The sequence below is a fragment of the Triturus cristatus genome, chromosome 7 (assembly GCF_964204655.1).
Source record: "Triturus cristatus chromosome 7, aTriCri1.1, whole genome shotgun sequence".
Classification (NCBI taxonomy): domain Eukaryota; kingdom Metazoa; phylum Chordata; class Amphibia; order Caudata; family Salamandridae; genus Triturus; species Triturus cristatus.
In genome coordinates, this window is record NC_140590.1 from 826,671,309 (window position 1) to 826,743,397 (window position 72,089).

The window sequence follows — 72,089 nt, forward strand, 5'->3', positions numbered from 1 at the left end:
GCTTGGCTTCTAATTGAGAGGACAATCTATCATTGGTTGAATTGGACTACCTTTATGTGGGAAACAGAAAAAGTTTTTCAACCTTTATTGCTACTCATTTTTGACTTTTGAATTGGATTAGAGAAATAATGATCGAGTGTGCTCTGGTGTTTTATGGTTAAATATTGTTTTGGGTATGAGACCCTAGGAAAAACATACCCTGGTGGGTGGGTATAGCAACACTATAGGAGCACTCCAAACAAGTATTGTTAAACCAATTAACTTAGACTTAATTTCTTCAATAGATGTGCAGGTCTTTAAGCAAACCCACAAGACTTTGGAAGGCATTTGAGAGGCGTCAGCCTGAAGGAACATTTATTAATTTTTTTCATTGGCCAATCCACCTCTGTCCAAGGCCCGGTACTGGTGAGACTGTAATGAGGATTTTTCCATGTGGGTTGCTCCCTATTTGGAATTCACTGCATTCCGTATAAAGCACACAACAGCATTTCAGAATAAGAAATATTTATTTGCACAGAGTAAAGAAAAAACGTACAGAAAAAGATTTTATGAACTCGACATGATAAACAGCAGTGCAGCCCCTTAGTATGGAGATTATAAGGATGTTCATGTCGGTGAAGCGCACGATATTGAATGGTGCGAGATGGGCTCTTGACCCACCACTCCCCCTACTGTTTTCCAACGTGGCTGCTTCATTCTCATCCGAAAATGCTATTTTAAGGCTTAAAACTCTCTGGATCCCAAAAGGGATTCTCCAACCTATCCCAAACCAACCACCTTAGTATGTTCTCTACCCAAACGGTGGTTACTTTCCAAAGGCGTGGGAATGATGTTTACAGAATTCTCTTAACTCGCCTGCTCTTAATCTCTTCTCCTAGTCGTTCCGGTTCATAAGATTAGTTAGGACTAGATCTGTTACCTCCAGTGACTACTACAACTACTGGTGGCTCTCTGCAGACCAGCACCCTGCCCTTCGTGCTGTACATGCCTACTGTTGATATGGGCATTACTGTTGTCAGTGCGCCACCCATTACCTATGAAGCATTTGCTTCCATCAAGGGAGCTGCCCTCAAACTAAAGCCAATCGGAGGAACTTCTTAAGTAGGGGTTGGGCACACTGATGTGCAGGCACTCGATATCTGCCTTCCTAATAAAGCAAAAAACTGATCAACAGAGGCCATGGTAAACAGGAAGGGGGGGGGGAGCCTCTTGTATGGAATATTTTATCACATACATTTACCCACTGAGAAGGTGGTTTTATCTGTCAGTCATTTGCTGCAGGGACTAACCCTAGGCTCTACAGAGGATTCACTGCTGCCTTACTGAATTCTAGCATGTTTGGAAGCTGCTACACAGTGACCTCTAAGTGAGTAATTATCTTTAACTGGACAGAATAGTGGTTGCAGGCTGCACCATTGGTCTTGTCGGCTGACTTTAAATGTTGGTCATTTCAATCAAACTCAGGACAGGGTAAACTGTCAACCAATGAACGCCCGGGGAGGGGTGGAAGAGGACATGAGCATATCCGAGGCTGCAGCTGTAGCCACAAGACAGACTCTTGCTGGCAGACAGAACAATAAGAAGGCTTGGACCCTAGATGGCGATGTGAATAAAACCCTGCGACATAATGAGACGGGAAGCGCAACAAACAGTGTAGGCAGGTGCCAGGTTGCTACTGGCGTGGATGCGAGGACTGCTGCTTCCGACAGTACTGGATGGCATCTAATGCGGACCCAATATCACAGTGCTTGGCTTGCAAGAGGCGTGTGAGCCAGCCACCCTCATCTGAGAACCCCATGGACAGCATTTGGGAGAGGGACTCGATCAGGCGAGGTTCGGCCTCTGCAAAATAAAGAAAAAGACCAATTAAAATGCTGACACTCTAATCTGTTAAACCATTCTGATACACCTAGGTTAGGTACAAGTTACCTAAAGGCATACACTAAAATAAGTATACCTCTGGTTTGGTTAAAGGCTCATTTAGGTAGTAGACAAGTTATTTGTACCAAAAGCAGAAACCAAAGGGCAGGGGAGTGTAAACCTCACCACCCTCAGAATAAACTAAGGCTTACCCATTCCCTACCAAACGTGTTGGGGGTGTGGTGTTTACCACCCAGACATACCTGGTGGTAAATGTGGGTAGATGGCAGCCTCTCGCAGACCAGTGGGTGCATCCTTGGGTGGGCTGCAGGCCTGTGTGGTGTCAAGTGAGCATGCCTCCTCGGACTCTGCCTGGCGTAAGGACTGCAGCTCTCCCGTAGAGGGGTCAACCTCCTTAGAGGACAGATGAGTCCAGTCGTCGTCTCCGCTGGTATTTGGGCTGCTACTTTCAATTAATTCCTGGGGGCAAGAACGGCAAGAAAGAAAATAAGTTAGGTTTCAGAACCTAGAATAACGAACACCTTTTTAAATTCAAGCTACGGAACATCTTGGGCATTAAAACTTTAATGTGACTATTTATGTGTCACTTGTGGTTGTTCACCGATTTAGGGAGAATCAGAGCAGCCGTGTTTGAAATTACATTTTATTCTGCAAAATTTTGTGAAAAATTGGCTTGTATCTTAGGTGACCTTTAACGCAGGGCATGCACCGCATCTAAAACATCTTGCAATATACTAGCAAAAGACAGGTACGATCAGACATTCTGTGTGAACCAGTCAGCCGCAGGCAAAAACATTGTGAAATTGAGTCATTTGTGATTTTTAGAAGATTGCTGATGCGATTAAAATTTCGCTTGGACCCATATTTAGTGACCCTGCTTTTAAATAGAATGCAGCCCTGAGGCTTTATATTCCAGTGGCAGATGGACCTCTGGGGAAACCCTCACATGGCACGATTTACAGGGGTTTCTGGTAACAGGCAGAGCCAGCTATGTCGGTTGACCCACTGATGCGATTAAACACAGATCACAAGGTATGTATCTTTTATACAACATATAATGGTGGGCTCTTAAAATTCCCTCTCCACCCCGGGCTTTCTCTATCCACGACATTTCAGGTGGTTTAGTAATAACTGTGCAAGTGTTTAGCACCGACCAAACAGTAATAGAAGAGATTTTCAAACAATATTAGGGATGAACACATCTGATAAATTATGCATTTTCAGACTAGAGAGCACCAAAGAGCCAATAGGGGCAACGTGCATGAAAAATACTGAAACGGGGGTGCTTTAAAAAACACCGCAGCAACCCTACAGGTTTCCAAGAGGTCTCTCCATTAAGAACAAATTTCTAATGACACCACCGACCAGTTACCACTGATTTGTGGAAAGGAGTGAAAAAGTAATCTTTAAATGAAGTACAGAAAAAAATACCGGTTTCCCACCTGGGAAGTAGAGAGAGTGTGGAGGATTGCTGAGAAAAGCTTTAAACCAAATTAACTGGGATTTCAAATATGCAGCAGGAGACACAGACATGCAAACTGCAGGCAATAGGAGTCCAGACTGAAGAACCTCTATCTTGCCACCAGCAACTAGCAGTTTAAACAGCAGCCATCAAAGCAATTTCACAATCTTTAGGGAGATAAGCAACATGTATACATTTTAAAAGGCCTGCATTTAGGGCGAGCGTGCAAACTGTCAGGTCCGTACCGGCTCAAGTGGTTTAGGGGAGTGCAGTGCGATATGTTGAATCCTTTCTGCAATGGAGTCCTCCGTGTCCAGAGAGGCTTCCTGATTCAAGCCCCCATGCTCCCCAACTGAGTTGTTGGGCTGAGAATCCTTGCCCTGGGATTCATGTTGGCTGCCTGCATTCTGACAGCCAGGCTGAGCACTGGAGCCTTCCCAACTGGGCTCTGTGTTCATGCTTTGCGGGGAGTCCTCATCTTCGGGCTGCTGTGAAAGGGTAACCTTGCTCCTCTTTCCACCATGTTCCACATCAATGTCCACTTCAATACCTGTTCGAAGAATCAAAGTAGCACAGAGACGTTTAATTGCAAGACTGTAGAAGCATAAGATACAAGCGAACCCCCAAAACAGTTCTAGATTTCACCAAAAGCATGATTAAATTGGGAGGCAGGGGGGGGGGGGGGGACGGGAGAGAGGGTAGGGGTTCAGGAGGTGTTCATGGGGAAACCTCCAGGCTAGACGAGAAGCAACCAGTTTACTACTCTCTACCACAAAGCAGTAAATATTCCTTTCCTAAAGGAAAACAGCAGGGTTTATTTAAAGTACCTACCCAGGGGACTCAGCATGGCAGCCACACTCTCACCGACGTTCTTCAAAAAGTCAAAATTGGCATCCTGAGCTTGTTCACCAGTGGATGTCGCTAAAAGGAAATGTGGGATGATGTTATGGACAACAAATACTTTGGAAATGTAGTAGTACCATGCTCTACTTTATGTCTTGGATGTAATAGGATTCGTTTGCTACTGCAGTTGAAAGGTTAGTTTTCTATTGCAGTTGAAAAGGGAGTTATTCGTGAGTGATCAGTGAAATTCTCGCCATACCAACTAAGCTACCTATCTACTGAGTACATCACTGCCATCCCAAAGGCAGCACCCATTAACAGTAACTGCTGCCGCCAAACAGGTATTCTGGTTGTCCAGTCAGTTTATAAACAGTTGTTGGTTTTTGATTTTTGCTGCAGTCAAATACCAGGCTGCCCTCCTGGTCACATTTGCAACAGTCAAACTACAGGCTGGGGTCCCTAATATACGTTAACGTAGTCAGATAAGACAGTACTGGCGTGGAATTTAATACAGTCATATGTTTTTCTTGGAGGTAAAACTGGATGCATGTACCACAAACTGTTCCAGTGGATTTTATGGTGTTCACATCACAGATACTCTTAATGATCAAGTGTGCAGGCAGCACTCAGCTAGTATAATCACAGCACCTCTCAGTGGCCTTGGATCAATTACAACCAGACTACAGGCAACCTATCAGTGGGAGGCTGCTATAGTAAGTCAACAATTATATACTTTACTTCATGTACCACAAAAGGCTTCTTTCAACAGCAGCTGTGCTAAAGGGCATAGCTTAGTCAGTGAGATTTGGGAAGTGGGAATCTAAAATTTCCCAACACAAAGGCAGCGGGCTGCAGAGTGTATGGGTGACATGGCCATTGGTGGTAATGGACTGTTTTCACGATGATCAGGGTCAGTACTGATGTTCATTAGGAGGGCCTCTGTCTAGAGCTGCACAGTGGGGGGAAGAACAATGGGTTGTAATGCTACCTGAGAAACGGCCACTGGTTAGACTATTTGCAAACATTCCTCCAATCGCATTTTGGGTGTTTGATTGCCAGTAGTATGCCTGGGAATCTGAAATTGGTGCAGATTTCCAATCCTTTTACTACCAATGTTTTTGAATTCCAAAAAGTAGCAAATTTGCCCCAATTCAAGGAGAACTTAAGTGAGTGTGGATTTACTTTTTTTTTTATTTAACAGGTCATTATATGAGATATATATAAATATTTTTTTTAGACTCGTCCAAAAATATTACTACTAGAAAAGCAGCATCAACAGAAACATGGCAAAGCCGCCTCAGGGCTCCCAGATCAACTAGCAAACCAAAAAGGCATTTGGGAGGTGTTACACCCCAAATATCCCTAATGAAGCTACAACCCTGCCCATCCCACTTCTGCCTGGTATTTCTCCATGGCAACTCATGACTATGGTCACTTAGAACTTAGGAGCCTGGTGTCCCTGCCCTAGCATCACTTATTTTAAATGTATTTTTGTTTCACACACTTTTATTTGTCCAGCTACAGGAAGCCATGATTGTGGAGTTGTCAAACTGGTGCATGTGGCCAGGGTCCTTTGGTTCTAGTCCTCTCCTTTTACAATCATTTTATCAAGTGACTAAGGGCCCCATGGACTAAGCTTGGGTCTCAAATAGGAAAGACGTGCGGAAAATAGTAGGACAAGTTGAGCCATGGGTATGAGTTGGCTCTAAGATTCTGTGCACGAGCCAATGCTTGAAAATATTTGGCATGTATATTTTGCAAAAAAAATAATATAAAAATATGAAACAAACTCTTCAAAATAGTGTATTTCTTTAATGTACAGAAGAGTTTCACCTTAGTATATCAGATTAGTCCACTACATTGGTCTGACATTAAATAGGATCGTTTTTAGGGAACAGTCATGCTCGCCCCTAAACTGCAGTGCGATTAGTGAACTAAGAAGCAAGTCAATAGTCATGTAAATCCTAAACGTGGCCTAGAATCTTATTAAAGATGGAGCAATATTATAGTCTATTAAATGAAACATAAGAGGTGCTCGTACAGCCCACATTCTGAACGTACTTATTTAAAAGCGTCCTCGTGATAAGAAAAAAGGAAACTCTGAAATAAAATGTACGGGTAAGATCACACAATTTGGATAAAAAGGGAAGATGGCATGGATTCCATTTTGTTCACAAAGTATTCACATTTTGAAATCCCTCCCGAAGCTACGTGCCACGAAACGCTTGTAGGTTACAGCTTGAATAGTTTCTTACCTGACTCGGCTGATGTATTCCGTGGGCCGGATTCTGGCTGTGCCTGACCTGGGCATGCAGAGGCTCCTGCTGGTGCTTGTCCAGGGCACTGAGCAGAGTTGAAAGGGTCATTGAACATCCAGGGCATATGCGGGAACCTGTGGAATCCCATTGGTGAAAAGCCACCCCTCATCCTTCGCATGAAGCCATTACCAAAACAGGGTGGAAAACCCTAGAAAGGAAGACAGAGTTCAAAGTTTAACAAAATATCATAAACATTCTAACGGGCATAAGTTGAAGCACTCACAGATAAACCTAGCAACCCAAGCTAGGAGTCCGTTGTGATAATCACTATTGCTCACAAGAGCCTGTAGGTGCCATTTGGAGCTAGTGTGGTCTTTGTGAGAAGCCTCAGTGAGGAGACTTACACTGGTGTCTCTTTTTATAATGTATCTTTCTTTTAAACAATATTTATGTATATCTTTTTATTTCACTGCTTTCAGTAAAGCAGGCTATGCCTGTATGTGGCTCTCAGCGGGTCCGTCTTCACTCTCTACTTCATGTTCTCTGTAACAATAGACCCTCAATAGCTTAGCATACTGGAGACAAGAAACCTGGAGCAAAAATGATTACAGTCCTCAGGGTTGCTTTAGGCATCTTAATCCACAGGAGAAAACAGTTCTTACTGGATTCTCTCCAAAGTAGTGTTTGGAGGAAGGAGAAACCTGAAGTGACCTCCCAGAGACCCCGGATGATGAATTACGTGAGCAGCGGGTGGCAATTAATGTATCTGCAGACAGAGCACATACACAAACAGGAAAAGACCCATTTTGACTTGGTGCACAGTGTTTACTCCAATGGTTTATGCACACTCACCAAAAAGCCATGTTTTAATACAAATCCTATGCACTACAAGCATAAACAAGCCAAGAAAGAAAACAACTAGAGTCATTTACTTGTGATGTACCAGACAGGTGTATGACCACTTTAAGAAAGTGGAGCATCAATGATACTGCACAGCTAAAGTCCAAAACTAGAAGCGGAGCTTCGATCATTTCTGAGCAAGAACCAGTGTTCAAAAAGAAAGCGCCTGCAGGTTTTAAAAGAAGCTCCGTTTTATTTACATTAGAGCACTGTGATACAGGTTGCCTTTGGCTAAGTTCTGTGCAAGCATCCTCAAGAGGATTGGGCGATCATGTTCTCCCTAATCTGCCTTGTGTAGAATAGATGTACACGTTCCCCAGAAATAATGTATAAGTGTGGTATTAACTTATAATAAATGTTGTAAGAATATTGCAATAACTTTAATTTTAACTTTTATTTAATTTCCCACACAGTGCTGGCAGGCACGAACCTCTATCCCCCCCCCCCCCCCCCCCAAAAAAACATATGTTATTACATTTTTGGGAAAATAAATAAAACAGTGAAAGTATAAACACAATGAACATATCTAAGGCCCAATATGTTACAATCGGGACAGGGACAATGATTGGTATCAATAGCAAACATTTAGACATATAGGCAGGAGAGTGGTCAAAAGCCGCCAAGAAGCATATATCGAGAAGCATATTGTAAAAATGTCAACTCACAATAATATCCGTGTATCTACTATCAAATTGTGCGTAATAATTGGAAATTGTACATAAATCTAGTCGTTAAAATAAGTGAAACATACTATAGAATGGAAACAGGAGGAAAAGACCTTTTGAATGAAGTCAACAAGGGGAATCCATTGGGTCAACTATGTGAAATCAGCGAAGAAATAGGAAAGAGGAAAGAAGATGGGGTAGCGAGGAAGGGGTGTACGCCGTGGGGGATTATGTGTTATGCTGAGAAGGAGTACGCCGGCTTACGTGTAGTAAATAGAGTGGCGAAGGAGAGGCCCTTAGGTGGAGGACACAAATCTATCAAGAGTGCGCCAAATCGATTGGGAAGGGGCAGCTGGGAATGAAGCGTTACATTTTTATGTGTTCTTCTGAGGTAAATGACCCAGGCCCACCATGTGTGAAAGGAAATGTTATTTAGTGCTTTCCATTCTAATAAGAGGACTTTCATGGCCACTATCACCAGTAAGTCTAATAGAGCTAGGTCTTTAAGTCCGGTGGGAGGCTTAGTGTATATGGGCCCAACATTACAAGAGTCACGGTGAAGGGAAATCTCACACTGAAAACCGCGAAGAGCCATTTGTGAACCTTTGGCCTGTAAGTTGATATGTTCTTGCATGACAGGGTTGCCAAGATTAGATTCGATCAAAATCAACTTGAACATTCTAGATGGTGTCAAATACAGAAAATGCGTAGCGTAAAACCGAGTCAAAGTCAGGGACGGGATCAGTTTATTTCCAAGAAGATTGTTGGAGGTTTTTGGCCAGTTAGAGTCTAGTATGGGAGGAGCATCTAGAGTTTGAAGATACTGAGAGCACCGTTTCTGAATGGGAGAGGGATGTGAGATGTGTAATAATTGTTAGATGTTTGATGCTAAGTGGCCACCTCTGCTAGCTTGCTGAATGACCGGAGACAGACCAGAAGGCAGCAGTGTGTCTAATTTAGAGAGATTTGCTTTAATTTTTAAAAAGCTACAGAAATCCAAAATGGATAAACAGCATTTCTCGTGAAGTAAGGCTAAGGTAAGAGGGAGGACATCAGCAAGCAGGTCGAATACCATGTTTGATGCCTTTTGCCGCTCAGATGGGACCAACTTCGAAAGATACCATTGTTGCTGTTTTAGGGTTTTTCCACAGAGAGGGGTGAGGATTTAGTTAGAATATGGGACACAAGTTTACCTGTCATCTTGAGAGCTTGAATCAAATCAAGAAAGATACGGATGGAGTGAGGTAGCACCAAAGTAGGCATTGTCAATGTCGCAGGTAGCAAGTATGGAAAGATGAGATAATGTTCCACCATAAGCCATGGAACAGATACAGTGGTGTGGGTGTCAAAACAGCATGCATCACGTGCAGTAAAAAACGCCTTCTGATGGTTATACCAAATGTGAAGACCGCATTCACCCAACAATTATGGCAGTCAGAGCTTCCTCATTCCCATTCTGGGTTTCTTGTTGGCCCAAAGGAATTTCGAGGATAGCTTGTCAACTGAAGTAAAGAAGGATGTGGATAAGCGTAGAGGAAGCATAGTGGAGAAGAAATTCACAAGACGCATGACCATCATTTTCAAAGTTTCTAGTCTCCCCGACCACAACATGAACTTGAGACCAGGAGGATAGTAGTCCTTAATTATATCTAGAGTTTTCTGTTCACTGAAGGATGATTCAGCTACATTATTGGAGAACCAGATACCTAAATATGTTATCAGTTTTGGTTGTCATTGAAGGCTGGATTGTCCAATACACGAGGAGGGGCAGTGGATATTTAGGGACATAATCTCTGTTTTCTCTCCATTTAAGGTGTAACCTGAAAATGCTGCAAATTGTTGAATTAGTGCAATAATTTTGGGAATCGTTATGTTGGGGTTTTTCTGAGACAATAATTATAACGTCAGTATAGGCAGATGTTTTGAATATGAGAGATCCAAAGTGGACACCCTTGATATCAGGATTGTCATTAATCATGATCATTAGGGGGGGGTCTACTGCTAGGAGAAATAGGAAGAGGGGGTAGGGGACATCGTTGACAGGTGCCCTGGTGGAGGGAGAAGGGGTTAGAGAGTGCCCCATTTATTCCAATTCTGGATGTGGGTTCAGCATATAAAGAGATAACCAGTGAAAAAAAAAGTAACCTAAGTTGTATCTGTCAAGGGACGCCTCAAGAATGGCCAATATACTTTATCAAATGCCCTTTCAGCATCGAATGCAATAGCCACAGTGGCCATAGATTGGGGAAAGGAAGCTTTCTCGATTATATGGCAAAAAAGGGCTCGTATTGTCACACACTAGTCTGCCTTTAACAAACCCAGATTGTGACTGGTGAATCCGTTTAGGGATCAGAGACTCTAACCATTCACCTAAGTGTTTTGTGTCGATTTTTGCCTCCATATTCAGGAGGGAGATGGGTGTTTAATTTTTGGAGTCAAGATGGTCCTTTACCTCCTTGGGAAGGACTACTGTGGTAGCTTTGGCTGCGAGTCGGTGACTTTGCCGGAGTTGATACAATGTCTGAATAATAATTCCATAGGTGGCAAGATCAAGTCAGAGAAGGTCTTAAAGAAATCTATGGGGAGACCATCAGGTCCTGGGGCTTACCCCCGGGGATGAGTTTAATCACCTGTACTATATCTTTAGTTTTGATTGGCTCATTGAGGGATATTTTCTCTTTATTGGAGAGATTTCATGGGTATATTTTGAAGGGAGGTCGCACATAATTCTTTTGAGGCCGAAATCTTAGGGCTGTATAGAGAGGCATACAAATCAGAACGATTTCTAAAATGTCGGATGTTTTGGTCTTAGTAGCGCCTAGAGGATCTTTCATCACAATTGTAATTAAGTTAATTCATTTAAATTTTAGGTAAGCTGCAAGAGATTTGCCAGCTTTATTCCAATAGGAGGTTTTTTTTTACCCTTTTGGGCCTCAACTGACAGATTTGCTCTTTTACTGATAATCGAGTTATACTCTTATTGGAGTCTCTCGATTACTTTATTCAAATTGAAAAGAGAAGTGTTAATGTCTTTGGTTTGGACATTCAGCTTATACAGAAACCCCTAGTAGTGTACTTCAGAGCATGCCACAGGTCTGTATTTGTAGCCCAACTGTCCATCAAGAATTCCATCTATGGGTAGATTGAAGTCTCCCCCAAATACGCTTCGGCACACCAGAATTGGGGGTAATCACCATTAGGGGCATCAACATTGATGCCATAAAATTCACCATCCCTGTGCAAAAGCCTGACAATGGCCCGTCTTCCATCATTGTCCTGCTCCACCACAATCAAAACTAGACAAAGCATTTTGAAATTTGTGTTATCACACAAAAAAAACATTTCAGATCGCGGAGGAGCAGGCCAGATCAGAGATTGAACCAGTACGTAGGGATACATCATGTTTGTGGCCAACCTTAGTTTCTTGAAGGAAGACTATATCTCCTTTAAGATCACACTGCAGTAATCCAAGATTTTACTGTGTTTCACTGGGTGGTTAAGGCCCTTAACATGGAGAGAGATTCCTTTTAAGTCATGCATTTTAGAGAGGAATGATGGTGTGTTGTGCAAGCTGGAGAGCGGATGCCTAAACGAATGGGACATCATGTAGTAGTATCTAGTTTTGGTGGCATGTGCCACATGGCGAGAGGCGTAAGAAAAGGAGGAGGAAACGTGGGGGGGGGGGGGGGCTAAAACAAAAAACCCTTCTATTAAAAGAGAGGGAAAGTCCTATGGGACGAGGTATGGACCTAAGAGGCATTGGGGGTGGGAGGTCAGAAAGAACTCAATACGCCAGCAGGATAGGGACCTATAAACATATGGAGGAGGGCTGCCAAACAAACAGGCAGGAGAGGCGGTCTCATTGATACATAAAATTAGATGATGGATTTATAAGCCATGGTGGATATATTATAAACCTACAAGAAAACACATTCCATATCCACAGAACTTCACTGAAAGCAGATAAGCAAAAGGCAATACAAAGGAGAGAACACGAGTACTAGGAATCTGGTCACTCATCAAATGTACATACAAGAGAATGCATCCTATGAAACGCTAGGTATATAACAAATATAGCACCATTGCAACATTTTCTAGGACAGCAAATATTGAGATGGTCAGGTAGCCCCATACCAAAATCTATAGTCTATAAAAAACGGAGTAACCAAAAATCGTGCATCTTAAAGCAATAATAGGCCAATTCGAGAATACAAAACAGATTATGTACAGTTGTAAAACCTTCTAGATTACGACATACAGAGTGACCAAACTGTAAACTGACTAACTAAAACTACTAGCACAACAATGTAAAGGATACACAGTAGAATTTGTGAAGATAGGTAAGCCATAAGCTGCACCCCAGGCTGTGCGCAGGACTCGGTCATGTCAACTGAGAAAGAATTTAAGCTCTTCGAGAACAAATGTATATTGGCGGTATGTATACTCTAGTGCCACTCGGAGAATACATACTGCCAATATGAAGGTCCGCCTGCCCTATTTAAATGTAGGCGGACCTTCAGTTTTCCCACGGCAAAGACTACTCCGTCTCTGCAGAGGCCAAACTTCTCATATGGCCCTGAAATGGCTATATGTCCGCTCGCCCAATTTGGATAGGCAGACATGTACTCATTACTGTCTCTTACCGACAAGTAAAACCTGGCATTAGGGAACAATAAAATAGTTATAATGCTCCCCCCGCCATGGGAGAATACTACCATGGCATGAGAAGCATTTATATATATATATTTTCCCAAAAAGAATTCCTCTGTGCTACATTCTGCAGCCCCATAGCACAGAGTAATATGCATTGCAGGAACCGCTATCAAGGCGGTTCCTGCAAATGCTTTTATTAATGACCACCTGCTTGGCAGTCATTTATAAATCAGGTGGGCGGCCTCTCCACCATTGGGACGCAGTAATTTACTCCGTCCCCATGGCTGATCCACGGGCAATCCACCTTGAAGTAAATCAGCCCCTTAATCAAGTTTGAGGTAACTAGCTAATTTTAACAATACGAGCTAAGGAGCAATAGGGGTGTTAAACCCATCTAATCTCTGGGGCACCTGCAACGAGAGTCACTGCTCAGGTTTTTGCAGGATATTTGTCTGCTAAAAGAGCCCATGAGTACGGTCTCGCTAGAAAAGAACCTGCATGGGTAGTACTAAGTAACTGCTGCCATGGCTGTGAGCAGGTGCACAGAACGTCCACTGTATGCTCAAATCTCAATGGCTGTGAACTAAAGCACCTCACAACCATGGATTTTTCCTAAAGGGACCTGAATACACTTCTTATGCAACACTTTGGTCCAGAATAGAGTCAGTGAATCGCAAGGTACTGGCTTGGAAAATGGACAAATATATATATTTATTGTAGTTCTGTCCCACATATCTACCTCTGCTTTTAGTTCAGAGCATATTCAAGTCAGTGCTAATATTAGCATATTAGCCATGCCACCCCTTTCTACTAACAATTTCAGAGACTCCTGTTCACAGAACCCATTTGCCCTTTGCATCTTTCATGCCTTTTGTAAGTACTGGAGTTTTCGCAAACCCTCAAACAACCCACCACACATTCTGCAACAGCTTGCCCTCCAGCTTCCCCGTGGTGCTCCACAGTTGCATCATTTTGAGAGACACTGGATTCCCAATAACTCCTCAAGCCTTTTCAGTAAGTGGGCAGTTTCTCAGTTTTCCTGAACCCCTCCGCATCTACCGGTTACGCATCATTTTAACAGTCTCATTTTATAGTCCTTAGCCCTCCTACCCTACCCTTTGCATGAGTGGCCAATGCTCCCATTTTCAGCATCTGTCCACTCACCAGCATTGAAGGAAACATGACCATGTGGTGCTCCTTGTGCAGGCCCTTGGCTTGGCAGGTGCTGCACAAGTCATAGTCTGGGCATATTGTGCACTTAAAGCGGTTGCCCACCACAGGACCATCGCAGCCATCGCAGATCACATTAGGGTGCACCATGTTTGGTGTTCGTTCCTGGTTACAGTGACCATGGAATTCACGCTTGCGCCCTTCCTTCTTCTCTGCAGCAACAAACAAGAAAAAACAGGGTTAGTGGATTAAAGACCTGGTAGACCACACCCACCTTTAGATTCCATCCATGACTCACCTTTGATATACACACAGAAAACATCCTTTGTGTAGTACTCTGCCATCTGGAGCTCCTCATCGCTCGAGAAAGCAATCAGGTCACCGTCTCCATCTGCAGAAGTAGGGGGGGGGGAAGAGTACAATCATTCAATGGGAGGACCTTGAAGATTTCAGTACCATATACAAATGATCAAAACGTAATGGTGCAGACTGTGCCTCACCTCCCCGCATATCCATACTTTGTACCAATCCACACATTGCATAGCCAGCCAAGCGTAAATCCCCACCTAGGGCCCACCAGCATATTTTATCCTAAGGATCCGACCCTTGTCTGCAGTCTTTCTTGAATAGTAGCCTTTCAATCCCCCACACTCCTGCCACTGGTCCATGTTTAATTATACACTAACTGATGCTCCATAATCTAGCAAATGCCTAATGGACTTAGTCACTGTAACAAAGACTGCCTAATCAAGAGACACCATGTCCTGAGTATTTTATCTCATGTACTTCTTCCTCTTGCAACTAAGAGTCCTCCCTTTTAACTACCTATTGTATTTATGCCACTTCTGTCATTGTAACAGTCATGACTCGCTTTTCGTTTCTAGCAACAATGACGTTTTTAGTGTGCAAATTATAACCAAAATAAACTTTTAGCTCCCCAAAATGATCAAGCAATTAATGCATTATTGCCATGCTCCAGGCTGATCATTTTCTTCATTAAAATCGTTCACTGAAGTGCCCTTCATGACCTCACCTACTTAGCTCAGTGTTTGAAAACTGAACAGAACTGGTTCGAGGAGGGTTTTATGGTTGCATAACAAACACAAGTAAAATTGGACACCCCTTTCAATAACAAACGTTGGTACAACGGGTGATCCCTTTGGAGTAGGAGGTGGATTTGTAGGCGATGAGGATGATAGACCTTTTATTCTGCGGTTGGGTGTGGAGCAATTTTATTATCACTTAACCTGGCCAATATTTGTAAAACAATCAGCTCGTGTACAGAGCAGGAACACAATGTTCGTGAGCTCTGTAATTCTGCCAGCAAAAACGATGGCTTCGGTGTTAGGACAAAGTCCAGCTGAGGCATCATGGGAAGCAAACCGATCAATAGGTCAAAACTGGGTGTGCAATATGTACACAACATATATCGATCGGCACAGGTAGTCCTCCAGTCCGACCGAAAGGATGATCCAGGGAAAAAGTTCATGGGCTACAACTCAGACTGAAAGGCATTTACCGAAAGTAAGAAGGGTGAAACCGTGGTCTTTGGGGGTAGCAGCTCTACTGGGGTTTTAAACACTGGACTCGTTCGCCAGTCACCACTATAACGTGAAATGTACTTTGACGCACATAATAAGGCTTACCGTTTCTTCTCGGGACAAAAGCACCTCAGAAGCCCACTGCTAAGAACTCCTATCAAAATGCCACCCTCTGCCTCCACTTACATAAAACGCCCAAAAGCAAACAGCAATTACATCTCCCTTCCAGCATTCCATCTCACACACACCCTTGCCTACTGTTTGTAGTGCTCCCTTATGATGCGGACACCTTAGGGAACAGGTGCATGGCACAGAATATGAAGGACTTTTTTTTCTTTAATCGCATGTTTGTGACTAGTAGTTACTGAAGTGGTCACCTATCTGCCATGGCAGCTGTCACGCGTATTTACATGAAAGCACACCTGCTGGTCTCGGCCTCAGCCGACCATTCCCTTCACATTATCAGTGCCTATGAAATTGTACGCTTACAGGTGGAGTTATTTAAGAACCTATTTTTGTTTTACTTATTGGAGGTGTTTAAAAATGTGCACCATGCAGTTTTCATCATCAGACACAGCACTTTACACGGGAGTAGACATAATAAAAATGTACAATTTACAAACTATACTATGTACCAGATCACTAACAAGTCCGACGTTTGAATATCAGGCTTCTTAATGTAATGTATCGTTGGTACCTTCGTGATTAACACAGGAAAGTTTTTTTTCAGCTCATCTTTAACTGGTGTTCTGGCAGAAAACGAGACGGGATAAGTTTAACTCATGTGATGTTCGGCCCCTACCACCTTTAAAAACACTATAACTCCGAAGCAGACCTTTGTCCTGTGTGAAGTGAAGCCACAAGACAGTATTGGCTGTATAGGCAACTGTGCTGGCAGGCCTGCCTACACGTCACAATAGTGCTGTTCGCCACAAGCCAGGACTAGATGAAAATGTTACACGACACGAAGCCTCTTGAGACCTAAGCACTTTAAACATTACATGTTCCCAAAATCGCCGTGTGAATCATCAAAATTGAGAGTTCCTTAGTGCAGATCCCAACCAAAACAAAGCACACGGCAGAAGGACTAGGGTGAGCCCACCCAGTGTACCATGTGGTAGGTATACAATATCTGAAACTGCCCCCTTACCTTTGTAATACATCTGGAAGGTCGTCCCCCGCAGGCCTTGGAAGACCTCCGCCACCTTCTTGTGCAGGTCCTGGTAGCTGATGGCAATGCCCTCCAGATCCTGGAGCTGGAAGCGGCGCGTCTCCCTGTGCACCTCATCCTTGCCCAGGAGATAGGCCTTCACCGTCACCCTCAGCGCCATGGCGGGGCAGCGGACGCTCGGACTGTGCGGAATCTTCGGGTCTGGAGGAGGGTAGCGTTTAGAAGAAGGCAGGACGCTCAACTCTCAGAACTTCCGTATCCTAACACCCGGGTTTGTGACGCAGCAGTGAAGTAAAGTCCCAGTACACAACCTCTCAGCGTCAGGCGGTGCGCGAGCTCTGCCTGCCCTCGGTCCCGGACGCTCCTTATAAGCCTTGGTCTGGAGGTGGGTCCCGGGAAAGTCCCGCTCGGTCTGGACAGCCCTTCTAGCTCCTTCTCTGTGTCCTGCAAGTCTGAAGGCGGCCGGTTCGCACTCGGCCTCGCCCAGAATCAGGAGTGTTGTGCTGACGTCACGGTGACACCGCAAGGGGGATCTAAACACACGACCGGCCAGGGTTTGTGCCCAGTCACCATGACGAAGATGGTTTACATATCTGGCCTGGCTAATTAATATTAAAATATTCCTGTTTTGGCAGAAACTGCTGCGTCTGTAGGTGTCTGAATAACGGAGAAAAAGCGAAGCTATTTTTTTGCAATTTTATATAGTACCAATTTTTTCCAGTTTTATATAGCGCGAACTCGACCCAAAGGCGGTATTGGAGCGCTTTACATGAACACCAATTACTTTACACTAGGACATATTATCAACCATTAGAAGTGCGAAACGACAAATCGGCCATGTTACAGGAGCGAAGCAACCCCCCTCCCCCCCTAACTCTTTATGGAGCCCTCGGACCTTAAGGGAGCCCCTACTTAGCCTGAGGCCAATGAATATCTGTGAGATGTGGGAGATTCATGGGCAGGCATTATTTTGCGTTTCCTCACTGCACGGTTAGTATTTGGCCCTAAGACGGAGGTCCTCTCGGTGCATCTGTGCAGAAGCTGGCCAACCTCATCAAGCTGTCAGGAAAGCACTTTGCCAACTTTAGCCTGTCCCAGGGTCGGATTGGTTAGGGGGGCAATGGACGAGGAGCCCGTATCCGAGTTCCAGCTGTGGGCTGCTTTTTTGGGCAGCCTGGGGGGCAGTCTGTGTTGTTCGAATGCAGGTGGGCGTCCATTACCTCCCTATAACCAACGGGGTGGAGGTGTCACTCCCTTTCTCTCGCTGGGCCGGCCCATTAATGTATGCATATTGAGCGGGGCTAGGAGGCCAGAGCAAAAGTGGCCTCACTTGTTTTCAGGTTGGTTTAACCAGTGTATACTAATCCGTGCATTTTTTTGTTTTATCTAATGTGGTAAGTGACAAGATACCACAACGAATCCAAACTTCCATGATTAAGAGTGTTTATTCATTTGGACTTCATCCACGACAATGAGCATCTCGCAGGCAAGAAGGTCGATCTGCAACTGTCATTGCAGATCGAACCCACCAACAGTGTACACTCCAAGCATGGAAAAACATAGAAGAACAATAGCATTCTGTTGGAAAACCACACTCCCACACTGAAAGGGTGGTGGTGTTCTTCCGGACACACTGTGGTAGCTTGGCTCGAGTGGTCAGGAATCAGGCTCCGTGCTAAGCATACGACATACCCATACAATAACCATGCGTGCATCCGTTCCAAAAACGACTCTACACCGTAAAAATTATGAAAATATCTGTTTATCTTCTTTTTCTCTTAGTTGCTGATTGGATAAATAAATAACAATCACAATATACAAACTTTTTAAATAGTGCAGGACAAATAAATACTGGCTTAATGATTCAATAAATAGGGGTGATCATAAATAATGAAGGCATAAATATAAGTGCAATACATACAGGCAATTAAATATCCTGAGGCAATAAATACTGTAACCCAATAAATATTGTGCACCAATAAATACTGTGGACCAATAAATACAGTGAAGCAATAAATAGGTTAAATACAATAAATACAGTGCCCCTAATAAATAATTAAAAGCTGACAGTGACACTCATAGAATCAGATCACATTTGAATTCCCAAGGGCTGATTTGGCCCAGGCACAGCTTGTGGGGATGTGGAAGGCCTGAGGGTGTCTACTCCCTGGCTTGGACAAGGCTGAGGCCTAAACTGAGGTAGATCAAGGGGGGAATACCAGAGACCTGGCTCTCTCTCTCCACACAACCTCTCTAGATTAGTCCCAGCTCACCCCTGGCACAGTCAGGTTGGTTCCAGCACCTCCCTAGCCCCTTAGAGCAGTCTCTCAGGTCTCCACAGGGCCTTAGGCGCCCTCTACTCCACTTACTGCCCTTTTTCTGATGCTCCGACACCGCTGGAGTCGTGTCGACGCCGTGAGGCGGTTCCGGTTCGATGTCGGCGGCCTCGGCACAATGTCAGTTCCTGACGACGCCGGTAGGCGGTTCCGGATCGATGTCGGCGGCCTCGGCTCGATCTCGACCTCCGATTCGATGGCGTCGGGCAGTCTTTACTCGATGTCGACTTCGGGCGGCTCCGGTCCGATGGCGACCTCGGATTCGATGACGTCGGCCGGCCTTGACTCTATGTCGACTTCCGGCGGCTCCGGAGTGCGATCCTCACTCCCGACCTCCGGTGCTCCTCTCCTTAGGTTTCCGGCGACTCCGGAGTGCGACCTCCACTCCCGACCTCCGGGACGATTCTCTCAGGTTCCGGTGACTCCGGAGTGCGATCCTCACTCCCGACCTCCGGTACACCTCCCCTCGGTCTCCGACGACTCCGGAGGGCGGACTTCACTCCTCCGATGACGCCGCTCACTCGACCTCGGGTGACTTCCTCCTCGACCTCTGGTATTCCTCACGACCTCTGACGGCGCCCTCTCTCGACCTCTGGCGGCTCCGGGTACGACGTCCGCTTTCCAGTCGGCGCCGCTTCTCCACCTCGGGCTCCCGGTCTCAGGCTACTCGACGTCGGACTCCAGGGAAACCAGTTTCCAGGTCAGGATCTTGCTGTTCTCGGTTTCTAAGGCCTGTTCCTGCTGTCCAGGTCCTTAGGATGGGTTTTCTTGCTTCTTCCCACACAGGGCTCCAGGCTGGGCTCAGTCAGTAGGGACTAGTATCAAGGGTGGGTTTATGGACCCCACTCCAGGCACAAGTTTCCACCCCTGCTGCTTCACTCCTTCCTCCTTCAAGTTTCTGCTGCTCACTCTTCACCAGTCAGGTGCCAACTGCCAGCTCCAACTGCCAACTCTCTGTCTTAGCTTCCCAACATTCTAAACCGCCTCCAACTGTCACAGGGTTCTGGAATGTTCTGGAAGGTGCTAGTAGGTTCCAGTGGGTGCTGGTGATGTCACAGGTGGCCACCATTTTGTGCTCCAGGCCCTCAGACAGAAGTTTCAGGGGTAGCTAAAATGGCTCCCTGAATCTGCAGCAACACGAAAAAGTCTGGTGGTTCCCAAAAAGGAAAAATTCAAACAGGGTTTGAGGCAAAAGTGGGACAAAATAAATAATGATGAGGAGGGACCACCCAAAGGGCTGACAGGTCTAACACATTCCATACAACATAGACGAACAATAGCATTCCAATATTACATTACAGTACAAACCCACTACATTTAAGTACAGTTACGAAAACATGCCTCTGACAGAAACCTCCTCCCCCCTTCTTTTTATAAAACTTCGTCGAAGCAGTGTTTTGCGGAAAGGCAATATGCACACGTGGGGGCCACTTTTTTTAGCGTGCCCGGGCAGATTTTGAATCCTAATCCAACCCTGGCCTGTCCCTCTCTTGTCTGTACACAGACATTTCCACTGATTAATTTTGGGATCAGACATGGCATTGGTTAACACCTTTGAACATTGAAGTAGACTCCGCTGGTATAAATTACTTGGCACATAAATCTGTAATGCGATCCCAGTTCAAAAGATGTCTCTCACGCACCCTAATATGCAGACTCCACGACGCAGGGATCCAAGACAAGGCCCTCAACTGGATCTGCTCCTTCTTCCCCGGCAGAATGCAGCGGGTCAGACTCCCCCTTTCCTCTCCGACCCTACACCTACCACCTGCGGAGTCCACCTCCCTCAGCCCTACACTCTTCCACATCTACATGGATCCGCTCGCCCCCATCGTCAGAACCTACGAACTCAACATTGTGTCATACGCAGACGACACCCAACTCATCCTCTCCCTATCCAAAAAACCCAATACCGCCAGACACAATTTTCGAGAAGTCATGCAAGCCGTCGCCAAATGGATGAACAACAGCTGCCTACAACTAAATATTCAATTCAAATCATCTTTATTCGAATTTTTCAAATTCATAAAAGCAATCACATATATGCAAATCCAAGTATAAAAACAAATATATATTTATACAGTACACAATATGTGGTCATAAATTATTCGACATTAAAATTATTTCAAGGATTTTCCATTGTTTTGCGAACATACGTTACAACTCTCAAAAAGGTGCTAACACGAAAAATCAATTCATAAGTTTCCAAGTTAACCAACAACGCATAAGACGGTTCTAAAGAAAGTGGTCTTTGTTTTTTAAAATATGGCAATAAAAACCATTTAATGTATTTTTTATAAAATTTACAAAAGAAGAAAAAGTGTAGATCATTTTGTGGACTCACTCCGTCACAAGGACATAACATATTTACTGATTTTGAAGAGAAATAACCTAAAGGAAAACATAATAAAAATCTGACAGTGCCAGCCCTTAGGCGAAACAGTAGTGATCTTTCCCAGTTTGTCATTGGCAACGAAAGGTATAGAGGGATTGATTGTCTGTGTAAGTCTTTGTTTACGTAGACCTGGACAGTTGATTTGGTTAATTCTACTGCCAGTCTCGTATTTCTATAAAGTGCGTAGAGTGCAAATTTAATTTCATTTTTATCTGAAGCCTCAATTTTGGTGGGATCAGTGAAAAAATGACTTTTACCCACGCTACATAGTATCTTAAAGACACCAGCAAGCCACGGGATTCTCAACCCTTTCTCACAGTTTAAACAATCTCTTATAATTTCGTGGGTTAGAGAGGCCGCCGTGTTCCTCCAAATTGCCAGCCAGAACAAGGCAGGTCTTGTTGCCATAAAATCTGTTATATAGTGCAAATTCAATTCGCAATGACAGATATACTCCGAGGTGGCAATGGGGGCTCCGAGGAGTTTCCGACAGAAACGGTTTTCCTCGGTTTGAATACTGGGAGTTTTAACCAATCCCCAAATCTCAGCGCCGTAAGTTGCTACCGGGACTCATTGTGAATTAAAAAATTTTAAAATAGCTTTAGTGGCTCCTATTTTCTTAGGCCGTGGGAGACTGAGAACAGAATTGATGGCTTTTGAGAACTTGCTCGTGGCATGGGCCAAATGCCCACTCCACGAGCCGTTCGCAGCAAAAACCATCCCTAAATAGGGAAAAGTATTAGTAGAATATAACTTAACAGTTCCCACCGCAATCGCACTAAGCTGTCTTTTTCCTGGTCCACAGGTCATAATAAAAGATTTTTTAAAGTTTACTTTGAGGTCCAATTTATCCATGTACTGTACAAAACTATTGACCAAAGTGCGCAGGGCATTCGGGGTGAGACCCATGAGGACCGCATCATCTGCGTAAAGCAGTGTTGGTAAAGGTCTCCCCCGTATTTTTGGGACATCCATAGTGGCTAGTTTTAAGGAGTTACTTAATCCGTTAATATAAATAATAAACAGCAGGGGAGCTAAAACGCACCCCTGCCTAACTCCTTTTTCCACTTTAATGGCCCCAGAGGTTTCCCCCATCATCCCAATCCTTACTTTGGCCTTTGTGTTAGTATGCAAATAGGCCAAGAAATGTACAAGGGGGGCGTCTAAACCATAATTTAATAGAATTGACCACAATTTTGACCTGTTTACATAATCAAAGGCGGACGATAAGTCCATAAAGGCTAAGTAAATTGGTGACGACCTAGCAATATTATATTTACCAATTACTAAATTTAGATTTAAACATTGCTCTATCGTCCCAACCCTACTTCGGAAACCCATTTGACATGGGTCCAAAACACCCAATTCCTCTGCCCATGTGTTTATTCTATTATATAGGACTCGTCCTAGTATTTTCAATGTGTTATCCAAAAGAGAAATAGGTCTGTAATTTCCTGGGTCTGTTCTCTCCCCTTTCTTATATATTGGTACAATTATACTTGTGGACCAGGTGTCAGGCATGCCTGCCAAATGTATACTATTAAAAACATTCGTTAAAATCGGTGCCCAAAGATCAGGTTTCCATTTAATTATATCTATTGGGAAACCATCTGGCCCAGGGGCCTTGTTGCCAAGACTTTGTCTAATAGCCACGATCACCTCGCCTAGGCTAATCTGTATAGAACATAGTTGGCCGTGTGTATACTCATCATTGGCTGTTGCATCCATAGCATACACTTTAGAGAAGTGATATTCCCAACAATCACTCGAAATGATACAATTAATTGTGGATAGTTGGTTTCGCATGTTACGCATTTTTTTCACTACCGGCCAGAAGGTGGATGCATTCCTTCCTATTGCAGCATCAGAAAGCTCCTCCCATTGCTCTCTCAGGATTACTGCCTTGCGTACTTCTATTGCAGACTTATATTCATTTCTTGCCACCCTAACCTCCAATTGGGATCTTGGTTTTGCGTTCAATGCTTTACGTAAGGCCCTATTGGCAACAGAACAGTTTCTGTCAAACCACCTAGGGTCTTTACCTATACTATGGTTGGGCACAGTTAAAAACGTTTTTATAATTGTACATAAACTGGTAAAATCATCAATTATCCTTTGATTATTCCCATCTAAGGATTTGCATGAGTCAATTAAAACTTGATACTTATTTATAACATGCTCAACCACTTTTCCACTATCAACCCCCCTCCATTTCAACCTCAAATTATTTGTGGCGGGGCTGATGTCTCTGGCGCCTGGGAAACTAGTAAACACTGGCAGAGAGCCCAATTTAATTTTAGCCACTAGTGCATTGTGATCACCAAAAGCAGTTTCCAAGACCTCAGCTGTTACGAGGCGATCAATTAGCTCAGATGACATAAAAATATAGTCAATAGTTGAGCTGTAATCTCTACCTCTGAATGTCGAGACGTTAGCAGCTGTGGAAATATAGTTTATGTCCATTACGTTAGTTATAGCATATTCATGAATAAAACAATCCAATTCTGTTCCGCGTTTTAATGCGCGGTCATTATGCTTATCTCCTTCTATTATCTTGGATTTGGTAATTTTAGCATTAAAATCCCCAGCTAAAATGATCCTATTGCCTCTACAGTTATCTGATGGTTCAACAATATCCGATAAAAATTTAAAAAGTTGTATAAATTTTTTATTTGGGATCGAATAAAAGTCATTGTTATAAAAATTAATCACATAAATGGGTGCCTTCCCTTTATATTCGATAACCTGAATATTAGGGTTATTGGTGGGTATTAACTTTGTACTACAGCCTGCTGTTATCCTAACACCAATCAACAGCCCACCCTTAGGGCGGCCATAATCATTCTTAGTTGAAATCACACTGTTGCAATGAAAACCTTCCATCTGGAGATCGATAGTAGCCCAGGTCTCCTGAAACATTATTATATCTTTATCCTGTAGTATCCCTAGCCAGTTAGAGTCCGACAGTCTGGGCTCTAGCCCCGCGACATTCCAGCTAAGGATGTTCAAGTTCGTATTGGATGATTTATCTGAAGGAGGTTTTACACTTTCTCCAGATTCCATCCCCATACTTAGAAATCTGTTTCTGGGCTTAACGGTCCCATCGCTACCATTAGTGTTTCCCATTACAGCAGTCCCTGCATTATTTATTTCTGCAATTGACATACATTGTATAGTAGATGCTACGACTGAATCTATAATTATATTCCTATTTTCCAGAGTTGGTTTGGAATGGCTATAAACCATCTGTTTAGCTCTACCATTATTCAATATCTGTCCCTTCCGCTCTCTGGTTGGCGAATCAGTAGGAGCTATGAGTCAATCTACAGACTCCAGACAGCTAAACCTATTAAAAGTCGGGATCCCTCTGTGGTCTCCCAAAAGGTTTCTATCATTTTGTTTCCGCACTCCCCACTCTCTCTGGTTCCCCTTCCAGTTCCGATAACCTATTCTGCTCCAATTTCCCTCATCATAACCTGACCCGGGACAGCTTATGGAGGGATAAAAGAATGCAAATCTTTTTGTTTCAATACGTTCATTACATCCTAAGTTCCTCCATGAGCATATATAATCTACAATATTTGGGTCCTCAAAATTGATGATTATGCAGTCGCCATGGGTCTTTTTCTCCTCTTGCCCTATCCATGGTACTCTACGTACCATTAGAATCCTGCTTGAACGACAAGGGGGTAAAGGGCGGTTAATGTTGAGCCAATGCTGGACTTTATTCTTTAGTGACCAGCTCGATTCCTCGATATGACCTGCCATTTCTGGGACCCCTGTCATAATCACCACGTAGGGGCTTGCTTCAGGGGGCAAATTAAATATATGTCTATCCCCTTTCGCGCCCATATCCTGAGCCCTTTTGGGCAATGTAGTATCATTAGCTAGAATGTTTTCCTGTCTGTTAGGTTCGGTTAAAATAGGCAATTTATCGGCTGTTTGCTTATCTCAGGCCTGTAAGGGACGTAATTGTACATTTGTGGGATTATCCAACAGAGTAGGATCAATAGGTTTAGTTTGTGTTCCCCCAGTCTTTAAAGCCCCATGCTTAAGGGAATCTTTTGAGGTAGCACTCAGTATAGCCAGATGTTTTTCAATTTGTGTCAGTCTGGACTCTATAGGGGACAAATACGTTTTAAAAAGATCCCCAATTCTTGTCAACAACTGGTTGTTTATTTCGCAATTAATACTTTTATTACATTTATCGAAGGTTCCACCCAAGATATTCGAAGACTTTTTACTTTGGGCATCCGGAACTGCGTCTATCACATCAGATTGATTATCCCCTTTACCATTGTTTCCATGATAATTTGATTCTTTCCCTTGCTTTCTCTTCGGCATAGAGGGTTTTTTAATTTTTGACATAGTTATCAGTTTTATTTGTTTCCGTATGGCACCCTCGCTCCTGCCTCTTAAGGATCTCGAACTTATCTCAACTGGCGTAGTGCTAATAATTAATTCCGGAGACTTTTCCAGTGCCAGGCTTAATTGTGAGTCTGTCAGTAAGTGTGATGCTGACAAATCGACCTCGTTTGGTATGCTATGTACTTCTACTACTGTGGAGGCACTATTTTTATTTTTACCCTGTAGTGGAGTTTTAGCTAACGCAAGTGATCCCAGAGATGATCTTTTTGCCAGGGCTAAGTCTTGGGAGACTCTACGCTCCAGAAGACTGATGCCTTGATCTATGGCTTCAAATAAAATTATCTATTGGGCCTATCCCCTGAGCTCCACCTCCAGTTAGTTTATTCCTACTGCCCTTTGTAGACATAGTACTAACAGTTTATTGATTAAGTTGACTAAGGAGTATAATTAAATTGTTATAAGAGAAATCTATAGGAAGAGATACCTCACAATCCCAATTTATTATAAGGAAAGAATAATCTATGGGAAGAGATACCTCGCAGTCCCAATTTGTTATAAGGAAAGAATAATCTATGGGAAGAGATACCTCGCAGTCCCAATTTGTTATAAGGAAAGAATAATCTATGGGAAGAGATACCTCGCAGTCCCAATTTGTTATAAGGAAAGAATAATCTATGGGAAGAGATACCTCGCAGTCCCAATTTGTTATAAGGAAAGAATAATCTATGGGAAGAGATACCTCGCAGTCCCAATTTGTTAAACGAATGCAAAATTTTATAAAAATATAAAATACAAAGTGTTACGCAATTACAAGCTTAAATACCGGACAATTAAAACCATCAGTCACGATATCACATGGACAGAAAATACGTCACAATATTTAAGATATAAATGCAAAATAGGAGTAGGATCAGAATAAAATGGCTTATGCTGAAGAACAAATACAGCATTTCAAAATAGCTCGCCTCCTAAGTGTAAAGTGCAGAACGTGCAAATGATGCAAATGCAGCGCTAAATAAGTAGAACAATAAGCCTCCAAGAAATTAAAGTGCGAGTGCTCAAAAGGGGTGACTCGTATTAACATAGTCACATATAGTACTTATGGACTACAATCCTATATAGGCAAAAAATAATGCGCCGCAATAAGATCATATATGAATAAATGCTCACAAATACAAGGAGACGGAATAAATCAAGTGTTAGCACCCTACAAGACTGGGATAACCACAATAAATATAGCAGACAAAATATTCAAGTGCAATATGGCCAGGCAATACAGTAAGAACCACAATGGCGGGCTGAGCCGCCTCCTTTATGGTACAATTACCACATGTACCGTAATATATACGTTACTTGGTCCGTGGTCCACCAATACCTATATTAGCATGCAGCACTACTAAGGCTATATGCGTCACGGGGCAAATGTTAGGGATATGGCCCGGCCCAGCCTCTACCGGCCCCGGACGGCCACAGACGGCCCACCCTCTGCCCGGGCTCTGCCCGGCGCCACCCGCGCACGAGCCCGCGACACGGGGAGAGTATCCGTTATTTAAGCCCCTCCGGGCGCGGGAGATTGGATCGCGCTGCTTCCGGGGTGGTGACAACCAGGGAGCCTGGGCAATGTAGTCTCTTCCTCCCTCCGCACTGCGACCACGAGATTACTAACGCGGCGGCGGGAGGGAGGAGGCGGCAGGCACAGCAGATATGGCGCCACACGGGGGAGCAGAGATTAGAGGAGATCAAAGGCTGGACCCAGCAGGGACGATCAGGTAACCGTGCTGAAGTGACACCTGATCCTCTGGGAGAGTGTCCGTTATTTAAGCGCCTCCGGGCGCGGGAGATTGGATCGCGCTGCTTCCGGGGTGGTGACAACCAGGGAGCCTGGGCAATGTAGTCTCTTCCTCCCTCCGCACTGCGACCACGAGATTACTAACGCGGCGGCGGGAGGGAGGAGGCGGTAGGCACAGCAGACATGGCGCCACACGGGGGAGCAGAGATTAGAGGAAATCAAAGGCTGGACCCAGCAGGGACGATCAGGTAACCGTGCTGAAGTGACACCCGCTCCTCCGGGAGAGTGTCCGTTATTTAAGCGCCTCCGGGCGCGGGAGATTGGATCACGCTGCTTCCGGGGAGGTGACAACCAGGGAGCCTGGGCAATGTAGTCTCTTCCTCCCTCCGCACTGCGACCACGAGATTACTAACGCTGGACCCAGCAGGGACGATCAGGTAACCGTGCTGAAGTAACACAACTAAATACTAACAAAACAGAAGTACTCATCATGGGCCCAAACCCCGACGCATGGAACGACACCTGGTGGCCCCCCGCCCTGGGAAGCCCACCCACCCCCAGGGACCACGCACGCAATCTGGGAATCATCCTGGACTCCGAGCTCAAAATGGACCGCCAGATCAACTTCGTCTCGTCCTCCTGCTTCCACACCCTCCGCCTCGTACAGAAGACCTTCAAATGGATCCCCCTCGAACACAGAAAGACCGTCACTCATGCCCTGGCCACCAGCAGACTTGACTACGGCAACGCACTGTACGCTGGAATAAACAAAAACCTCACCCGCAAGCTACAGAACATCCAGAACGCCGCTGCAAGACTGGTCCTCGACCTGCCAAGACACTGCCACATCTCCCAGCACCTGCGCACACTCCACTGGCTCCCCATCGAAGCTAGAGTCACCTTCAAGATGCTCACCCACGCCCACAAGGCCCTCCATGACACCGGACCAGCATACCTGAACAGCCAACTCAAATTCCACGCTCTCCAGAGGACCCTACGATCTGCCCAGCTCTCCTACGCTGTGGTCCCACGCACCAGAAAGACCAGATTGGGAGGCCGCTCCTTCTCCTTCTTCGCAGCCCGACCCTGGAACGCCCTGCCGCTCCACCTCAGACAGACAACATCGCGCCCCATCTTCGCAAGAAACCTCAAAACCTGGCTCTTCGACAGACCCCCCCCCCTTGATGGACTGGGGCCTGCTAACCCCCCCCCCCCCCCCCACCCCCCAGGGACTTGAGACCCTTACGGGTGAGTCTACGCGCTTAACAAAGCCTGATTGATTGATTGATTGAACCCAGTTTAGCTCTGTCATTCCAGTCGGGCTTGAAGCCAAACCAGTGTAACAGAAGTCACCTTACTACAGAGCAGTGTCATCGCACTTCAAAGTGGGGTTGCCAATATAGTGTTGTGCCTACTCGTGCATAGGTATGGAATCCCTGTACTTGTCCCTATCATCATATGTATTATAACAATGTGTTGTCAGCCTGCTAAACAGCTGTGCCACAGCTCCCATCACTGCCTATTGGAATGCGGTGAGGTGCAATGGGTATTTAGGAGGAACAAATAAAAGGAGTACAAACAGTGTACACAATACTGCATTTATAATTTAAACTGAAATCAGAATTTAATAGTAAATTCATTTCACACGTGAAGTCGATGACCAGGGGCAAGTGTGGGGCTCTTCACTGTGTGTGGGTACTGTAGTATTCAATAGTCTCTCTTTTCTGCCATGTGTTTGTCCTGTGCTTATTACAAAAATGCAATTGCACTTTGTTTCAAATGGTCAAGTGCTTCGCTAGCTTCCATCATGTGCTCTTTATAACCTAGCTACGTGGAAACCCTTACATGAGTAAGTCATCATCCTCATCATCTTTATTCGATTTTCAAGAAAACATAAAAGAGATACATAGAGTTCATACAGACATTTAGGAGATAATAAATAATTAAAATCAAATTCTTGCCATGTGGTTAATCGTCTGGAAAGGTACAGCTTCTTTAAAAGGATCCAAAACTTTCCAACCTAAAAGACACTCAGCTCAACCTTGCATGGACAACACTTTATCCCACTGATTTCCTGCAGATCTGAGGAAAGACCATACCCTGAGAACGCAATACCGGTTTCATAGGAGCTGTAAATACAGTGAAACTTCTCTGCCTGTCATGACGTTAGAGTCCTTTAGAACTGATTTAAAGATTGAATAAAATAAAATAGGTTTTATAGTATTTACAGAAAAACAGGGAGTGCTGCAGAGATTGAGAAGAAGTCCTACTGCAAGGACAAACAAACAAGATTTCCATTGGTGAGCATCTCCATAAAAGCACAACAGTCTCCACACAGTACCATCTCTAAAACATCAGCTCCAGGGTAAGATAAAAAGCTGGATCTGGTGATGCCAAAGTAATAAAGCAATTTTTCACAGACATATTAGCACACTCCTGATCCAGACACTGATTTAGGCTGCACTCCCTGAAACAGTTCTTCACTAGGGAATTTTCTGATTTAGTTATAATAAGCAGTGCTAGAAAAAAAGTGGGTAAACCTAGATCATTAAAAGACCTACGTACGCAGTTCAGCCAAGGAACAGAAAAACATCTGTCAAGCTGGAGGCAGTCTAAAAATACTTTCCTGTTAAAACTAGCCTTGGTGTTGGGCCATATGCTAACCCACAAAAGCAGCGGGGCCAACCTAATTATAGCGTAAATATGAAGCAAATTCAACTCATAGTGCATAATAAAACATGAAGTTGAGGGCAGTAGATTAAGGAGTCGTCTACAGATGCGATTTTATTCAATCCTTAGAGTCGCTGGGTTTTAGGTAAACCCAGACCATACACAGCCGCAGTGATACACTGAGTGTTATATATGGGTCCTTGACCTGGAGGGGCACACAGAGTGTGCTTTCACTATCTAGACAGTGGACTACCGCCCCTGTCATGGGTTTAGTATGTAGCACGGTGGTGGCAGCATACTGTGTTTTGTTAATCTGAATGGAGCCCCACTGGCCCACTAGTGTAAAGCCCTCCTGCTACATGCTAACCCAGGTCCTAGCGCTAACATTCCTGTGCATATTTGCATGTATGCCTGTGTGTGTGACATGCATGTGCACACATTGTGTTTACGAATGAATCAGAGTAACATAGGCCTGTGGGTTAGATTGTGGAAGTCCCTGGCATGTTCATGAGCACAAAATGGAGGGGAGGTGATTTTCCCAAACAGTAGAAGTGCATTCCTGTTATTTCTAAAGCTAGTGGGAGGGGACCTAGACTCTGAAGTGGGGAAGAGGAGACAGGCTACCCTTTAGAAATTCAATTCGGTCCATTTTTGCTCTAGCTTCGTATTAATCTATTGTGTACGCAGCAGCCTAAGCCTGTACCTTGACATGAGTGAGGTCCTGAACCAGTCCTTTGACCTGGAGAGGCACAACAAGCATGCCCTCATGTTGCTGACAGTGCACTATTCTCCCTGGAGCGGGTTTAGGATGCAGAGCATACCAAATTTTGTGAATCTATAGTCGTTACCAGGCCTTTTTATCTGTGTCACTAGATTGGAGGCCTACCTGCTACACTTGTGTGAAGTTCCGCTTCAATCTGCTAACCCTAATCCCTGTGATAACATCCCAAGTATATGTTGTGCAAGTTTATGTATGTGGCTTGTATAGTACATGGAATATGTGCATGACTAAGCTGGAACAATGGAGGCCTTCAGGTTCCATTTTGGACACTCATAGCCTGCTCCTTTGCACAAGATGGAGGAGAGATTGTTTTCCCAGACAATGGAAATATACTGTTGACATTCTTGAAGCTGGTGGGAGGAGACCTAGACACTGAAGTGGGGCAGAGGAGACAAGGCCCCTTTAGAAATTAACATAGGCCCTTTTGCTGAGAGGAGCTACTGATTAGTCTTAAATTCAATTTGGTTTTATTGGTTTAGACCTCTTCAGAGATCAAAAATATAAAACATTAATAAATAATTATTACAAAAGTGTTTAAAACGTATCAAAGGTTGTATGACTTTCCAACGCATTCCATTGTAACGCATGCCTTTACCACGCATGCGTTACAACGCGAATGCCATCACCACGCATATCCTTTACCACGAAAATGCCTTTTACACGCATACTTTTACAATGATTTTCGTTGTTAAAATATGCATGTTAATGTCATTTTCATGTTAAAGGATATCACCCAAAAAATGTACCCTTTAAATATACCCCTGCGCGACACCACCCCCTCATTCCCCCTTACCTCTCCTCTCCTCGATCTTCCTTGGTGACGTTTCACGTCCTTAAGAGAAAGCGGAAGTGTCCTTCCGTTTCCTCTAACAACGCCAACTGCCTCCACATCTCTTTCTTTAAATGATGAAAACGGTGCGTTTTTTAAAAATTTTAGTTTGGGGGGTGCCCCCCCAAGCCCCCTTTTTTAATCCCATCGCTTTGGGGGGGGGGGGGAGACCCCCCAATCCCCCTCCTTTGTTTTCTTTTAACTTTAGCACACATGCCTTTACTACGTATCTCGTAGTAAAGGTATGCGTGGTAAAAGCTATTCGTTGTAACCACGCATGCATTGTAATGCATGCGTGGTTATGGTTATGCGTGGAAACGGCCACGTTGTAGTCGCCATTTCCCTGTTTCAAACTCAACATTTTTCTTCAGTTAAAACAAGGATAAAACGCTTTAAGAAAGTAGATTATTACACACACATTCATCAGGAGGTGACCTTACTAAGGCAATAAGTCATTGATTTTGGATATATTATATTCAAAGCACATAGGTTTTATGAAAACGATTCCTAGCTTCTAGCACAACTTTCCTGGGGCAGACATATAGCAGGTGCAAAATATCTTGTTCTTCCCTCCTGCATAGATCACAGGATCCTTACTTGTCTCTTGTATCTCTGCAGTGTTTAGTATTGGATTTTAATAGAAGAATGGCGAAGCGTAACATGATGATACATTGCCTAGTGCAGTGATCTAATGTATACCGCAAGTATTTTTGATGGGTCTTGTATGCCAGGTTATCAGCAAAGGGCCTATACTTAACTAACTGGGAACAATATGTTATATCAAGATCAAAACTTAGTCTGGGTGTCATATTTTTTAAAAACAGCTTCAGAAGTGCTGATGACCAAGACTACAGGAGGGTAATAGTGCAATGAAAATTCTCTAATTCAGTTGGAAGGTTTTTGTTAAAAGTATAAAAGCTTGTTCCTTCCTTAAAGGTTTCGCTCTTCAAAAGAGCTCTCATGTTATATGCCTACCCAAATACATTTGCCAGAGATCTAGAGAAGGCACTCAATATTTTGAGCTCTAAGCGTATTGCTTATACCGATGTGGCTTGGCTAATAGAAGTGATCTTGTGGAGGAGCTTCCCTACATATAGATTTAAGATTGTCCACAACTAGTGTAAAGCATTTAGAAGCACCAAACAGCAAAATAAAGTAATGCCACATGAAAGAAGCCGATCACCAATTTATAAAAATAGATTATAGTTGTATGTATTTTTAGACACCAAGATAAGCAAAATCATCCGGAGCGTTCCCGAGATATAGATTTTTTAGGAAAATGTAAATTTCTGCTTTTTAATCTAAAGCACAAACAAGCATTGGTAACCGTAAAAATGTAACTTTTGGAAGAGTTGTGTTTGGCTACTTCATCCCGAGTTGAGTGACCACTTTCGACAGCGAGAAGGCCAGGAGGTCCACTAAGAAGTTTTGGACAGCTACCTGGTCACCAAAGCAACTCTGGACGGATTCCAGTCCATCGTGTTTTTTGCACACCATGCTTCCTCAGTTTGTACCCAGCCAACTCAATACAATTCATGGCATTCTAGAGCGCACCGTTGTCACCGAAGAGGCATACGGCGCTAGCAGAGACTTCAGGTAAAAGAAACACCAATGAAAGGGTCAAGACCAATTAGTCAATAGGCAGGAGTCAAAAAGCAGGGTCTTGTGACTGTCTAAAGCAGGATTTAGAAGGGCTGCAGACTAAGTGGCAGTGCATTCCAAAGTTTGAGAGCCAAGTGTGTAAAATAACTCCCACCTCTTCTTACTTAAAATGTGAGGGACTTGGAGCAGTTTCAAATTATTGGATCTTAAGAATCTGGTTTGCAAATAGGGCTTCAGTCTCCTCCTAAGGTGAAGAGGACCTTTATGCCTATAGGCAAAGGTGAGAGCCTTGAATTGAATCCTCATAATGACAGGGATTCAATAAAGATGCCGGAGGTGATGAGAAACTGGTGAACATGACAGAATCTTCAGGATTTGGCTTGCAGCGGGGTTTTGAATAGTTTGGAGCCAATGAATTAGCAATGCCGGTAGGCCTAAATGCAGGTTATTGCCTTAGTCCTGTCTGGATGTGACCAAGGCATGGGCAATCGTTTTCCGACAATCCTCATAAATCAGGTGGAGCATCCTTCAAAGAGCCTTCAAGGTGGCAACGCAAATGGCGAAAAGAGACTTCTTTTGGGGCTCTAAAGTGAGATTGGAGCAACATTTTATCCCGAGGTACCTCACAACCGGCGCCGGGGAGGCGGGAACACCTAATTCCGATGGCCACCAAATGTTAGCATCCGGGAAGGACTTGGTGCCAAAAAAGAGGATCTCAGTTTTTTCGAATTAAGTTTTGCTCAGCTTCCATTCATCAGTTCCACTATTGCCTTCAAGCAGGGCTTGAAAGAGCTCAAAATTGCTGGTGCGAACAATCTTTAAAGAAAGAGTTGAGCCAGAGCAGAGCCTGGTTTTTAATTCCCATCTTCTCAAGTCTGTTTAGCAAGATGGCACTGGATACAGTATCGAACACCAATGACAAATCCAAAAGCATGACCATAACTGGCATGCTCCAGTCAAGATTTTCCTTAATGAATTCTGAAACCTCGAGAAGGGCAAACTTGGTAATGAAACATGCACGAAAACCCGATTGTGAGTATATCAGAAGGAAGTTAGACTCTATAAGGAGAGATAACTGCTTATTGACCCTTTTCTCCAAAATGTTAGCAATTGTAGCGAGAAGAGAAATCGGCCTGAGTTGCTTAAGACTATTTGGGTCAGCAGACAGCTTTTTAACAGCAGGAGCAATAGTGCTTGTTTTCAAATTTTAGGAACCACTGCTAATTCAAGAGACGTATTCATCAGTATATAAAGGATGGGATTGACCACAGCAGTTGCGAGATTTAAAATTGCAGAGGGACAGGGATCCGGAGGGGAGCCAGATTTGCAAAGTGCAAGTTCTGCCGCTGAGTCTTCCAGGGAAATGGGATTGAACCATGTGACAATAGGGCCAGGTTGAATAGGAGCTACATCCCCAAGCCCTGGAGGGACCTGCGTAGTAAATTGCTTGTAAATGTTCTGGATTTTCATGAAGAAGAACTCAGACAGCTCTTGACATAGCTTCGCCGAAGGGGAGGGAACATTTTCTTTGACAATGGGAGAGAGGAAGGAATTGACAATTTTGAAAAGTTCTCGAGGTTTATTAGCTGTCTCAAAAATGCAGGAGGCAATGAATGATTTTTTAACTTTCCGTATGACGGCGTGGTAGCTTTTCAGCACAGCCTGGTATATTGCTTTAGCCTCTGTACCGTGAGTCAGCCCCCATCTTCTCTCTAGCCTTTTGCAACGGGATTTTTCTGCCTTAAGTGAATCAGAAAACCAGGATGCAGATGGTTTGGATCTTTTAGACTTGAGGGTTTAAGAGGAGCGATCTTATCCAGTGCATCAACCAGCCAGTTATTGAGGCTGGTAGCTTTCTAATACAAGATCTCCACTTCATTTAAAAGGGATGGACTGTAGTGTCTGAACCAGAAGTGCTTCAGAGATTTTATGCCATCGTCTGGACATTTTCCTAACCAGACCCTGTGCACAGCAAGCAGCAGGAGTAAGAATGCTGAAAGTAACCAAAAAATTGTCTGACCAAGTGAGTTTAAGAGCAGGACCAACCCTAGGTGTGGAAGGGTCAGAGAGAATGAGATCAAGAGTGTGACCTGCTTTGTTGGAGGGTTCCATTACAAGTTGTTCCAAGTTAAACCCTTCAAGTGAGATCAGGAATTGCTGTGCCAGTCTGTTGTTCTGGTCATCAGCATGCAGATTGAAGTCCCCAAGAACCACAAAATTAGCATGCAAAGGAGACAGTTGGCCCAGAGCATTGGAAAGTAATTGTAAGGAGACAGCTGAAGCGTTGGGGGTAAGGGTGGGGGGCAATAGATAAGAGCTCCTCATAGGGTGAAAGAGAGTGCTAAGGTAATAATGAAGGCCATCCCTTCAATATTATTAATGTTCATCAATTTTGTAATGGAGCAAGCGTAAGAGGAACGATGTATCATTGCCAATCCACCCCCATTTTTGTGCATTTTTCAGCCATATGCAAACTGCCAGATAAGATCCTCAGTGGGCCGGAACATAAGCAACCTAGGACAGTATTTGCCCTGATTAGGGCTCATCACTCAGGCAAAACTTGGTTCCAGTCACATACAGGGCATAGGAAAAAACTGAGGTGGCATGCTGTGCAAAGTAATGATAGACTGAGTTTGAGTAATTACCAGTGGCTGACATTGATTCAAGTAGTCCATCTATCACTTTTTTGTATACTTCAGTGCGTCGCCCTAATTGGGCCGGGTATGCCAGACGTGTGTCCCATGCATACTGTGTCACTGGAGCAAAGCCATACCTGGCTGATGATCCCTAACCACGGCAAAAGCAATCCTAGGTTGCTTGCATTCCTTACTGCGGATTCGGAGAATCAGTTGTGCTCTGATCGCCTCTACGGCTCTGTCCCCCATGAGTTGAGTACTGGCAAGTTCTCTCAGCCGTGCATGAAAAGCGTCCACTGACTCACCCTCTCTTTGCTTGGCTTACCTCAGCTTGAAATGTTCAAAGTCTGGGTTCATCTGGGGGTCAAAATGTGCGTTCAGGGCAGCAACTACCGCTGCGTAGTTCTCGGGGGCCTGTATTGGGGAGATGCTTGAAAAGTAGGTAGATCTCCTCTCCTGCATAGTGGAGAAGCAGTGAGCGCTTCACTGCACCATTCGTTTCCCTGGTGGCAACGGAATCATTTTCCAGGCGCCCGAGCCAGGTCTGCCACCTTGGCGCCGCCGTGGCAGGGTCCGCTAACTCGCTGAAAGGATTAAATAAAACAATTGGTTCTGTCGGGGTATTGTTCAATTACTTAGAATCCGATAGTAGCAACAGCTTACTTATCACACATACCAATGATTTGAGAAAAAAAAGGAAAAAATGCATAACACACTCCAAAAGTAGTATTCAATAATATATTCAGAAATAGATATCAAATATTCATGGCTGTTGCAATTTACAAATTTAATTGCAATAGGGAATAAGTGACTGTGGTGAAAAAGTGACATGTGGTGATTGGTGACATTGACTGTGCACTACATACAAGATAAATAAATAAACGTGCGTTCAGGAGAAGGGAGAAACATTTCAGTTTGTCCTTATTATTTTAGCACATATGCTCCAGGATCCATTGGTAAGTTTAAAATGTGATCATGAGTGTTATGCAGACATATGTTGTGCGTCGATGTTTCGACCCTGTAGGTAGCGCAAAAAGTAAACTCCGTCAAGTTGGGTCTTCCTCAGGACAGGAGGGGTGTAGTAGGCAGCCAGACTTCAGATTCTTTGTGGTATCTGTAAGTCTCAAATGTTTCTTATTTCAGAGAAGGTCTTTGATTCATAAACTCTCTGTACTCCCCCATCCGGTTGGAGCCTCAAGTGTATTCTTAAAACGACTTCCACCCGTCGGTTGGAGTCGATGATTTTTGGCCAGTCAAGTGATTTACGTGATTTGAATAAGGCGCGTCCGCCCGGCAGCTGCTTTATGTCTGGAATTTGCTGAAAGGAGGCAGAACTCCTGTGGAAGGGTGGAGCGTCGTTGCTGCGGCTGGGGCTTGCGCGCCACTGTCCTGGTCCCCCATGGTGGCAGCAGGGAGTGCAACTGGGTGTGACAGCGGTGGTACCGCGCCTTGTTGACCGGCCCTGGTGTGCCAGGTGGTGGGAAAGGTGGTTTGGGCCTTGCGTGGTCCGCTTGTGGGTGCGGCCTTGTTGCCCGCGAATTGGTTGGGCTGGGTCCGTGTAACGCCCTGAACGTCTCAGGATCGTTTAACAGACACGACAATGAGGACGCAACCACTTGTGAAGGGTTAGTTCTTTTAATGAAGGCAAATAAAATACAAAGAACAAACAAAAGTTATAGTCACTGGAATCCTCCAGGCTAAGTACGTTACCAGCCCACAGCACGGATGGTCCTAACCGTCCTCTGCATATACGCCGATCCCGGCGTATGCCAACAGAGGGCAGAAATGAAATGGCCGACAATGCCAATCGGTAGGCTGTGAGGGGCACGAAGAGTGTTGGGGAGAATCGAGGAGTCAGGGAAACACCCAGCCGGGGTCTCTACCTGAAGGGAGCAGCCGCTCAACCTCTTCCTCAGACTGCACCGGGACGCGGAGTCACCTCCTGGTGATGCGTCACCGATACCCCAATCACAAGCAAGAAGACTGAACCGAGAGCAGCCGCTCGATCGATCCTGTGGACTTCCGAGTCTGTAACGCGGCAAACACCTCCTGGTGTGCGTTACAGCTGGCAGTCCCTGTGTCTCTGGTCGGGCTGGGAGTTACGACTCCAACCAGCAAAAGCGCCACTGCGCTTGGACTCAGCCGAGTCAAAAAGCGAAGCTCAATGGTTGACCGGTAGAGCTTCCGGGTCCTTCACAGGTGACGATGGGGCAAGACACGGCCCAGGGAGTAACGACTCGACCTACCTCCGTTCTTGCCTTACTGGAGCACCACTCCGGAACACTGCTCTTCACGAAGCAGGTACGTCGGTGTAAACACAATATCCGACAGCCTTGTACCTCCCGGTTCCTCCCTTTATAGGGCGTGTTTTCCTTGAGTTATGTAACAGCTCTCCTGTTTACATAAGGGCGTGTTTCCCTTGAGTTATGTAACAGCTCTCCTGTTTACATAAGGGCGTGTTTCCCTTGAGTTATGTAACAGCTCTCCTGTTTACATAAGGGCGTGTTTCCCTTGTATGACAGGAATTCTTGACAGTCCGTGCAAGCTGTTGTGTCCCTCTGTCACGTGATGCGCGACTCACCCATGAAGGCACAGGTGTGGCTTGCCCGTGTGCTGGTGCCAGGAGCTGGGGGGGAACTGGCCTTGTGTTGCTCGCCCCGTTGCTTCTCACTTGGTTGGGGCCTTGATTGCCCCGACGCTGCTCACTTCTGCAGGGATCATTACAGCCACCATGTGGTGTGGCTTGCGACACGTGTGGCTCCTCTGGTCGGCAGGGCGCTGAAGCACCACCCAGCTCGGCTTACTGACGGGCGTGGGTTGCTCCGTTCTTGTCGCTAGTGTTACATTCCAGGGGGGGGGCCCACGGGCTGCAATGAGGACACATATACACGGTATGATAGTTACGCGCAGACTGCCTAGCGCAGCTCCGCCTACCTTTATTTAGATGCACGCTCACGCCTTCCGGCGCGCGCCAGCAGCAACCACTAGTGTGCTGACTGTTACAATTTACAATTGTGTTTTCCATATTCATGCTTATTTAAAGCAATAAATATTCCTAGCCAATACTAAGTATGCATTTGGAAGACAATGCATTCATCAATAGTAATTCAATAATGCATGACATGCAATAAAGCACAAACAAATGCAAAGTTTGTATTAAGAAGTCCAACGTTTCTGATGTTCTTTATATTAGTACGTCAACATTGATCTCTATCGTGTCAGATGCACTTACTTATGACACATTATAGAAAGGGTGCCATGGGACATCAGTGCAGTTTAATATAGTCAGATCTCAGTGGTTTTTTAACATGTTATGTTTCTATTAACACTTTCAGCAAGTGAGACGGGTCAAGCATTTCAAGGAAAGGAGCAGAGCTATGCTGTGCAGTTTAAACATATTGGACTAACTCGATCGTATTGTGATTGAGAGATTGGTGTCCATGATTAGCTCTAGATTCCTCACTTGCATTGAGTTGTTTGGTGACGAGCCTGTTGCTGAGACCATATTGTTGATGGGAGGTATTTTGTTTATTTGCCCATATGAATGTTTCAATTTATGAGGTGTTTGTTTTCCTGTAATTAGATATCATCCATTATTTGACCATTTAAGGCAACGCCCATTCGAGTTCCAGTTAAAATCAAGTGGGTTTTGATGTTTAAATATGGTTTGTGTATTATCTACATAACAGTAACATTTGAGACTGGAGGAGTAGATTAGGTCCAGTAGAGAGCCACAGCAAATGTAAAAGAGGAGGCAGAACTGTTAGGTGCATTAGCTGTGAATTGAATGGAGCGACCCGAAGAGATGAAGTGATATGATGATTTGTCTGATAGAAAAGATATCATTTTGATTCAGTTTGCTACCTGTACTTGTGATGTTGTCAGGATGAAGCTTGGGGTGAAGAACAGTATCAAAGACAAGGGAGAGTGAGTTTAAGTAGTAAGTGTGCTGGTACTCCAAAGTAGATATTTCTCTTGAAGTAGATGGTTCTATCTTTTGGCCGAAAACAGCCTGTCATTGGCCAGAAGTTAGAAGGGTCTATTGGTTCAAGGCCGGCTTGATTTAGGAAGGGTTTTGTGTAAGTCTTTCAGGCTCTGATTCTGAGTTTGTCTGAGTCCAAGTGTTCGTTATTACACCAGCTAAATAACAATACCCTGGGGTACGTTATTTATGGGGTGTGATAAATAGCATCTATTACAAGTTTCTGGAGAATAACATGCAGATTTGGGTGCTTACCGTACCTTCATCTGCATGGCACAGTAAATACCGTAAACTTTAACCCCCTGGCTGGTTTCACCTACCTAAATTTAATAAAGAGTGAGATATTTAATACTCCCTGTATCTCTGTAATTATTGAATGGTGTAAATACCATGAAACTTGTAAGTCTGACCCCAGTGCACCCAAGGGTTTACACAGGAGGGTAGAAAATACAGACCCACTCGTCATCAGTTAGTTAGAATTCCATTGTGATGATGCCTCCTTTCAAGTAGTTGTTAACAGCTCTGGCTGGATTGGCTGGAGAGCTATTCAAGAAGACATGGGTCTGCCATTGACTCTGCTGACCTATTACTTTTGCAATATACAAAAAAGTGAAAGATGGAATGCTTGAATTAATCTCAGTCACTGGTAATTACTAGGGGCCGTATCTCTGTCAATCATTATTTTGCACACCATCATGCCACCTCAGTTTGGACCCAGCGATATGTAAATCAGTCTTGACCCTGCCCCATTGGGAACAGTCCAACCTGAACAGCCAGGCCAGGTCCTCCATGAATTGGAGCACGTGGGACATAGGACCAGTTTCACCCTAGTTATGGGTCATCCGCCAGGTATAGCTTGGTTTCAGTGACAAAGTATGCACGAGACCCACGACTGCGCATACCCGTCCCACTTAGGGTGACACATTGAAGTATACAAAAAGTGATGGATGAAATGCTTGAATTAATTTTAACCACTGGTGATTACTTGGGGCCTCATCCCAGTCCATCATTATTTTGCACACGATGCAGCGTTACTTTGGACCCAGCCATATGCAAATAAGTCTTGACCCTATTACAATGGTAACTGTCCAGTCCAAACTGCCAGGTCCTCTCTAAATTAGAATGCAAGTAACCTAGGATTGCTTTTGCCGTGGTTAGGGATCATCAGCCAGGTATGGCTTTGCTCCAGTGACACAGTATGCATGGGACACACGTCTGGCATACCCGGCCCAATTAGGGCGACGCACTGAAGTATACAAAAAAGTGATAGATGGACTACTTTAATTAATCTCAGCCACTGGTAATTACTCAAACTGCATCCCAGTCCATTTTGCGATGCAGCGCGCACAATGAAATTTGTTTTCTTTATTTAATTCTTTACTTACCTCCGTTCATCCATATACTGGTGTTTACTACACCCACCCTGCCCCTCCCCCGCCCCGCCCCACGGAACTCCCTCCACGGGCTGCTACTGCATCAGCCCCTCTCACCGTGGCTGAGGTTAATTGCAGCTTCTTAGGGATGGCTACGTACTGTGGTGGTTTCATTCCGGATCTAGCCACCATCGCAGAGCCACTACGAAACCTCACCCGAGCAGACGCCATGTGGCAATGGGGTCCCGCCGAAGAGACGGCGTTTCAAGCCTTTAAGAACGCTCTCCTCGACCACACCACACTGGTGTACTTTAACCCCGCCAGACGGACAGAAATACTTATGGACGCCAGCCCCGTAGGCCTGGGGCCATCCTCGCTCAGGAACAAGAGCCCGGACAATGGGCCACTCTACCATATGCCAGCAAAGCACTATCCCCGACAGAGAAGCGATACGCTCAAATCAAAAGGGTAGCCCTGGCAATCCGTTGGGCCTGCAGACATTTCCACTTACGTTTAAAAACTGTCAAATTTCCCTCATGGATTTGCTCACAAGTCTCCAACTACAAGTTACAGATCAATGTATATTGAACCAAAGATAAGGAGTCCATAAGACTAAACACAACAACGATAAAGTCTATTGTTTTTTTATTTGATTTGAAAATTGTTCTGTATCTCAAATTTATATTACAATAATTTATCCACAATTATCAGAATGCAGTAGGGTAAATCTTCTACAAAAAACAACAATCATGTATGAAAAATAACTCTCAATGACAGATAAAATCATTAATTGCACATAATTAAAGCAAAAACATTTTATAAAAACATTCAATATAGAGATTGGTAATGCATTGCACACATTTAAAATTAATATACAGACACAAATATGGTTTTGTCCTCTTGTCGACGCGTTTCGGTGTAAGATATGATTTGTAACACCTTCTTCAGGACCAATGAATTAAAAGCAGCTCTCTCTATCAAGTTAAAACAATCTATAAAAAGAGAATGTATATAATTACAATACATACATATACTTATGGTGTTCAACCCCATCTTTGGTTCGACACACTTGACTTTGGATGACTATTAGTCTCGATAGAATTTTAGGAAGAATTCTAGAATAATACAGGGTCTGTTGATAATGAACGGTGTAGAAAACTCCACCAGAGATTATCCCAGCCTCACAATTCTAAGACCTATATACGGCCTATCTTGTTATTGCCCATCAATGTTAAATTACTCAGGTATGGTATTATCAGTTTTGATGAAGGGCCTGCAAATCATTACATTATGTCAGGGGTATATTTTAAATGACTAAATCCTCCCCCACAGCAATTAATTTCTAAATTAGATTGTTATTTAATTCTGTTATTGCTGGAAATGGGTCAAAATGATATATAGGCATATACTCACATGCAGTTAGGACCATTTAGAAGTAGTCCTTAAGTGACCAGAATAGCGTGTTGGCTCAGTACATCACGCTCCAATCTAATTTAAAGAATATACATATATATTTTTATGTCATGAAACATCTCCTTCAAATATGTCTCTTTTGTTTTTAAGTTGTTGGTTATATACTTACAAAATTTTTTTGACTCTGGATCGTAGTCTTTAATTAATTAAGGCGGCGTGACTAACTTGATCCACCGTATTTCAATCTAGTGTCAAGTAACATTGAAATTATTACTTAGTTGTCTCTATTTCTCCATTGGTTACAGAGTTATTTATTCTAAGAGAAATGTTATGTCAACCAGTGAATGAGTGCTACTCACCCTAATAGAGCGGATGTCTTTTCTTAAAGCCGCTTGTTAGAGTTACAGGTAGATTATCATGTTCAGGTTCAATTAATTCTGTATAGACACAAATTCAATAAAACCTAATTAATATCAAAAAAGTAGATAGTGTACTCTGATAACTACTAATTTTATTGCATATTAATTTGCTTACCTAAAATTTCAACAACGGTCTATTCATTGATATCTTTTCTCTGTATGCGCAGAATGACCGATTATTCCGCTGAGCACCAAGGTGTCTGTAGATCTAACCTTCGTGTTTCTTTTTTGCGGAAACGATTTCTAAAAGTTGAAGGGAAAGACCGCTCTAAATGATGTAATGCTGGAAATTGTAACTAATGGAGCCATTGTAGATATCATTACAATTTAGGATATACGCCATATGCGTTGTCGGATGGTTAAACTCTGTATATCAAACTAACTTAAAAAGCGCCGTGCTCACTTGTAGGAAGTACAAGGTACCCCGACTGACATTATTTGTGCGCTGAGCGTCATAACGCGCTGTTATGAAATAAGTTATACCTGTCAGCAAATAGAGAGTATTAACCCCTTATTGTAATAAATTTGGTGGTGTCGCCTCTGATGGTTATATATCGCAGCCACCAAAACGCACGACATTTGAATGAGCGCCATGCTCACTCATAAGGAAAGCTTGATGCCCCGACTAATATTCTTCGAGCGCTGTGCGTTATAACGTGACGCTGTGTCATAACTAGTTCCTATTAGTAAACAGACTATATTTACCCCCTGTTTTTTACACTATATCTGGTAGTACCACGGGTTCTTACCTTTCAAGGAGCGTAGCGTCACCTCATATCGGTATCTCTGGTCTGGCTCACCTACTGAGATTCTGTTGTCCTTCCTTTTTATACGTATTTACGTTTCCGGCAATAGCTTAATTACGTATGTACGTAAACTGCGGCCATTTTGGTAGTTTTGACGTCCGCTATGTCTGCATTACTTAGTTTGCATATTTTCGTGCCGCACAGGTTCTATTTTTTATATATAATAAATGACATCAAGGCCAACTTTATAAAACCTAAGACGCTGCGGCCGTATCAACTGTCATATATTCATTCTATTCACATGTATCCATACCGTGCAGCCATCTCGCTAGTTTCTAGCACTATTTTTTTTCGATAGAGACTCAAAAAAACTTTATTGAATCTCAACCGCCACGTCGAGTTTACAGAGAACCTTACAATGAATATTGATTTTTATAGAATGGGGTTATATCTATATTAATTTCTTCTATTTGCATACAATCTAAGGGGATGCTTTGATGATAGCTACATGTTCTACATTCCCATTGATCGCAATAAGATGTTTTACGTGCTGCTAACATTAGCATTCGTAATTGCGATTACTGGAAATTAGTGGGGCTCATTGATCGAATTTCCATATAACTAAAGTAAGTTTAAAGGTGAGTATGTGATACCATATAGGTATACAGGGGTATAGGACTAAGGGATCAGAATGACAGGCCCTCTAAAAACAAAGACAACAATTAATGTTGTAAATAATGTAAATCAGTTTACCTAACAATTCTTTCCCACTCTTCTCTATTATTGAGGCCCTGGTAGTAGGTCTTGAATTTAGACATGAAAAATTGTTCTCTTTGTTTTCGTCTTTTGTCCATGTCGCCGCCTCTCGCTGAAATTTTTATTTTTTCAAGAATGAACCATTTGAGATCATCTTCCTTGTGTTTCATTTCTTGCCAATGATCAACCAGAGGGGCATTCTTTTTGCCATTTTTCAAGGCCGACCTGTGCTCTGTAAGGCGAGAACGCATCTCCCTACTTGTCTCACCTACATATCCCTTTTGACAGGGACAAATTAGAAGGTATACCACATTTTTTGTTCGGCAATTGACCATTTCATTTATCCAATGAGTTGTGTTATTCAGCGATTGGCTATTAGGGTCCAGTTTTCTTTGAATTTTTCATTTTTTACATAAAGGTAAAGGAAGATAAACTGAAAGTAGAACTCTACACTAAACCATCAGATAGGAATACATTACTACACCATACAAGTTATCATCCCAAATGCCAGAAGGACAGCATTCCGTTCAGTCAGTTTTTAAGGATTAGACGAAATTGCAGTGAAAACAAAGATTTCGAATTTCATGCGCTGGCTTTGCAACAAAAACTCCTAAATCGAGGATATCCCAAACGACTCATCAAAGAAGCGCACAAAAGAGCGAAATACTATAATAGGGACAGCATTTTTGAACCCAATGATAGGCCCCAAAAAGCCCTACAGGAAATTGTCATGGTGACTAATTTTAATGGCTTGAGCAATAAACTTAAAAATTTGATAAACAAAAATTGGTATCTATTGAATAAACCAGGCCAGTGTCCACTCAATAAACCTATTTTTTCCTATAGAAGGAATAAAACGATTCGGAATGAGCTAGTAAGAACCTTCAGTGAACCGAAAATGAGTATACAAACCAGTATCCATGATGGAATGAAGCTGAAAGGCAATTTCCCGTGCAGTTCATGTACACATTGTAAAACCATTGTAAAAGAACAAAAGATCGTGCTGAATAACACAACTCATTGGATAAATGAAATGGTCAATTGCCGAACAAAAAATGTGGTATACCTTCTAATTTGTCCCTGTCAAAAGGGATATGTAGGTGAGACAAGTAGGGAGATGCGTTCTCGCCTTACAGAGCACAGGTCGGCCTTGAAAAATGGCAAAAAGAATGCCCCTCTGGTTGATCATTGGCAAGAAATGAAACACAAGGAAGATGATCTCAAATGGTTCATTCTTGAAAAAATAAAAATTTCAGCGAGAGGCGGCGACATGGACAAAAGACGAAAACAAAGAACAATTTTTCATGTCTAAATTCAAGACCTACTACCAGGGCCTCAATAATAGAGAAGAGTGGGAAAGAATTGTTAGGTAAACTGATTTACATTATTTACAACATTAATTGTTGTCTTTGTTTTTAGAGGGCCTGTCATTCTGATCCCTTAGTCCTATACCCCTGTATACCTATATGGTATCACATACTCACCTTTAAACTTACTTTAGTTATATGGAAATTCGATCAATGAGCCCCACTAATTTCCAGTAATCGCAATTACGAATGCTAATGTTAGCAGCACGTAAAACATCTTATTGCGATCAATGGGAATGTAGAACATGTAGCTATCATCAAAGCATCCCCTTAGATTGTATGCAAATAGAAGAAATTAATATAGATATAACCCCATTCTATAAAAATCAATATTCATTGTAAGGTTCTCTGTAAACTCGACGTGGCGGTTGAGATTCAATAAAGTTTTTTTGAGTCTCTATCGAAAAAAAATAGTGCTAGAAACTAGCGAGATGGCTGCACGGTATGGATACATGTGAATAGAATGAATATATGACAGTTGATACGGCCGCAGCGTCTTAGGTTTTATAAAGTTGGCCTTGATGTCATTTATTATATATAAAAAATAGAACCTGTGCGGCACGAAAATATGCAAACTAAGTAATGCAGACATAGCGGACGTCAAAACTACCAAAATGGCCGCAGTTTACGTACATACGTAATTAAGCTATTGCCGGAAACGTAAATACGTATAAAAAGGAAGGACAACAGAATCTCAGTAGGTGAGCCAGACCAGAGATACCGATATGAGGTGACGCTACGCTCCTTGAAAGGTAAGAACCCGTGGTACTACCAGATATAGTGTAAAAAACAGGGGGTAAATATAGTCTGTTTACTAATAGGAACTAGTTATGACACAGCGTCACGTTATAACGCACAGCGCTCGAAGAATATTAGTCGGGGCATCAAGCTTTCCTTATGAGTGAGCATGGCGCTCATTCAAATGTCGTGCGTTTTGGTGGCTGCGATATATAACCATCAGAGGCGACACCACCAAATTTATTACAATAAGGGGTTAATACTCTCTATTTGCTGACAGGTATAACTTATTTCATAACAGCGCGTTATGACGCTCAGCGCACAAATAATGTCAGTCGGGGTACCTTGTACTTCCTACAAGTGAGCACGGCGCTTTTTAAGTTAGTTTGATATACAGAGTTTAACCATCCGACAACGCATATGGCGTATATCCTAAATTGTAATGATATCTACAATGGCTCCATTAGTTACAATTTCCAGCATTACATCATTTAGAGCGGTCTTTCCCTTCAACTTTTAGAAATCGTTTCCGCAAAAAAGAAACACGAAGGTTAGATCTACAGACACCTTGGTGCTCAGCGAAATAATCGGTCATTCTGCGCATACAGAGAAAAGATATCAATGAATAGACCGTTGTTGAAATTTTAGGTAAGCAAATTAATATGCAATAAAATTAGTAGTTATCAGAGTACACTATCTACTTTTTTGATATTAATTAGGTCATATTGAATTTGTGTCTATACAGAATTAATTGAACCTGAACATGATAATCTACCTGTAACTCTAACAAGCGGCTTTAAGAAAAGACATCCGCTCTATTAGGGTGAGTAGCACTCATTCACTGGTTGACATAACATTTCTCTTAGAATAAATAACTCTGTAACCAATGGAGAAATAGAGACAACTAAGTAATAATTTCAATGTTACTTGACACTAGATTGAAATACGGTGGATCAAGTTAGTCACGCCGCCTTAATTAATTAAAGACTACGATCCAGAGTCAAAAAATGTTTGTAAGTATATAACCAACAACTTAAAAACAAAAGAGACATATTTGAAGGAGATGTTTCATGACATAAAAATATATATGTATATTCTTTAAATTAGATTGGAGCGTGATGTACTGAGCCAACACGCTATTCTGGTCACTTAAGGACTACTTCTAAATGGTCCTAACTGCATGTGAGTATATGCCTATATATCATTTTGACCCATTTCCAGCAATAACAGAATTAAATAACAATCTAATTTAGAAATTAATTGCTGTGGGGGAGGATTTAGTCATTTAAAATATACCCCTGACATAATGTAATGATTTGCAGGCCCTTCATCAAAACTGATAATACCATACCTGAGTAATTTAACATATTGATGGGCAATAACAAGATAGGCCGTATATAGGTCTTAGAATTGTGAGGCTGGGATAATCTCTGGTGGAGTTTTCTACACCGTTCATTATCAACAGACCCTGTATTATTCTAGAATTCTTCCTAAAATTCTATCGAGACTAATAGTCATCCAAAGTCAAGTGTGTCGAACCAAAGATGGGGTTGAACACCATAAGTATATGTATGTATTGTAATTATATACATTCTCTTTTTATAGATTGTTTTAACTTGATAGAGAGAGCTGCTTTTAATTCATTGGTCCTGAAGAAGGTGTTACAAATCATATCTTACACCGAAACGCGTCGACAAGAGGACAAAACCATATTTGTGTCTGTATATTAATTTTAAATGTGTGCAATGCATTACCAATCTCTATATTGAATGTTTTTATAAAATGTTTTTGCTTTAATTATGTGCAATTAATGATTTTATCTGTCATTGAGAGTTATTTTTCATACATGATTGTTGTTTTTTGTAGAAGATTTACCCTACTGCATTCTGATAATTGTGGATAAATTATTGTAATATAAATTTGAGATACAGAACAATTTTCAAATCAAATAAAAAAAACAATAGACTTTATCGTTGTTGTGTTTAGTCTTATGGACTCCTTATCTTTGGTTCAATATACATTGATCTGTAACTTGTAGTTGGAGACTTGTGAGCAAATCCATGAGGGAAATTTGACAGTTTTTAAACGTTGTTACGTACCCGGTCCCTTCTGGTTAAGCCTGGGAAACTCTCTACTTGTTTTTGGTTTAGACATTTCCACTTATACATATGTGGACACCCATTTACCGTCATCACGGCTCACCAACCCCTGGTGCCGCTGTTCAAGTGATCAGCACAGCACCCACCACCATCGAACGGTGGGCCATCGGGCTCCAGCACGACGAAATGGACGTAGCCTACCGGCCCAGCGCCAAGAACCCGGCCGACTTCCTTTCGAGACACCCAGACACAACAGGGGTGGAAGGTGAAGAACCAAGCGCCGAGGCCACCAAAGCCCACCTGAACATGATTTCGGCACTCACGTGCCCTCGAGTGTTGACCCTCGAAGAGGTGGCAACAGCAGCCGAAAGGGACCCAGTCATAACCAAAGTCCGGGACACTGTCCAAGCAGGGCAGTGGCGTCAATTCCTACACTCTGCGAACTCATGTTCAAGCCCAGAAAAAGAAAGCCCGATGCACATGTGGAGAGTCAGAAATGAGCTGAGCCTCACCCAAGGAGGCATCCTACTCAGAGGGCCACGCATCGCCATCCCTGCAGCCCTTCAACTACGGGCAACACAACTCGTCCACGGAGGGCACCAAGGAGTGGAGAAAATGAAGGCCCGCATGCGGGAGAAAGTCTGGTTCCCGGGAATGGATGCCCGTGTGGAAGAGACAGTCCGGAGATGCTCATCCTGTGAAGTGACGAGTTTGCCCGAGGCCTGCGCCTATTCACACTGAGGAACACTGGCAAAGCCCCTGGGAGAAGTTGAGCGTGGACTTCGGGAGCTTCCCTGATGGCCGAGTCACACTAGCCCGGATCGATAGCTACTCAAAATACCCTGTGGTGGGAGCTGTGAACTCAACAGCCTTTTTGCATGTTGGCCCCGCTCTAGAAAAGATATTCGCCATGTTCGGATGTCCGGAGGAACTCCGAAGAGACAATGGGCCCCCGTTCCAGAGGCACGAATTCCTTGACTTACTACAACATCACAGCATCCAGCATAGGACATTCAACAAGACTCTTCGCATCGCAGTAGCGGAGCAAAGTGACCCAGAACAGCAACTGCAGAAGTTCCTGCTGGAGTATCGGAGCACCCCTCACAGCTCAACGCGCCAAGCACCCTGGGAGTTAATGTTCAACGGTAATCGGCGGGATGGCCTCCCCACAGCACCGGGGTGGACCCCCCCTCCATTTCACAAAGAGGGCACCCTCAGGCGGAGAGAAAAGCGCAACAACACCGCCAGCCAGGCCCGAAGAGCGGTGTCCCGTCAGCTACAGCGAGGGGATACCTTCATCATGTGGGACCGGAGGCCAGGGGGAAAGTTCCGGACTCGGTATGAGCATGGTTACTGGACAGTGGTCGACGTGAAGGGGACCATGGTGACTGTCGAGAAAGAGGGGGAAACTGCGACCCGCAACATCTCATGGTTCAAACAGGTAGCCAACCCCACTCATTGCACTGACCTCGCCAACCACCCCAAAGAACCCAACGCCAGCCAAGAAGCACCCCGAGAGGCTGAGAACCACCAGCTGAGACCCGTTCCATCACTCGCTGATTCGGAGACGACCCAAGAGTCCCGAGAATCGCCCCTGGCGCCCGGCACCCCAGTCTCTACACCCAGCTCCAGCCGGGGCCAGTCCAGGTATGCGCTGAGAGGTAACCCCCCAGCCGAGCACACTCACCTGAGAGACTTTGCCTGCCAAGTAAGTGAACTGTGAGACTCATGGGAACCAGTCAAGGACTGACTTGAGATGGGATGTAACAGTCAGCACGCTATTGGTTGCTGCTGGCGAGCGCCGGAAATGCCCGTCTCCTGCGTTCACGCCAGATGGCGTGAGCGCGCATATAAATAAAGGTGGGCGGAGCTGCGCTAGGCAGTCCGCGCGTAACTATCATACCATGTATATGTGTCCTCACTGCAGCGACGCGCCTCGCACGGAAGCGCTTACCTTCATCGGGTGGGCGCCCACCCGAGTGTAACATAAATCATATATTTCACCCCTATTTAATCACATTGCCGTTCGTACCTCAGCTACAATTGCAAAAGGTTTGATATGGTTGCGATAGACCTTGCCGTAACAAAGTCACATTACTACCTCTGTTCATTATATCACAGCCTATTTTTCTGTGGCTTGTTTCTTGGTTTTCAGGATCAGTGGGTTACAGCTTGGGTGCCCATCGCTGTTTGGTTGGTAATGTACAAAATGTATAAACAGGCGACGAATTAGTCTTAAGAGTCTGGAGCATATACTCATTCACTAGTCTTTACCATGATGCACCGGGCACAAGTGCGGGCATAATGTGAGCCACATTGCATTTCACCTCGATGACCGGCTGTACCCGTGAGATAGTGGAAAGGGAATGGATGGGAGGGTAGGGGTGGGGGGGGGGAGCTTGGTTCCACTAATTATTTGGTGAACCTGGCCACGTGTGCAGATGAGTTCAGGTTTACAAACGAATACGTTAGATTACTATAGTTCCTGATGTGATTTCATGGTGCTCAAGAGAGTACGGGGCATATCAGCAACAACCGGCGATAATCATCGCTCAGCGCTCTTAGCGTGAGGATAATTATCGCCGGGTAACGTTGATTTTTATCGTTGAGAAAGCGTGCCATTAGCAACGCTTATCTCCTCAGCGATAAAAATCCTCCCGCTAACTGCCTAACGTGAGATTATCGCTGGAAACCCATCGATAATCTCACGCAATGTGGCGTTAGCTTGTTGATAGGGACTCACAAACTTAGCCATGATATCCACCTTCCATAGGATATCATGGCTAAGTCAGTCCTGAAGCAAGCGTAAGGAAAGTAGCGATAACAGGGGTTATCGCTACTTTTCCTGACGCTATGCTTCATAGCGTGGGGCTTGATGATAGGAGAAATGTCGCTTAGCGACAATTCTCCTGTCATGTTAGGTCAGGAACGCCCACTTTGCATCTCATTAGAGATGCAAAGCTGGGCGTTAGGAATCCCCACGCTAAAGCAAGGTTTCACGCGTTAGCGTGGCCTTGCTAATTAGGCGATAAAATTATCGCTGCTTTTCGGCCGAAAACGGCCGCAAAAGCGGCGATAATTTTTTATCGCCCGCTTGTAAATATGCCCCTACATTACTACGTACTACATTGTCATACAAAGACATGATACACACGCGTAACGATGTGTGAGCAGTAAGTGAACAATTGATCGGGCACCGGGCTACACACTGGGTTGAGTAGCGTGGGTCCACCAGGATACAGTTTCGAGTTAAACAAACGACACAGAAAACCGGCTCTCCATGGAACCTCGGCGGTGCTCATTTCAGGCCTTTACATCATCGCCTCAGCTGGGCACGTGACAATGACATCATCCTTGTGAGGGGTCAGTCACTGCACTCCAGAACCCCCTCAGAGGAGCCCCAAAGTAGGTCAGCTGACTGTGAGTCAGCACACAAGATCTCGTGATCCATTCGTCAGCCTGTGTTATTAAACACGGTGGCGGCCCGCCTCTTTTGACATGAGAGGGCTGGGCAAAGGAACGGGGACAGCCCTCAAACCCCTGGGAAGGGCGCTATACGTGCACAGTGCGTTAGTGAGACCGAAGAAACTGGTGTGTATGGGAGGGTCTGGGGATGAAGCGATGGGAGGGTCCCAATAGTATTAACCACGAGAGGGGGTGGTTTCAGTGTTTCATAACTTATCAGGAAGTGACGCTGCAAGTAGCTACGAGTCCTTCGCTTCTTTCTACGTCTGCTTCATCGCTAGAAAGACTACTTTTGAGGGGAGTGTCCAGGCCTCATTCAGGCAGGGAGCGTCATTCATCAGCGCCAAAGTGTAAATGTTAACAACAAAGGACGGTGACAAAGCACCTATCTAATGCAGTCTCAGTATCCCAAGTCATCCGTGAAAAAAATAAAAGGTTTATTGGTAAAATCATCTATCAATCCTGGGCAACACACTTGTAACTCCGGTAGTATTCTGCAGTGACACGCAAAGTGCGGGCCCCTGATCAATAGAAGCACTGGCACCTGTTCACTCGCCTCCACTAACATTACGAAAATATTAAATACACAGGCAAGTCGTTATTTAAAGGTTAATTTAAGTTAAAGAAAAGAAGTAACTAGGTTGTATTGCACCACTTGACTTTAGGAACACATTCATTTTCAAAGCAAGGTGCAGCAAAAGTGTAAAAATATGGTAAGGTCTCTTCAAAATTCAAAAAGTGTATTTCATTAACGTGCAAAACCATTTCACCATAGTACATCAGTTTCGATTAGTGCATTCAGAAGTATTTTTTTTTAATTGATAAATTTCAAACATTAATTTAGAAACATAATTCTTCCCCACACACTGACAACATTGTCAATAGAGAACGAAGAGGCAAGTCGGTTAAGTGCAGTCTTAGGGTGGCCTGGGTTCCAATTATACTTGAACAACATTATCATTTATTGAATCAAACACAGGAGAAGGTTTTGTACAGCACACATACTGAAGTCTTGTATTTTCGAGATCCTCTTATATGTGATAATGAAGAAAAAGGAGGGAAAGTGAAATAAAAAGTGCTAAGATCATACAATTTGGTTAAGTGGGGAAGCTGGGACTAATCCTGGGTTTTCTGGTTTCACATTGTGCAATTCAACCGCTAGATGTACATGCCTTGCTTCCTCTACAACCACCTTACCCCCACCCCCTCCATGAACCTCCCCCCAATAATGGCACCCTGCTGGCATCATTGTGGCCTTCGGTCACATCACAGACCAAACTTTGAGGCCCCAGGCAAAATGTTTGCGAGTACCCATGTAGGCTTTTTTACTGTGCATTAATCATATATGGCAACACATCCAATTTGGGTGGGAGACTCAGTTATTAAAAGCCAAAAATGGCTGTTCGAGGCATATGAGCTGCAGATTACACACTTTTGCATAGATCGCCATCTGGTGTTGGGCCCGGATGTTTGTAGTTTGTTTTTCCTCTTGGAAAGTCTTTGGAAGTCACGAGGTCGGTGACTCCTCCTTTGGATCGTATTGCGCATGGGCTTCGGCTTCATCCTCAGATTGTTTTTTTCCGCCATCGGGCTCGGATGTAATCTTCGCGCTCCGGTTCCGAACATTTCCAGTTCGACGATCGAAGCGGAATCCTCACCTCTCATCGCGGTATTGTTTCGATTGCGATCTCCTCAAATCAACGCACCTTCTCATCGACAAATCTTCGGTTCCAGTCGTCGACGGCGGCCTTCGGGCCTACCCAAGCTCCGGTCCCGGCTGATGGAAAGAACTCCATTCAAGAAGTGCCCTCGATGTGGGTCCAAATTCCCCCACACCGATCTTCATGAGGTATGCAACCTCTGCCTCTCCCCTGAACACGAGGCTCGAGACTGTCCGGCCCGTAAGTCTTTCAGATCGAAAAAGACTATTCGGGACCGAAGAGCCAGAAGAAACATGGCACACTCCTCGACCTCCGTTCCAGTCGATATCTTCGGAGACGACATCAAAGATCCGGGACAGCAGCGCACCGAAGAGGACCTCGTCAGTGCTTCCGAGGCTGACGACTCAGATGTGGAAGACATCAATCCGGCGCAGAGGGTCGCGAGTACTATACCCCCCCCCACACACGCGCCAACACCCAAAAAGGCTTCGGTCACGCCTTCGCCTCCGGGCCTAAGCAAGACCAGAGACACTGCTTCACACACCCCACCTTCGGGCCCGGTGAAGAAGCCAAGTAAGCCTTCCGGCGGCTCGGGCTCGAGCCAGCCTGCCAGCGGTGCCGAGAAACACACTTCGGCACCGAAAAAGAAACCAGCCTCTACCTCGACACCGAGCTCCGCACCGAAGCCCTCGGGGTCGAAACCCAGCGTTTCCGTACCGACGCCATCTTCGGTACCGACCAAACCCCATAAGGCCCTCGGCACTGACACTTCCAAGCCGAAGCCCATCTCGGCGCCGACCAAGAAATCGGAGGTTCCCAAGCCCCGTGCTAAGCAAACTGGCACGGACAAGCCTAAAAAGTCAACGGCCCCGAAAACTTCGGCGCCGACGGACCAAATACTGTCACAGGAACTATTTACACCGGATCCCTTACAAAAAACTCTCACCAGGGATCCAAAAACTGGACATCTGGCACTCTCTTCCAAAAAGAGACATTTGGACAAACCAGCTCCGCCTCCACCTCCAAAGAGGAAGGACTCTGCTACCTCTCCTTTCAGAATACCTTCCCCACCTCCTCCACCTCTCCCACCCTCTCCACCTCCGCCCCCTCCGCCTTCTCCACCCCCACCTCATCGCTCTCCGACCCCGTCTCCAGACGATGATGATCAGGGGGACCCATATCACGATATAGGGGATGTGCCCCAAGACCCCACCCCTACAGGATCCCTAGACCCATGGGACGACTACAATAACCCAGATATTCCCGACGTCCCACAAGATGACCTTTACCCTTCCAGGCCATCTCCACCGGAAGACTCATTAGGGTTCCACCATCTACTTCAAAGGGCGGCACACTATCACGGGGTAGAGTTGCACACTGACCCAGTGGAGGAGGATTTCCTTCTCGACACATTTGATACCACACATAGGTCTACATCCATACTACCTATGCTTAAGGGGGTGGTAAAGCATGCGCCAGATGTTTTTAAGGACCCAGTCAGGGCCAGGGTCATTAACCCACGTATGGAAAAGAAATACAAAGCTGCCCCCACAGATTCCGCCTATATCAAAGGGCAGCGCCACTAGATTCCCTAGTGGTTTCCACTGCACGAAAAAGAACAAATTCCCAGGCGTCAGGCGAAGCACCACCACCTGACAAAGAGTCAAAGCTACTGGACGCATCAGGAAAGCGCACTGCATCACAGGCCGCCAATATATGGCGTATCGCCAACACCCAAGCGCTATTGGCCAGATACGATAGGGCACATTATGATGAATTGGAAAACATAATGCACCACCTCCCTGAAAAATATAAAACTAGGGCCAATGAATTAATTCAAGAGGGTAAGACAATCACTAACACCTCTATACGCTGTGCCTTAGATGCAGCAGACACAGCCTCCAGGGCCATTAATACTAGCGTCCTCCTCCGTCGCCATGCTTGGCTAAGAATATCAGGATTTAAACCAGAGGTACAAGCCTGCATCCCGAATCATCCCTTTGACCAGGAACACCTATTCGGCCCAAAGGTAGATGAGGCCCTCGAAAAAATGAAGAAGGACACCGATACGGCGAAGTCCATGGGAGCCCTACAGTCACACCCTCCTAGGCGCTCTTTTCGCCGCTCTTCCTTTCGGAGTACATCTAGAGGCTACTCCTCAGATAACGCGTCCACTTCCTACAAATCCCCCACTCAGTCCACCTTCACAAGGGGCTATCAAAGAGGCGGCTATAGGGGCAACAATAATAAGGCCAGAGGCAAAACAAATACCGCCCGCTCTGCCACACCGCCTACCCAATGACTTCCCCTCGCTCCCTTCAGACCATCCCACTCCGGTCGGGGGCAGACTTCAAAATTTCCTTCATGTCTGGGAGACCATCACCTCAGACAAATGGGTGACCCAAATTATTCGGTCAGGATACTGCCTGGAATTAACATCTACCCCCCCAAACATTCCACCCAGGCAACGCCCAATGTCACAAGAACATTCCACATTACTAAAGCAGGAGGTAATCTCCCTCCTACAAAAACAGGCAATAGAACAAGTTCCCGTCAATCAGCAAAATTTAGGGGTCTACTCCCTATATTTTCTAATACCAAAAAGGGACGAGACTCTACGACCTATTCTAGATCTCCGGCCCCTAAACACATACATACACTCAGACCATTTTCACATGGTAACGCTTCAGCAGGTGCTTCCGCTCCTCTCCCAGAACGACTTCCTCACCACACTGGACTTGAAAGACGCATACTTCCACATTCCAGTACACCATGCTCACAGAAAGTACCTCAGATTTTTAGTGGACGGACAACACTACCAGTTCAAGGTGCTCCCATTCGGAGTCACAACAGCACCACTGGTATTCACCAAGTGCCTAGCGGTAGTGGCGGCACACCTCAGAAGACAGCACATTCACGTCTTCCCATACTTGGATGACTGGCTGATAAAAGCCACTTCATACAACCAATGTGTACACCACACCGCCACTACAACACAACTACTTCACCAACTAGGCTTCACGGTGAACTACCAAAAGTCCCAGCTAACACCATCCCACATAAAACAATACCTCGGTGCCACCATAGACACCTCAAAAGCAATAGCCTACCCCAATCCGGCCAGGATTGCAAGCATTCAGGCTTTGCGACAAAAATTCGTACTTCAACACTCCCTTCCAGCAAGAGTGTTTATGCAACTGATAGGGATGATGGCCTCTTGCATTTTCATAGTGCCTCAAGCAAGACTCCAGATGCGTACACTCCAAGAGTGCTTAGCACACCAATGGAACCAGGCCCAGGGGCAACTGACAGATCTGGTGTTGGTAGACGGTCGCACCCATTGCTCTCCGCAGTGGTGGAACACCACAAACCTTTCCAAAGGTCGACCGTTCCTGGACCCGGTTCCACAAATAATACTAACAACAGACGCATCGCTCTCTGGCTGGGGAGCTCACCTATTTCTCCTCACAGTGCAGGGCACATGGACGCCTCAACAAAAGTTACTCCATATCAACCATCTGGAGTTACTAGCAATCTTTCTAGCCCTAAAATCCTTTCAACCACGGATTTTAGGCAAGGCAGTCCTCATTCGCACAGACAACATGACGGCCATGTATTATATTCAAAAACAAGGCGACACACACTCTCCACAGCTCTCTCAATTAGCACAGAGCATATGGAGATGGGCAATTCCACACAAAATCTTTCTCCTAGCCCAACATGTCCCAGGAGTCCAAAACACCATGGCAGATCTGCTCAGCAGACAGACACAACAGATCCACGAGTGGGAACTTCACCCACAGGTTCTTCATCCGTTCTTTCAAATGTGGGGGCATCCACAGATAGACCTCTTCGCCACCCACGAATACAAAAAATGCCCAAGCTTCGCCGCCAGATACCCACACCCATTGTCCAAAGGAAATGCGATATGGATGAACTGGTCAGGCAAATTTGCGTACGCTTTTCCACCTCTCCCACTAATTCCATTAGTGGTGCGAAAGCTACAACAGCATTCCCTCACACTGATCCTAGTAGCTCCAACATGGGCCAGACAACCGTGGTACACCACGCTGCTGGAACTCTCGGTAGTACCACACCAAAAGCTACACCTCTCACCATGCCTCCTAACCCAGAACCATAGAGAGATCAGACACCCGGACCCAGCTCAGCTCAACCTTGCGATCTGGCTCCTGAAATCCTAGAATTCGGATACCTAAACCTTCCCCCTGACTGTATGAACGTCATCAGAGAAGCTAGACGCCCTACCACTAGAGCCTGCTACGCTGCCAAGTGGAAAAGATTTGTTGTTTATTGCCATAACAACACAATCAATCCTCTAGACGTGTCTATACAACACATCATATGCTACTTACTCCACCTACAAAGGTGTAATCTAGCCTATACCTCCATTAGGCTACACCTTGCAGCAATTGCAGCTTACCTACAGAACAGGCAGCACCTATCACTTTTCAGAGTACCTGCCATTAAAGCCTTCATGGAAGGCCTAAAAAGAATAATTCCCCCCAGAGTACCACCCTCACCTGTGTGGAACTTAAATATCCTTCTCACAAGGCTGATGGGGCCTCCCTTCGAACCTTTGCACAAATGCGAACTGCAATTTCTCACATGGAAAACAGCTTTCCTTGTAGCCATCACTTCCCTTAGAAGGGTCAGTGACATACAAGCACTTACCATACAAGAACTTTTTCTTCAAATGCACCAGAACAAGGTTGTTCTCCGTACCAACCCAAAATTCCTACCTAAAGTCATTTCCCCTTTTCACCTAAACCAATCTGTAGAATTACCAGTATTTTTCTCGCAACCTCAGACCGTTGCAGAAAGGGCTCTACACACGCTAGATGTCAAACGAGCCTTACTTTACTATATACAAAGAACACAACCTTTCAGAAAGACCAAACAACTGTTTGTCTCTTTCTCTCCACCACACAAGGGCAACCCCATCTCAAAATCAGGGATAGCTAGGTGGATTGTAAAATGCATCCAGATTTGCTACCACAAAGCAAAACGAACGCTATCCGTTCCCCCTAAAGCCCATTCTACACGGAAGATAGGGGCTTCTATGACTTTTCTAGGGAACATCCCATTAGATGATATCTGCAAAGCAGCTACATGGTCAACCACGCACACTTTCACTAAACACTATTGTGTAGATGTGCAAACCAAGCAACAAGCTAGTGTGGGCCAGGCTGTACTAAAAACATTATTTCAAACCACTGCAACAGATACCGGTGGTCGCCGCTAAGGTTGGGGAACTGCTATATAGTCTATGCAAAAGTGTGTAATCTGCAGCTCATATGCCTCGAACGGAATATGCTACTTACCAGTATGCATCTGTTCTTGGCATGTAGAGCTGCAGATCTACACACATTACAAATACATTCCCCCTTTTTTTCCTCCTAAATATACCCATTTTGAAATGTTGACATTTATGCATTCTGGCATTTGTATGCGCCTTTATTACATTTTAATTTCGGACAGCAGTTCTGCTATGCTACATAGCAGGGGTGTAACGCAGGCCCCCGCTGCCCCCGTGGAGCGGGGGGGGGGCACCCTCCCTCAGCACAGCACTCAGGCCTGACAGCTCCGGATTAAATCCAGAGCGGGGGCCCCTCTGTGTACCTTGCAGGGGGGGCCCTTCAACTTTTGTTATGCCACTGCTACATAGGCATTTTTGATCTACCCCTATATTTTTTCCCTTAGGTAGCTCCCATCATTCAGAGAGAAAGCTACTTTGGTGGTAAATGCCTGACATATTGATCATGAGTGGCGCAGCATTTTTTTCAAGTGGGGTAGGGCATAATTTTAACGTCATCCACCCTCCGACCCTTTTTAACAATGCCAAAGGGGCATAGTCATTAAAGGGCAAGTGAAAAATCCAGTGGGTAGTCAAGAGCCCCCCCCCCGTGCTCTCCCCGCGGATGCCTATGATATTGATAGACATCTTGAGATTTGGTAGTCTAGCTGCGGTCGGTGTGGTAAATGCAGTTCCTACACCACACTGGTAATTTGGCAGGTAAATGCTGCCCATAGTGTTAAACCCTGCCGTTGCTCTTACAGTTGGATTATCGCCCTAACCTGTTCAGGCAAACCAAGCCTCCCTGGATTACTTCAGACCTCTAGTTTTTCAGAAATGTCTGAGTTAGGTGGGATTCCATGGTTGCTGGCAAAGCCTGGGCCCAGACACTTCCACCACTCAAGCTTAGATTCTGCAGCCATTTTAGGCCCAGATGCCGAAGCCGTTTGTTGGCATTTCTACTCCTCAAAATAAACCTTGCCATTATTGTGGTGTTGGCCTTTTCTTGTCCCATGTGTTAGGGCTACCCACATAGGTAGGTGTACATTTTGTTGTTACCAAGTTCCATTTTATATTACACCATTGATTTTAACTGATGTTCCCTTTGAAAGCGGCGTAGAAATAAAATAAATAAAAACAAGGAGGTATTTAGTCATCAGATTACTACCACAAAATACTGCTCCCAAGTATTTTGTAGTTTCATCTCCTGGTGCTGGGTGACCTCAATTCCTCTGTCTTATGGTGCCAGATATTTTGCAGCTTCCCCTCTCGACACTGAATGACTAACAGTCACATGATGTTAGCTGCCGCCGAAGGTTATCTTTGTGCTTTGTTTATCTAAAGCTCAATGATTCTGCCTCTCTGACAGCAACACTGTAAACAAACTTTGAAGGAAAGCCTTAGTCATGCAGGGCCTCGAATGTAGCCATACACCGCTGAAGGCCAGGAGTCACAGCACCAATGGATTTACCCTCTATTTGGAATTCGGTGTGGCCTCTGTGGAGTGGTGGTCATACTTGCTATACATTTCTTAGCGGCCTGACTGCAGATGGCCTCTTGTACACAGGGACGGACCCATACTAGCTGCCAGCAACAAGCGGCCTAGTAGTATCTTACAGTCGGCCTTCCGCACCCAAACCCGAAGGGAAGATAGAGATAGGTTAACGTTTTTGGTAAACTGGGAACTATTTCTTCCTGTTTCCATTTGGTGGAAACGCTGCATAATTGGAGACATTAACCACTTTGCGGCCATACCAGTGTGTGTTTATACTGCTTAAGAATTCCTCTCCTGCATAGTGGAGAAGCAGTGAGCGCTTCACTGCACCATTCGTTTCCCTGGTGGCAACGGAATCATTTTCCAGGCGCCCGAGCCAGGTCTGCCACCTTGGCGCCGCCGTGGCAGGGTCCGCTAACTCGCTGAAAGGATTAAATAAAACAATTGGTTCTGTCGGGGTATTGTTCAATTACTTAGAATCCGATAGTAGCAACAGCTTACTTATCACACATACCAATGATTTGAGAAAAAAAAGGAAAAAATGCATAACACACTCCAAAAGTAGTATTCAATAATATATTCAGAAATAGATATCAAATATTCATGGCTGTTGCAATTTACAAATTTAATTGCAATAGGGAATAAGTGACTGTGGTGAAAAAGTGACATGTGGTGATTGGTGACATTGACTGTGCACTACATACAAGATAAATAAATAAACGTGCGTTCAGGAGAAGGGAGAAACATTTCAGTTTGTCCTTATTATTTTAGCACATATGCTCCAGGATCCATTGGTAAGTTTAAAATGTGATCATGAGTGTTATGCAGACATATGTTGTGCGTCGATGTTTCGACCCTGTAGGTAGCGCAAAAAGTAAACTCCGTCAAGTTGGGTCTTCCTGAGGACAGGAGGGGTGTAGTAGGCAGCCAGACTTCAGATTCTTTGTGGTATCTGTAAGTCTCAAATGTTTCTTATTTCAGAGAAGGTCTTTGATTGGATAAATGAAATGGTCAATTGCCGAACAAAAAATGTGGTATACCTTCTAATTTGTCCCTGTCAAAAGGGATATGTAGGTGAGACAAGTAGGGAGATGCGTTCTCGCCTTACAGAGCACAGGTCGGCCTTGAAAAATGGCAAAAAGAATGCCCCTCTGGTTGATCATTGGCAAGAAATGAAACACAAGGAAGATGATCTCAAATGGTTCATTCTTGAAAAAATAAAAATTTCAGCGAGAGGCGGCGACATGGACAAAAGACGAAAACAAAGAACAATTTTTCATGTCTAAATTCAAGACCTACTACCAGGGCCTCAATAATAGAGAAGAGTGGGAAAGAATTGTTAGGTAAACTGATTTACATTATTTACAACATTAATTGTTGTCTTTGTTTTTAGAGGGCCTGTCATTCTGATCCCTTAGTCCTATACCCCTGTATACCTATATGGTATCACATACTCACCTTTAAACTTACTTTAGTTATATGGAAATTCGATCAATGAGCCCCACTAATTTCCAGTAATCGCAATTACGAATGCTAATGTTAGCAGCACGTAAAACATCTTATTGCGATCAATGGGAATGTAGAACATGTAGCTATCATCAAAGCATCCCCTTAGATTGTATGCAAATAGAAGAAATTAATATAGATATAACCCCATTCTATAAAAATCAATATTCATTGTAAGGTTCTCTGTAAACTCGACGTGGCGGTTGAGATTCAATAAAGTTTTTTTGAGTCTCTATCGAAAAAAAATAGTGCTAGAAACTAGCGAGATGGCTGCACGGTATGGATACATGTGAATAGAATGAATATATGACAGTTGATACGGCCGCAGCGTCTTAGGTTTTATAAAGTTGGCCTTGATGTCATTTATTATATATAAAAAATAGAACCTGTGCGGCACGAAAATATGCAAACTAAGTAATGCAGACATAGCGGACGTCAAAACTACCAAAATGGCCGCAGTTTACGTACATACGTAATTAAGCTATTGCCGGAAACGTAAATACGTATAAAAAGGAAGGACAACAGAATCTCAGTAGGTGAGCCAGACCAGAGATACCGATATGAGGTGACGCTACGCTCCTTGAAAGGTAAGAACCCGTGGTACTACCAGATATAGTGTAAAAAACAGGGGGTAAATATAGTCTGTTTACTAATAGGAACTAGTTATGACACAGCGTCACGTTATAACGCACAGCGCTCGAAGAATATTAGTCGGGGCATCAAGCTTTCCTTATGAGTGAGCATGGCGCTCATTCAAATGTCGTGCGTTTTGGTGGCTGCGATATATAACCATCAGAGGCGACACCACCAAATTTATTACAATAAGGGGTTAATACTCTCTATTTGCTGACAGGTATAACTTATTTCATAACAGCGCGTTATGACGCTCAGCGCACAAATAATGTCAGTCGGGGTACCTTGTACTTCCTACAAGTGAGCACGGCGCTTTTTAAGTTAGTTTGATATACAGAGTTTAACCATCCGACAACGCATATGGCGTATATCCTAAATTGTAATGATATCTACAATGGCTCCATTAGTTACAATTTCCAGCATTACATCATTTAGAGCGGTCTTTCCCTTCAACTTTTAGAAATCGTTTCCGCAAAAAAGAAACACGAAGGTTAGATCTACAGACACCTTGGTGCTCAGCGAAATAATCGGTCATTCTGCGCATACAGAGAAAAGATATCAATGAATAGACCGTTGTTGAAATTTTAGGTAAGCAAATTAATATGCAATAAAATTAGTAGTTATCAGAGTACACTATCTACTTTTTTGATATTAATTAGGTCATATTGAATTTGTGTCTATACAGAATTAATTGAACCTGAACATGATAATCTACCTGTAACTCTAACAAGCGGCTTTAAGAAAAGACATCCGCTCTATTAGGGTGAGTAGCACTCATTCACTGGTTGACATAACATTTCTCTTAGAATAAATAACTCTGTAACCAATGGAGAAATAGAGACAACTAAGTAATAATTTCAATGTTACTTGACACTAGATTGAAATACGGTGGATCAAGTTAGTCACGCCGCCTTAATTAATTAAAGACTACGATCCAGAGTCAAAAAATGTTTGTAAGTATATAACCAACAACTTAAAAACAAAAGAGACATATTTGAAGGAGATGTTTCATGACATAAAAATATATATGTATATTCTTTAAATTAGATTGGAGCGTGATGTACTGAGCCAACACGCTATTCTGGTCACTTAAGGACTACTTCTAAATGGTCCTAACTGCATGTGAGTATATGCCTATATATCATTTTGACCCATTTCCAGCAATAACAGAATTAAATAACAATCTAATTTAGAAATTAATTGCTGTGGGGGAGGATTTAGTCATTTAAAATATACCCCTGACATAATGTAATGATTTGCAGGCCCTTCATCAAAACTGATAATACCATACCTGAGTAATTTAACATATTGATGGGCAATAACAAGATAGGCCGTATATAGGTCTTAGAATTGTGAGGCTGGGATAATCTCTGGTGGAGTTTTCTACACCGTTCATTATCAACAGACCCTGTATTATTCTAGAATTCTTCCTAAAATTCTATCGAGACTAATAGTCATCCAAAGTCAAGTGTGTCGAACCAAAGATGGGGTTGAACACCATAAGTATATGTATGTATTGTAATTATATACATTCTCTTTTTATAGATTGTTTTAACTTGATAGAGAGAGCTGCTTTTAATTCATTGGTCCTGAAGAAGGTGTTACAAATCATATCTTACACCGAAACGCGTCGACAAGAGGACAAAACCATATTTGTGTCTGTATATTAATTTTAAATGTGTGCAATGCATTACCAATCTCTATATTGAATGTTTTTATAAAATGTTTTTGCTTTAATTATGTGCAATTAATGATTTTATCTGTCATTGAGAGTTATTTTTCATACATGATTGTTGTTTTTTGTAGAAGATTTACCCTACTGCATTCTGATAATTGTGGATAAATTATTGTAATATAAATTTGAGATACAGAACAATTTTCAAATCAAATAAAAAAACAATAGACTTTATCGTTGTTGTGTTTAGTCTTATGGACTCCTTATCTTTGGTTCAATATACATTGATCTGTAACTTGTAGTTGGAGACTTGTGAGCAAATCCATGAGGGAAATTTGACAGTTTTTAAACGTTGTTACGTACCCGGTCCCTTCTGGTTAAGCCTGGGAAACTCTCTACTTGTTTTTGGTTTAGACATTTCCACTTATACATATGTGGACACCCATTTACCGTCATCACGGCTCACCAACCCCTGGTGCCGCTGTTCAAGTGATCAGCACAGCACCCACCACCATCGAACGGTGGGCCATCGGGCTCCAGCACGACGAAATGGACGTAGCCTACCGGCCCAGCGCCAAGAACCCGGCCGACTTCCTTTCGAGACACCCAGACACAACAGGGGTGGAAGGTGAAGAACCAAGCGCCGAGGCCACCAAAGCCCACCTGAACATGATTTCGGCACTCACGTGCCCTCGAGTGTTGACCCTCGAAGAGGTGGCAACAGCAGCCGAAAGGGACCCAGTCATAACCAAAGTCCGGGACACTGTCCAAGCAGGGCAGTGGCGTCAATTCCTACACTCTGCGAACTCATGTTCAAGCCCAGAAAAAGAAAGCCCGATGCACATGTGGAGAGTCAGAAATGAGCTGAGCCTCACCCAAGGAGGCATCCTACTCAGAGGGCCACGCATCGCCATCCCTGCAGCCCTTCAACTACGGGCAACACAACTCGTCCACGGAGGGCACCAAGGAGTGGAGAAAATGAAGGCCCGCATGCGGGAGAAAGTCTGGTTCCCGGGAATGGATGCCCGTGTGGAAGAGACAGTCCGGAGATGCTCATCCTGTGAAGTGACGAGTTTGCCCGAGGCCTGCGCCTATTCACACTGAGGAACACTGGCAAAGCCCCTGGGAGAAGTTGAGCGTGGACTTCGGGAGCTTCCCTGATGGCCGAGTCACACTAGCCCGGATCGATAGCTACTCAAAATACCCTGTGGTGGGAGCTGTGAACTCAACAGCCTTTTTGCATGTTGGCCCCGCTCTAGAAAAGATATTCGCCATGTTCGGATGTCCGGAGGAACTCCGAAGAGACAATGGGCCCCCGTTCCAGAGGCACGAATTCCTTGACTTACTACAACATCACAGCATCCAGCATAGGACATTCAACAAGACTCTTCGCATCGCAGTAGCGGAGCAAAGTGACCCAGAACAGCAACTGCAGAAGTTCCTGCTGGAGTATCGGAGCACCCCTCACAGCTCAACGCGCCAAGCACCCTGGGAGTTAATGTTCAACGGTAATCGGCGGGATGGCCTCCCCACAGCACCGGGGTGGACCCCCCCTCCATTTCACAAAGAGGGCACCCTCAGGCGGAGAGAAAAGCGCAACAACACCGCCAGCCAGGCCCGAAGAGCGGTGTCCCGTCAGCTACAGCGAGGGGATACCTTCATCATGTGGGACCGGAGGCCAGGGGGAAAGTTCCGGACTCGGTATGAGCATGGTTACTGGACAGTGGTCGACGTGAAGGGGACCATGGTGACTGTCGAGAAAGAGGGGGAAACTGCGACCCGCAACATCTCATGGTTCAAACAGGTAGCCAACCCCACTCATTGCACTGACCTCGCCAACCACCCCAAAGAACCCAACGCCAGCCAAGAAGCACCCCGAGAGGCTGAGAACCACCAGCTGAGACCCGTTCCATCACTCGCTGATTCGGAGACGACCCAAGAGTCCCGAGAATCGCCCCTGGCGCCCGGCACCCCAGTCTCTACACCCAGCTCCAGCCGGGGCCAGTCCAGGTATGCGCTGAGAGGTAACCCCCCAGCCGAGCACACTCACCTGAGAGACTTTGCCTGCCAAGTAAGTGAACTGTGAGACTCATGGGAACCAGTCAAGGACTGACTTGAGATGGGATGTAACAGTCAGCACGCTATTGGTTGCTGCTGGCGAGCGCCGGAAATGCCCGTCTCCTGCGTTCACGCCAGATGGCGTGAGCGCGCATATAAATAAAGGTGGGCGGAGCTGCGCTAGGCAGTCCGCGCGTAACTATCATACCATGTATATGTGTCCTCACTGCAGCGACGCGCCTCGCACGGAAGCGCTTACCTTCATCGGGTGGGCGCCCACCCGAGTGTAACATAAATCATATATTTCACCCCTATTTAATCACATTGCCGTTCGTACCTCAGCTACAATTGCAAAAGGTTTGATATGGTTGCGATAGACCTTGCCGTAACAAAGTCACATTACTACCTCTGTTCATTATATCACAGCCTATTTTTCTGTGGCTTGTTTCTTGGTTTTCAGGATCAGTGGGTTACAGCTTGGGTGCCCATCGCTGTTTGGTTGGTAATGTACAAAATGTATAAACAGGCGACGAATTAGTCTTAAGAGTCTGGAGCATATACTCATTCACTAGTCTTTACCATGATGCACCGGGCACAAGTGCGGGCATAATGTGAGCCACATTGCATTTCACCTCGATGACCGGCTGTACCCGTGAGATAGTGGAAAGGGAATGGATGGGAGGGTAGGGGTGGGGGGGGGGAGCTTGGTTCCACTAATTATTTGGTGAACCTGGCCACGTGTGCAGATGAGTTCAGGTTTACAAACGAATACGTTAGATTACTATAGTTCCTGATGTGATTTCATGGTGCTCAAGAGAGTACGGGGCATATCAGCAACAACCGGCGATAATCATCGCTCAGCGCTCTTAGCGTGAGGATAATTATCGCCGGGTAACGTTGATTTTTATCGTTGAGAAAGCGTGCCATTAGCAACGCTTATCTCCTCAGCGATAAAAATCCTCCCGCTAACTGCCTAACGTGAGATTATCGCTGGAAACCCATCGATAATCTCACGCAATGTGGCGTTAGCTTGTTGATAGGGACTCACAAACTTAGCCATGATATCCACCTTCCATAGGATATCATGGCTAAGTCAGTCCTGAAGCAAGCGTAAGGAAAGTAGCGATAACAGGGGTTATCGCTACTTTTCCTGACGCTATGCTTCATAGCGTGGGGCTTGATGATAGGAGAAATGTCGCTTAGCGACAATTCTCCTGTCATGTTAGGTCAGGAACGCCCACTTTGCATCTCATTAGAGATGCAAAGCTGGGCGTTAGGAATCCCCACGCTAAAGCAAGGTTTCACGCGTTAGCGTGGCCTTGCTAATTAGGCGATAAAATTATCGCTGCTTTTCGGCCGAAAACGGCCGCAAAAGCGGCGATAATTTTTTATCGCCCGCTTGTAAATATGCCCCTACATTACTACGTACTACATTGTCATACAAAGACATGATACACACGCGTAACGATGTGTGAGCAGTAAGTGAACAATTGATCGGGCACCGGGCTACACACTGGGTTGAGTAGCGTGGGTCCACCAGGATACAGTTTCGAGTTAAACAAACGACACAGAAAACCGGCTCTCCATGGAACCTCGGCGGTGCTCATTTCAGGCCTTTACATCATCGCCTCAGCTGGGCACGTGACAATGACATCATCCTTGTGAGGGGTCAGTCACTGCACTCCAGAACCCCCTCAGAGGAGCCCCAAAGTAGGTCAGCTGACTGTGAGTCAGCACACAAGATCTCGTGATCCATTCGTCAGCCTGTGTTATTAAACACGGTGGCGGCCCGCCTCTTTTGACATGAGAGGGCTGGGCAAAGGAACGGGGACAGCCCTCAAACCCCTGGGAAGGGCGCTATACGTGCACAGTGCGTTAGTGAGACCGAAGAAACTGGTGTGTATGGGAGGGTCTGGGGATGAAGCGATGGGAGGGTCCCAATAGTATTAACCACGAGAGGGGGTGGTTTCAGTGTTTCATAACTTATCAGGAAGTGACGCTGCAAGTAGCTACGAGTCCTTCGCTTCTTTCTACGTCTGCTTCATCGCTAGAAAGACTACTTTTGAGGGGAGTGTCCAGGCCTCATTCAGGCAGGGAGCGTCATTCATCAGCGCCAAAGTGTAAATGTTAACAACAAAGGACGGTGACAAAGCACCTATCTAATGCAGTCTCAGTATCCCAAGTCATCCGTGAAAAAAATAAAAGGTTTATTGGTAAAATCATCTATCAATCCTGGGCAACACACTTGTAACTCCGGTAGTATTCTGCAGTGACACGCAAAGTGCGGGCCCCTGATCAATAGAAGCACTGGCACCTGTTCACTCGCCTCCACTAACATTACGAAAATATTAAATACACAGGCAAGTCGTTATTTAAAGGTTAATTTAAGTTAAAGAAAAGAAGTAACTAGGTTGTATTGCACCACTTGACTTTAGGAACACATTCATTTTCAAAGCAAGGTGCAGCAAAAGTGTAAAAATATGGTAAGGTCTCTTCAAAATTCAAAAAGTGTATTTCATTAACGTGCAAAACCATTTCACCATAGTACATCAGTTTCGATTAGTGCATTCAGAAGTATTTTTTTTTAATTGATAAATTTCAAACATTAATTTAGAAACATAATTCTTCCCCACACACTGACAACATTGTCAATAGAGAACGAAGAGGCAAGTCGGTTAAGTGCAGTCTTAGGGTGGCCTGGGTTCCAATTATACTTGAACAACATTATCATTTATTGAATCAAACACAGGAGAAGGTTTTGTACAGCACACATACTGAAGTCTTGTATTTTCGAGATCCTCTTATATGTGATAATGAAGAAAAAGGAGGGAAAGTGAAATAAAAAGTGCTAAGATCATACAATTTGGTTAAGTGGGGAAGCTGGGACTAATCCTGGGTTTTCTGGTTTCACATTGTGCAATTCAACCGCTAGATGTACATGCCTTGCTTCCTCTACAACCACCTTACCCCCACCCCCTCCATGAACCTCCCCCCAATAATGGCACCCTGCTGGCATCATTGTGGCCTTCGGTCACATCACAGACCAAACTTTGAGGCCCCAGGCAAAATGTTTGCGAGTACCCATGTAGGCTTTTTTACTGTGCATTAATCATATATGGCAACACATCCAATTTGGGTGGGAGACTCAGTTATTAAAAGCCAAAAATGGCTGTTCGAGGCATATGAGCTGCAGATTACACACTTTTGCATAGATCGCCATCTGGTGTTGGGCCCGGATGTTTGTAGTTTGTTTTTCCTCTTGGAAAGTCTTTGGAAGTCACGAGGTCGGTGACTCCTCCTTTGGATCGTATTGCGCATGGGCTTCGGCTTCATCCTCAGATTGTTTTTTTCCGCCATCGGGCTCGGATGTAATCTTCGCGCTCCGGTTCCGAACATTTCCAGTTCGACGATCGAAGCGGAATCCTCACCTCTCATCGCGGTATTGTTTCGATTGCGATCTCCTCAAATCAACGCACCTTCTCATCGACAAATCTTCGGTTCCAGTCGTCGACGGCGGCCTTCGGGCCTACCCAAGCTCCGGTCCCGGCTGATGGAAAGAACTCCATTCAAGAAGTGCCCTCGATGTGGGTCCAAATTCCCCCACACCGATCTTCATGAGGTATGCAACCTCTGCCTCTCCCCTGAACACGAGGCTCGAGACTGTCCGGCCCGTAAGTCTTTCAGATCGAAAAAGACTATTCGGGACCGAAGAGCCAGAAGAAACATGGCACACTCCTCGACCTCCGTTCCAGTCGATATCTTCGGAGACGACATCAAAGATCCGGGACAGCAGTGCACCGAAGAGGACCTCGTCAGTGCTTCCGAGGCTGACGACTCAGATGTGGAAGACATCAATCCGGCGCAGAGGGTCGCGAGTACTATACCCCCCCCACACACGCGCCAACACCCAAAAAGGCTTCGGTCACGCCTTCGCCTCCGGGCCTAAGCAAGACCAGAGACACTGCTTCACACACCCCACCTTCGGGCCCGGTGAAGAAGCCAAGTAAGCCTTCCGGCGGCTCGGGCTCGAGCCAGCCTGCCAGCGGTGCCGAGAAACACACTTCGGCACCGAAAAAGAAACCAGCCTCTACCTCGACACCGAGCTCCGCACCGAAGCCCTCGGGGTCGAAACCCAGCGTTTCCGTACCGACGCCATCTTCGGTACCGACCAAACCCCATAAGGCCCTCGGCACTGACACTTCCAAGCCGAAGCCCATCTCGGCGCCGACCAAGAAATCGGAGGTTCCCAAGCCCCGTGCTAAGCAAACTGGCACGGACAAGCCTAAAAAGTCAACGGCCCCGAAAACTTCGGCGCCGACGGACCAAATACTGTCACAGGAACTATTTACACCGGATCCCTTACAAAAAACTCTCACCAGGGATCCAAAAACTGGACATCTGGCACTCTCTTCCAAAAAGAGACATTTGGACAAACCAGCTCCGCCTCCACCTCCAAAGAGGAAGGACTCTGCTACCTCTCCTTTCAGAATACCTTCCCCACCTCCTCCACCTCTCCCACCCTCTCCACCTCCGCCCCCTCCGCCTTCTCCACCCCCACCTCATCGCTCTCCGACCCCGTCTCCAGACGATGATGATCAGGGGGACCCATATCACGATATAGGGGATGTGCCCCAAGACCCCACCCCTACAGGATCCCTAGACCCATGGGACGACTACAATAACCCAGATATTCCCGACGTCCCACAAGATGACCTTTACCCTTCCAGGCCATCTCCACCGGAAGACTCATTAGGGTTCCACCATCTACTTCAAAGGGCGGCACACTATCACGGGGTAGAGTTGCACACTGACCCAGTGGAGGAGGATTTCCTTCTCGACACATTTGATACCACACATAGGTCTACATCCATACTACCTATGCTTAAGGGGGTGGTAAAGCATGCGCCAGATGTTTTTAAGGACCCAGTCAGGGCCAGGGTCATTAACCCACGTATGGAAAAGAAATACAAAGCTGCCCCCACAGATTCCGCCTATATCAAAGGGCAGCGCCACTAGATTCCCTAGTGGTTTCCACTGCACGAAAAAGAACAAATTCCCAGGCGTCAGGCGAAGCACCACCACCTGACAAAGAGTCAAAGCTACTGGACGCATCAGGAAAGCGCACTGCATCACAGGCCGCCAATATATGGCGTATCGCCAACACCCAAGCGCTATTGGCCAGATACGATAGGGCACATTATGATGAATTGAAAAACATAATGCACCACCTCCCTGAAAAATATAAAACTAGGGCCAATGAATTAATTCAAGAGGGTAAGACAATCACTAACACCTCTATACGCTGTGCCTTAGATGCAGCAGACACAGCCTCCAGGGCCATTAATACTAGCGTCCTCCTCCGTCGCCATGCTTGGCTAAGAATATCAGGATTTAAACCAGAGGTACAAGCCTGCATCCCGAATCATCCCTTTGACCAGG

At 44.8% G+C, this 72,089-nt stretch overlaps 1 protein-coding gene across 1 annotated transcript; it reads right to left on the reverse strand.

Moving 5' to 3' along the window:
- Positions 1–487: 487 nt before the first annotated feature.
- Positions 488–17,035, reverse strand: SQSTM1 (sequestosome 1). Its single transcript, XM_085617755.1, has 8 exons — positions 16,524–17,035; positions 14,131–14,223; positions 13,827–14,044; positions 6,442–6,652; positions 4,175–4,264; positions 3,589–3,893; positions 2,124–2,340; positions 488–1,842 (listed from the first exon to the last, which is right to left on the reverse strand). Exons 1-8 carry the CDS (start codon positions 16,702–16,704, stop codon positions 1,673–1,675), a joined length of 1,485 nt encoding a protein of 494 aa, XP_085473881.1. The 5' UTR covers positions 16,705–17,035; the 3' UTR covers positions 488–1,672.
- Positions 17,036–72,089: the final 55,054 nt, after the last annotated feature.

Coding starts and splice junctions, on each gene's coding strand:
- SQSTM1 (XM_085617755.1), bottom strand. CDS start 16,704: ATGGCGCTGAGGGTGACGGTGAAGGCCTATCTCCTGGGCAAGGATGAG. Junction 14,045..14,130: donor TTTCTGTGTGTATATCAAAG/GTGAGTCATGGA, acceptor TTGTTGCTGCAG/AGAAGAAGGAAGGGCGCAAG. Junction 6,653..13,826: donor TCATGTTTCCTTCAATGCTG/GTGAGTGGACAG, acceptor CTTCCTTTCTAG/GGTTTTCCACCCTGTTTTGG.